Source organism: Mustela lutreola, chromosome X (genome assembly GCF_030435805.1).
Source record: "Mustela lutreola isolate mMusLut2 chromosome X, mMusLut2.pri, whole genome shotgun sequence".
Lineage (NCBI taxonomy): Eukaryota > Metazoa > Chordata > Mammalia > Carnivora > Mustelidae > Mustela > Mustela lutreola.
The window spans coordinates 592,251-664,339 of NC_081308.1; positions in this window are offsets into that span (position 1 = coordinate 592,251).

Here is a 72,089-nt window from a genome sequence, read left to right on the forward strand (position 1 = left end):
AATGCTTTGTGGGTCACAAAATGACCCTCGGGCGTGGGGGACGGCAGGTGGGGCCATGCTGCCTTTGACCGGCATGGGGAAGGGAAACAGACGCCAGGGCACAATTTGTTACCCGTAAGTTCCAAAGACTCCAGAAAAAGGACTTCCTCCCACTCTCCAAGAGGCACTCTAAACATTCACTTACGATTCTTCTCAGTAAAAATGTGTCACCTGAAATTCCAAGAAAGGGAGCATTCACTGGCCCCGCGGATCCTTGGTGGATGCCATTGGTGTCCACTCTTGTGAAATTCTCTAGAACTCTTTTCTTCAGTGCATGTGAAGGAAACACAGACGTGCCGGAGCGAAGGCTGGCATTTGGAGAGAAGCTACCTCCGTGGTCTTCCTCCCTCCCTCCGTCCCGGATCTGGAGAGTCTCCAGGGTCTCCGTGACACCCGCGTGATGTGGGGACTCCAGCATATCTACAAACCCACTGACCTAGAACTAAGCTGAGCTGCGGACAACGCTCACGAATGATCCAAAACCTGGCATATGTTTTCCTTTTTATTGATTTGTTTATCCTCCCAACACCCCAACTTTATTGAAGTACAATTGACAAAGATAAATCGTGCATGTTGACTCGTTATGAGGAGCCCTGGGAGATGGACAGAAGGGTTGAGTCCCTGTGTGTTCCCTCACTTGAATTTAAATACCAACCTTGTAAAAATCACACATCGTTCGGGCACACAGGGTGATGCCTCTATGTCCATCGACGTGATCACCACAGTCAAGCCAATGAGCACATTCATGACCTCGTGTGGCTACCATCTTGTAGGGTCGTCTTCAACAGCTGCTGATACACAATACAGAATTGTTGACTGCAGTTACCATCCTGTCCCTTACGTTTCCGGAACTTGTGAATCCTGCAAAACGGTCTCTTTGACCAACGTGGCCCATTTCCCCCACCCCAGCCCTTGGGAACCAACGTTCTAACTCTCTGTTTGGACGAGGTTGACTATTTCAGATTCTGCATGTGAGTGACACCAGGTGGCACGTGTCTTTCTGAGACTGGATTATTTCAGTTAAACATCGTGCCGTCCAGCTCATTGACATGGTCCTTTTTTTTTCCTTTTTTTTTTGGGGGGGTCAGTAATATTGCATTTTTCATATATATAATATATAGTGTATACTACAGACTATATCCAATAGACTATTTGGACATTACATACATAAACATTCTACATTATATGTAGAGAAATACATAGAAATGTTATATATATTATATAAAATATATACACCACATTTTGTTGATCCATTCCTTGGTCGATGGACACTTGGGTTGTTGATGGATGTGATTTTACAAATGATTGTTTAAAATACCAAGAGATCTTGCTAACCAGTGCAAGATGCCACAGCTTTCTGGAGACCCCTACACGTCCTCTCTTGGTGCGTTACCTACACTAAACGTAACTTCACGTTAAGTCTCCAACATCCCGTGAAGATGATCACATCACATGCCTTTCAAACCCACAACTTCCTACCCAGGAAAGGATCCGAGGGTTTTCACACACCTCCCCCAGAAAGCGTGCACAAGGACATTCCCACGGCATGGCTTGGACAACACTGTCTGTGCTGAAGACTTGTTTCCACACTTGTTTAATGGACTCACAGATATGGGTCCAAGGAGACACCCACTGGCCCATCTGACTACATGTCGTTGGCCATCTCTGGTGGTTTCTGGAGAGCTCCCTGCAAAGGCTACAGCTTCCTTTCCAGCTGTCTCCTTCCCCTGGAGCCCATGCCTGAAACCGGGGAGATGAACAAGGACTTCCCCACCTGTCTGCGCAGTACCAGGCAACATCTGTTGGGGAGTAGGGAATAGCCTTTCTTCCTCTTTAATTTTTTATCTTCTCGTTAGGATATTGGCAGAACGGGAGGACAGTCTACCTGAGTTAGCTTTGTAAAAATGTGCCTCTCGCAAAATCTGCTCCTGCTTCTCACAACTTCTTGTAGAAGCAGAAGACGTTGAGGCAGCATGGAAAGCCAGCAGACAAGTGTGACAAGGTTGTCAGATGTCGTTGGGTGGAAACATGCTAGAAATAGTGACACATGAAAGCTTCCTAATCACTAAGCTATCACAGAGGGCTCCGGGTCAAAGGGCAGGTGTGATCTTATTTGCAAGTGGGACCTTCACAGATGTCATCAAGTTGAGCTTACTAGTGTGGGTCCTAATCCAACAGGATTGGTGTCCTTATAAGAAGAGGATGTGAGGACACAGATATGCACAGACAGACCACCATGTGACCACAGGGGCAGAGATAGGCATGAGCCTAGATTTCAAAGAACACCACAGATCACCAGCAGCCACCAGAAGCTGGAGAAGACCTGGAACAGATACTCCCCAGAAGGACTCACCCCTAGCGATGTCTTGATTTGAAACTTTTGGTCTCCAGGATGATGGGAGAATGAATTCCTGTTATTTTAAGACCTGCGGTGTATGGAAACAGCACAGCTGAACACAAACCTTTCCATTGGTAATCAACAAGCTCTTACGGTGTCGGTCACACCATCCATCGGGTGCTGGAAGAGTTTACTAAGTGGGAACAGAAAGGAACTGCTCCAAAGCATTCTGCCTGCCACTCCCTGACCCACAGGATTGGTGAGGTGCATTTACTCTGCTGCAGTAACCACCCCAGAAAAGCTCCCCATCGTTCCCCTGGTGTAGGTCCAAGGGAAAGAGACCATTACGGTTTCATTGGCTCTTAGCGGTGGAGCCACTCTGAAGCACGCAAAAGACCAGGGTTGCCTGAAATGCCATTTTCTTTCACCTTAAGTTCTTAAAAGAAGGGGTTCATTTTCTTCCAATCTCTCACTGACCTCTCTGCACTGACACTTGTCTCTCCCCAGCGCCCCACCCCCACCCCTCCCCGGGTCCTCATCTCAGGGTTCTCTAACCTTCGGCAGAAAGATAAGTCCTTCATGGATGCCCTCACTGATCCTCGTTAGCACTCTTAACACATAAGCTGTCTGCATGTGTCCAGCCCTGTGGGAAGGACAGGATGTTGCTGCTGTTTTGTAAATTTATAAGTATCCGTTCACTGGGAGGAAGCAGGACTGCCTTGGAATCAACACCATAAATGGGCTTTGTAGGAGGTCAGCTTGTTGACCACATGTAGACTCGACCGACCTCACTGTGGTTGCTGTAATAAGACGTATACAATACCATCACATGTTTTAAGACAAATGTGTGCCAAGGTGGGAAATTTAGAATACTTCGAAGATTCAAAGTGTGTACGGGTTCTTGAAGAATGAGGCGGACTTCAAAAGAACTTGACCATTTTCTCATTTTCTTGTTTTCTGTTGATAAATTTGCTGTCATAGGACTGAAGAGTCTCCTGGAGGGGAAATCACCCCTAGGGAAGAACCTCTATTCTAGAAAAAATGGGATTATTGTTGACATAAACTCTACACTGTCCCCATTCCAAATGTCGTTGCCTTACATCAAGGGCACCCCGTCTTATTGGACGTTGAAGCACTTCCTTACTTGGCATGAATTCTTTCCCATTCCATCCCTTGTCGTCCAAGACTCATTTCTAACATGTTCCTCCCGCTAACGGGAACAACAGCTGTGTGGATTTCCATGCCTTGCGTCTCTCTGATAATTGGCTAATCGCTCATTTGATTGTGAAACAGTCTTTCAATTCAATGGCAACCTCAAAGCACATTAAACACACAAAGTTTAATAACTCCCCTTTGGCTCCCTCACCCGTTTTTTTTTTTTTTTTTTTTTTTTTTTTTTTTTTGCTAAAGCAACCGTGAATTATGCGACACAGCTTCAAGGCTCTCTGTCGGGGCTGAAAGAGAATCATTTTCCTCATCGCCCAAAGAGGTTCTGACGTTTCCGATCCAGACAAATTAGTTTTCCCTGTTTTCCCCTGATATCTGGTAAATTTGTTAACGCGTTTTCTTTAACAACGTTGACTTTTCCATTCTGTCTCATAACTTTCTAAATGGGTCCCAAAGCATCCTCGGTATTTCCTTAGAGAAAGTCATTTCACTTTGATTAAGTTGTAAGGTTTTATCTCTCTCCTCTTCCTGAGTACCTGATGCTCAACCTATTTCTACAACATGCCCAAAGTGGTCACTGGTCGTTTTTGATCAATGAGCGCTTATGTTTTACATTCAATGAGGAAAAAAAAAAATCAGCCTAAGTAAAAATTCAGAGTGTGTGTTGAATGAATCATTCATATTTCTGATTCAAATCTGAAGGGAAAATGGTAAATGTGCAGATTAGGGTTCTATCACAGTTACTTGCCAAGGACTCTGGAGCTTTGCATAATGCCCGGGGAGGGGGCAGTTCTCCCAGACCTTGGGAAGCATGTACTGTGATAGCTTATCATCCTCCAATGCAGGTAAACCACTGTCCCATATAGACCGAGAAGCTTCCTTGTCAGTGTGACACATATTCATCCATAATTCACATGGACCTAACCCCATCATCAGAGTCCCTTTCTTCTGACTCTAAGCCAGCACACAGGGACCACCTCCAAGACGCTTGTAAGATGCCACATTGCAGAGCAGACTTCAAACCTAAGGCAAGTCTACAGAGTCCGTCCTTTGCAACCCACTGAGGCGAAAGTGCTTTTTCTCAGCGGTGAGCACAGTTTGAAGTCAGCTCGGACCCAGAACATGGAGCAGTTCATAGGGGTGCTTTCCTGATGGGCGTTGATGCTACAACCGAGCAGTTATAAGAGAAGTGACTCTACATTGACCCAAGGGCTTCAAAAATTAGGAAATCAAGCTTCAAAGGGGAGAACGTGCTGAACTCCCAATGTCCCTGATTTCTACTGTCTCCCCGAGAAGAATGTGGATGCATAATTTCATGTACCCTGTTCTTCCTGGTCAGCCCCACCCAGCAGGAGACTGCATCTGGGACGTGTCCTTTGGCTTAGTCCTGCATCACTCCGGTCTCTGCACCCATCCTCACGTGATCCTCTTCTCATTGTGACTCTTCACCTAATGGTCCTGTTGTGTGGGTCTGTGTGGGTCAGAATTTCTCCTTCTTCTAAGGACCCTAGAGGTATTGGTGTAGGACCCATTGTAGTCTGATTACAGCTGCAAAGATCCTATCTCCAAATAAGGTCCTATCCCAACGCTCTGGGGACTAGGACTTCCACATGTCCTCTTTGGAGGTGCACAATTCAACCCAGAAGTCTCTCTGAGGATGGAAATTCTGCACGGTCCAACATGGCGGTTGCCCGCCACGTGGGACTAGAGCAACTGAGGAACTGAGTATTTACTCTAATTAATTGTAATTAATTTACATTCAAAACAGCACATATGGCTACCGGGCACCATAAATGAGAGGCAACCGACGAACTGAATGCTTAATTAACTGTAATAATTTCCATTTAAACAGCCACATGTGCTCATTGGCTGCCATATTGGATAGCGTCGTTGTGGGGAGATTCCCAGTGACATAGGTACCAGTGATAAAGCCGATGACAACCCTTCCTTTGGTCAATGAGAAAGCATTTATTGAGCACCTACTGTGTGCCAGGCTCTACAGCACTGACAAAGCCATGTCCCCATGGAGGTGACATCTTAACTGCATAGACATACAATATAGAATGTAGGTTGGCGGTGATAAATGCCCCAGAGGAAAACGCAGCCCAGTGAGGATGACAGGATGCAGGGCTGGGGTGGACATGTAGGTATATTATTAGGGTGCTTGGGCCCAGTTTGGTTAGATGTGCAGGCCTCAGAGACCTCCATATCCTAATCTTCGGGTGGTGGACAGAACAGTGTTCTCAAAGACATCCATGTCCTGATCCCTGAAACCTGTGAATGTCACCTTATATGACATTATGGTCTCAATATCTATGTCCCCTTAAATATGCTGAGCCCTTAGCCCCAAAACAATGGGATTTAGGAGGTGCAGCCTTTGGGAGGTGATGACATCATGGGGTTGAAGCCTTCATTAATGGGATGAATGTTCCTATAAAAGAGACCCCAAGGAGCCCTCTTCCCCTTCCTGCAGGTAAGGACAGCAGTAAGACGGCCATCTAGGAACCAGGAGGCAGGTCCTCACCTCATGCTAACTGTGACCACACATCAATCTCAGACTTCCAGCCTCCAGAACCACGAAACATTTCTTTTTCGTTGCTGTTTAGAATCTCCTCTGTCTGCTGCGTTGGGTCATAGCAGCTCCCATAGACTAAGACTCGTGGCAAGAGGGACTTTGCAGATGTAACTGAGTCAGCGATTTTGAGATGGGAGCTCATCTTGGTTGTCTGGGTGGGCCCTAAATGTTACCATAAGGGTCCTTCTGAGACCAAGTCTAAGGGAGTCAGAGTTTGAGAAGGAGGAAGAACTGAAGTCATATCCAGAGATCAGAAGACACTTGCTTCCCAATGGCCGGAGCAGTAAAGAGCCAAGGGATTGAAGCGGCTTCCAGAAGACGGAAAAGGGGAAGACACAGATTCTCCCCCAGAGCCTCCAGGAGGAACCCAGCCTGGCCCACACCTTTCTTTTAGCCCCATGAGACCCATTTTGAACTTTCGCCCTCCAGCCTGCTGAAAGGATACTCTCATGTTGTCAAAAGCCACCAAGATGGTGGTCACGTATTGGACAGTCACTCAAAGATACACCCACAAACACAGCTCTTGGGAGCAAACATGTGTACTGAGTCCAGGACCTCCCTATACTCAGACCCTTGCTCAGGAATCCAGAATTGGGGCAAATTTCCTGAATGTCCAGCATCCACCCCCTGCCCTCGACGATACGTCTGGTTATAAAACGAGACACGATCCACACAGCATGCCAATTGTTCTTTCAAAACAAAAACAAAACCTGGCGATCCATTAAAACCCTGACCTATCTTTCCAGCAGCAATAGCTAGAAGTCGTGATGTGATTGGAATAAAGAAATCCTCACAGACTTCTGAGAAAATGTTTCCCGAGAAGGGCAAACATTTACAGGGCATCCGCATTGACTGAGTAATTAGCCACCATCTTCAAAATCGTAGAAAGCACAGGTCATTCTGTCAGAAGCAGGGAATGCTTCTCAAACGCTTTTAATCTGTATTTTGACCAAAGATCGCACCGTGCATTTTGAAACGCATTCTTTAGACTAGGCGCGAATGGAACATATTTGAAATAACACAACGGAATGGGTTCTAATGCGTTCAAAGAAATCTTGCCTGTCCCAGCTGCACAGTGATATGGAGAACTCTGGCCTCTGTCCGGGTGCAGGGAGCCGAGAGAGAAGTTTTGTCCCTTGTCTTAGCTCATCTTTAGGACTTGGGGCCCCCGGGGAACCCCCACCTTCATTGGCTACCCTTTGTGTCCTGCAAATAAGCCCATGTGACATCAGCATCTCCAATGAATGACTCAGTAAAGAGAAACAATGGTCTGCGGTAACTTCTTGTCTTTAAATCCATGGCTATTTGTCCCATGACAGGCTCGGTGTTTTCAAACATCACAGTGATCTAAATGAACCCCAAAATATGCAGGGTCCACCGGTCCATGTGGTCCACAGCCAATAATCTTGTTCGCTTCTGATGGACAAGATGCACCTTGTCGTGACAGAAAAGCATGGTCAGAGGGGCAGTCTGAGCAGGGACTTTCGGGATTTTCTTCTTTGAAGGCAATGTTGATGGTCAGTTTTTTGTGCCCAAGACGTTTTGGTGGGTAGGGAGGGAACTTGCGGAGAAACAGCTCTGTGGCCACAAAAACACAGACCGCCGTGGATGCTGTGGCATTACATTTTCAGAGCAGTGGGATCCCTAGGTATCGAGACAAGAAACCGAAACAGTAAAAAGATGGGCAGGATGGAGAGACCCTGATGTCGCCACACTCTTTCCATCCTCCTTGGTTGCCTTGAGAACACCCACCAGGAGACATTTGGCTGCCAGACCTGTAGAACAACCTTGTCTGTGAAGGACAACATCATCTTTCTGGCTAACAGGGTTCTATCTATGGTCTCAGAGATCACCCCTGAATTGTTCCCAGATCCTAAATCAATCACTTATCTTCTACGAATCCTCTTTGGGGCCCAGAGCTGGTGACACATATGTGTGCAGCACTCTGGCTGCTGACACATTTACTCACTGGCAACCTAGACGGTCAGCCTTCAGGTGCCCACTCTCCACGCTGGGCACTCGGATGAACACTGAGTGAGGTATGAGGCATTTATGGTGTCCTCAGGAGGAATGACCCCAGCAGGAGGCCATCACTGGATGTGCATGCTCCCCCCAAATTCCTTCCTGATGCTGTCCTGGGGTCCACAGCTGTGGAAGCTCATGTTGAGAACTTGAAAGACAGAGCAGTATCCATTTTACAGCTGGAAAGAGAGTATAGAGGGTTCCCTGGTGGCCCCAAAGTGTGCATCCATGTCCTCACCACCAGTACCTGTGAATGGACACTTATTTGGAAGTGGGTTATTTGCAGGTGTAAGTAAGTGAAGGATTTGAGATGAGCTCATCCTGGATCAGGGTGGCCCTAAATCCAATGGCATGCATCCATGTAAGAGATAGAAAAGAAGAAACACAGACACATAAGGGAAGTCACGTGAAGATGGAGGCAGAGATTAGAGGGACACGGCCATAAGCCCAGGGAGGCCTGGAGCCCCAGAAGCTGGAAGAGGTAGGAAGGATCATCCCCTGGAGCCCCAGGATGGAGCACAGCTCCGCCCCACCTGGATCTCAGCAGCCCTGCCCCGCCTGGATCTCAGTGGTCCTATGCCAGCTGGATCTGACTTCTGATCTCCAGAAATGGAGGTTGGCCATCATCTCTGCACCCCCAACCCCGTTTACCTCAGAGAGTGAGTTGATGAGGCTCTCCGAGCTTGGCTTGCAATCTCATGGGGATAGAGAGGTTTTTGTCTGCAACAGAACTATGGTGGCCAGGGGACCAGAAGTCCTTCTGGTGACTTTCCACCAGGCTTGCAACACCTAGCCTCCAGCTGCATGTGGATCTGTGACCTGGTGAGTCACAGGCCTTGGCAAGAAGGAACCCTTAGAGGCACCAAAATAAGGGTTGTCTTCTTCAAAGAAAACCCATCACCCGGGGTTTGGGCAGGAGACAGGCTTGGCATACACTCCTTGAAGAGGAATCAAAAGAGTTTTTGCCTATGTGGATGGACGTAAGCCTGTGTCCACAGCACCTCAAATTACCCGAGAGAACAAAGTCCTGTGGTTTCCTGTGTTCTCTGCCCTATTGCCCAGAACCTGTCTGAGGCCACTTGAGGAGCCATGTCTTCATGAAAGAAATGCCAAGGAGCCCATCTTCTTTCTTGTGGGCCACAAGAGCTGTCCTCGTGGCAGGATGACCTCGAGTAACTTGCAACCACCCAAGAGAAGCATTTCCACACTGACAAAGCCCTAGGATGCTCTCTGTCCTTGTGAGCTGCAAAATATTTTACAAGAAGTTCAGTGTGGGGAAATTAATCGTGAAATGAAATCCCCATAGAAGAATCCTTGGAGAATCCATGGGATGACCCAGAAATGAGAGCAGGAAGTACTGATGCAGTAGAGCTCTAGGTTCACGGGTCTCTGCTGCGAGAGGGGAAAAGTTGGGGGAACAATGTCACAAATACAACTGACAATGTACGGACATGTGTTACCTGATTGAATAGTTATTGTCCTTGGAGAAGTGATGGAGACAGGTCAACGTGAAAGGGCCTTTGGAGGGCCACAAAGAACAAATGGTGAGCCACGGCACCCACTCCAAGAGATGATGAGTTCCTTCGGGTCTCCTTCCTCCTCCTCTTCCTCACCATCCTTACATTGTTGGTGGGTTCATGAGGTCAACAAAGGCAGCCCTATGCTGACAGCAAAAACAGAACCATCTTCCCTAAAAACCCACAGTCGACTTTGTTGTACGTGACAGACGGCCTATGTTCACTGGTTCCCAGCATCTCCGTCCAATTGCAATTTGAGGTTTGGAAGAATCTGGAGAAATTGAGGGCTAAAAAGAGCCATATGCTCTTCCCATCCATGTTTGCAAATGCTGGATGGGCTCTGTCCTTCCCTCACAAAATAGATGGTCTCTCCTTACACATTTCTCGTTTTTCTTTTGAAGTTAGACCAGACTTGACGGTGTTGACAAAGTATCTTTTTCTCTGCACGCTCGCCAGGCAGTTTTCCCTTCTCTACACGCTTGTGCCAAAATGCTCTGGCAGAATTTACGTGCCATCCCTTTGGATCACTGCCTCTCCTGTTTTCTATACTGCACATTTTTTCCCCCTTAGCAGTGTATGTATTCTGTTGTCGATGGGCTCTGCCAGTCTTACCTCTGCAGCTGGTTTGTGAGTTCTTTGATGGCCGAGATCATGTCTTCTACTTCTGCGTGTTTCTTAAGGTCTTTTGCTCATCCTTTTGCACTGCGGTCGGTCCAAAAAAAATTTGAAAATTGTTGGTAAGTTTGATGATTTGGAAACACATGAATGTGTGTATTCACAAAGCGGTCCAGCCCTCTGGAGCCTGCTAGTACGGAATAAGACAGAGAGATACTTTTCCTGTCCTGGTGGGTCTTACAGTCTGTGGTAGGTGTCAGACACTCCACAGATAACCACACAAACGTGGAAGTGACTGACTCCTGAGCCCAAGGTATGCAGAAGGGGCAGATGGGGGTGACCACCAGAAAAATCGGTCCGAGTCACATCCTCACCCAGTTGTCAAAGGACCATGCAAGGTGATGCTTGTAGTCTTCCCACTGATTTCCTGTCTCTCTCTGACCCCACTCACCCCTGTGGCTCCCCTAGCCCCATGGGTGTTGGAACAGGAGGCCAGGTCTTGGAGAACATTGGTCTGGTCCAACCAGCATCCAGCAGTGGTGGAACCACAGACCCTTCTGGCTGCATAGGAGGACAGTCTTAGCTTTCCCAGATTCCTTAGATGTCCACATCTCTAGGACAAACAAAATTCATTGTCCTTGTAATATTAACCATGTTTCTGCAGATCAGGGGTCTTGAAGACGACCCTGAGTTTCCAAAACTTACTAGGAGGACTCAGAACTCAAGAAATGCTGTTTTACCTAAAACCAACTGAGGCAAAGTGAGTATAAACAAGGTCCAGGAGACACCAGGTATGAGCTTCCAGGTGCCCTCTCTCAATGGAGCACTCAGTGGTCCCCCAAACGATGTATTACAACAGCCAACAGGAGAGTTCACCTGGGCGTAGTGATCAGGGTTTTTGTGGAGGGCCAATCATGTAGGTGTGGCTGACTTCAGAGTTCACGTGGTTACAACATGGCCCATGGACTCCACCACCAATGACATTGTTGGCTTGCCCAAGCAGAGACACACCTACTGTTCCCTTCGATGGCCTTGGAGGGCTTGGGTCTTTGGGGGTCCGTCATGTGGTCTAAGCAGCAACACGACCAGCATTGCATGTGAGGTTGGTCTCATTAAGGTTTGGAGAATGGACCAGTGCATCAACGTGGGACACCAGTTAAGAAGCTAGGGTAGCAGCCACTGCAGCACGAGGGTGCATGGGACCACTCACATCCCTTGGGCGTCCTTCTCCACAAACAAACGAGGGACAATGTCCACAGTGAACAAAGGGCCAAGCACAGGCTCTCATGAGATGAGCCACCTCTACGTTTTACCCTCTCCAGCAGGACCCGTGGACGGGACCCCCACTGAAGTAGACGCCTCTCTCTGGCTCGGCTGGAAACTCACATTCTCCACCTCGTATTAACCGCGTCCTGGAGCACAGCCCGGCTCCCTAAAATCGTTACAGATTCATCCTGACATCACAACATTTGTCGCAGATCAGTCCCCAGAATTCCAGAAGTCCTGGGTTGCCTGTAAGGCCCAAGAAGGATGTCTGCACGTGTGGTCTTCTCTGTCTGTCCATTGAGCTCTTCTGGGCCACCAAGACGAAGCATCCATCCCGGACGGGGAAGACCCACGTGATGGCGTTCCATGGGAGCGAGCTGGCAGCCTTAGCTCTGAGCCTCTAGAGTCCCATGAATAAATCATCCCAGGCGGCTTTCTTGTATAGTTAATAGGTTGTGTGTTCTGTTCGGGGCTGTGCTGAAGCTGGAGGTCCCCAGTCCCGCTAGGAGGGATGAGCTTGGTCCACTGAGCAATTCTGGGGTCTCAGTCCACCTGCGTCTCAGGATGCATGAGGTTCTCTTCTCCTGGCCTTTCAAATCAGACTGGTGGAGTCGTCTGCATCCACCAGCCCGGCCTTCTGTCCTATGCACATTCGGTGTCCATCAGCAGCTGATATCCCACCATGGATGAGGTCCTTCCAACCCCCCCATTCTCTGCACCCTGGGAGATTGAGTGCACGGAACCCTATCCACCCCCAATGGCAGGACACCTCTGTGCCCCTGTGGGAGGCCCTTGACTTCAGTGACATCCACCACCCCCGCCCCCCCCCCCATGCTCATCCTGTGAAAGAAGCAGAAAGCAAGAATGCAAGGGGAGAAGAGATTCGGGAGCAGAGGCCAGGCAGGGAGGCCGGCAGGTAGGCTTCTCCTCAAGGTGTGAGATCTACTGGGGGAGCCAAGTGACGGAGGGGTTCGGGCGGCAGAGCCAAGCTGGACGGGGCCCCTCGAGCTGTCCTGGGAGGCTTCCCAAGGCCGGACCTGGGAGGTCTGGAGAGAGAACAGTGCAGGCTCAAGTTCCACTCTGCTCCTGTAGCTGCCAAGCCCACGGCCACTTGGCTCCCCAAGAAGATTTCACACCTTCCCTGGAACCGAACCCCGGGCGTCCTGTGGAGGCAGCCCCACCCCCGAGAATGTGTGCAACCGGCAGACCAGCGTCTTTGCTCCACGTCCCCGTTCTGGAGGGGCTCATGGAGAGGTCTGCTGGCGATGGGTCGCCAGGTTTCTCCAGATGCGGGGTTAGAGACGAGGCAAGGATGTGGCCGGGAGCCGCGTGGACGTGGGTGCCGTGGAACCGGGCGTGGGGCGTTTCAGAGCAGGATGAAACCACGAATTCCCCGGCGGCGTGTTTGCAAGGACACCCCTGCACGGGCATCTTGTTAAGAAGTTCTGTCCCTGAGGGTCTGCAGGTGAGGAACGGCTCGTGGAAACAGGACGAAACCCGGCCACCGGGTGTATGCGTGGCCGTGCTTGCGAGATCTCCTGCCACTTTGAAATCGCTCCTCCCTGGCCCTCAGCCAAGGCAGCACTGGCCACGGTAGACACGCCGGAGGCCACTGGGAGCTCACCGTCGGGTCTGGCACTGTCCGTTCGGATGTCCTGGAGCGGGAGCAGAGGCAGAAGGGTGACACGCGGGACAGAAAGGGACCCTCAGGGTGCAGAGTGCATGGTCTTGAATATTCACACCCACAAGGTAAGCAAGGTCAGGGCCCCATGGGGAGGCAGCAAGACCCCTGGGACTTGGGATGGGGGCCCCTGGTCTGTGGCCTTGAGAGGCCTGATTCCCCCAGATGCCCCTGCACCAGCCCATGGGAAAGGCTGGGTCTTGATGATGTGACACCAACACGGGCGTGATGATCTCGTCCCTCATTTTCAGGGCCACCAGCCCCTTCTCTCCCTGCCCTTCAGGCACCATCTCTACAGAGCTGGGTCCGGCCAGAGCCTGACCCTCCTGAGGCACAGAGGGACTGATCCCCACAGGATTATAGGAAGCAATGCACCTGCTGCAGGAGGGGACGTCTGCCCTGAGATGCTGACGATATGGGCTCTGGGTACCAGAGCATGCACAGGGGCAGCTCCTAAGTGTGGATGGCACGCCTGGCCATGGCCAGGGACCCGTGGCAGGGACCTCATGGAGTCAGTGCTTGGACGTCCGCGGAGAACTACTCCAGAAGACGCCTGGCCGTGAGGACCATGCCCAGGCGGGGCCAGCAGGGCCGAGGGACTCCAGGAACTGGGAGGCTCTCGGAAGGCGGGTTGCAGGTGTGGGGTTGGGACAGGTGCAGGAGCTCAGGGGACGGGCAGTCTGCAGCACTCTGTGTGGTTTAAGGCGACGGAACCCTTTATTAGTCGCGGAATTAAGTTTACAGGGTTGGAAACCCCAGAGCTGCAGTCTGCAGCCCACGATGCAGAACCTTACAGGGGGAGACGGTGGTAGCACACAGCGCCGTCAGGGTCCAGCTTATTACTCTACGCACGCTCACTGGGTCCACGAATCTACTAATCTACTACTAATAACTAATAAGTTAATTTTCCGGGGCAAGGTAATTTATTAATTAATGCTAATTAATAAATTAACAGTTAACGCTAATTAAGAGATGATACACTCCCATACCGTGCACGTGTGGCTCCGTATCCTGAGACGCTAATACTGATTAGTTTATTCGTATTAGCTAATCGATTAATGTGGATAATAGATTAATGTTTAATAACTATTAATAAATGAGCAATTAATATTGATGAATATAGACTATATTACTGCACCTTGTAGTTCAGGTTGGGTGTGCTAACATGAATTTGGGTTATTAACTTTAAGAATTCATATTAACAATCTGTCGATTAATCATTCATTAATATTAAGTAATTGATTAATATCCACAATTTATTGATTGGCTGCTAGTTGGTAGTCATCATTAAATGGGCATCCACGATGCATTGATTCGTTGCTGGTTAACATGAATTATTAAATCGATGGCAATAATTGCTCGATTGCTGGTTAACATGACTTAATAAATCATCGTCAGTAACTTACTGGCTGATTAAGTAACTAACTGGTTGGTTAATTCAGAAAACAAGTTAACCCTTGACGAACGCAGCAGACGCCCCACGCAACACGGCTGGGGTGGAAATGGCGGACACGTCTGCGGGTCTAACCCTACCCCTAACCCTAACCCTAACCCGACCACGACGGGGACCACAGACACGGGGACCTCGAGCCGAGCTACCAGATGCGGAGAAACTCAGCTGGCGAAGGTTCTGTCCCGTCTCAGACCGTGTCGTGATGCCGCGGCTCCCAAGGCTGTCGGAGGGGAGGCAGGTGTCCCGGGAGGACGTTTGCAAAACGGAGGCAACAAGCACCTCGACAGCTGTCGGTCCGGGTCGTCAGGGCATTCCTGGGGGGAGCTGGTGCGGTCATCGGTCATTGCAAATCTGAGCAGCACCCCCGGCCCCGTCACCCCCAGAATCTTCCTGCCCGCGGCTGGGGGGCAGGTGCGTGTCTGTGTTCGTGGGTCAGGAATGGCAGAAGGACCCCATGGACGGGTTAACGTCGCCTCTGCTCTATGGTGAACTTGACTGTCCCCTGTCCCCACCCCCTGAAGGAGCCTCAGGACAGAAAACAGGAAATGAGCTTTGTCCCCGTGTCTGCTTCCTGCCTCCCCAACCACACTCCAGGCTGAACTGGGGGCACATGGGGGACCCTAGGCAGACTCAGACCCATCTAGGCTGGACTGGAGGCTTTGGGGGGGGACCCTACGCAGACTCAGCTCCTTCTAGGCTGGGCTGGGGGCTTATAGGAGAACTTAGACAGACTCAGATCCTTTTACGCTGGGCTGGGGGCTTATAGGGGGACCCTAGGCAGATTCAGATCCTTCTAGGTTGGCCTGGCGACATATGGGGGACTCTAGGCAGACTCAGACCACTCTAGACTGGGCTGGGGGCTTTCGGGGAGACCCTAGGCAGACTCAGACCCCTCTAGGCTGGACTGGGGTCATATGGGGGACCCTAAGCAGACTCAGACCCCTTTAGGCTGGGCTGGAGGTTTATGGGGGACCCTAGGCAGACTCAGACCCCTCTCGACTGGGCTGAGGGCTTATAGGAGACCTTAGGCAGACTCAGACCCCTCTAGGCTGGGCTGTGAGCTTATGGGGGACCCTAGGAAGACCCATATCTGTTTAGGCTGGGCTGGGGGCTTTAGGGGGACCCTAAGCAGACTCAGATCCTTCTAGGCCGTCCTGGGAGTGCATGGGGACCCCAGGCAGAGTCAGACCGCTCCAGCCTGAGATGTGGGGAGTCATGGGGACCCCCGAGGCAGAGGGGAGAGGTAGATGTTCTCTCTTCTGAGCACCTCGTATCAATCTCTCGCGCCCCCACGTTCCTGCATTTCCACAGCAGATCTGGAATCAGCAAAACCGGGTCCCGATTCGGGCGACGGGTCCAACCTGGCCCATTTTCTTCCCGTCTTCCCGTGGGACCATTTGCCGTTGTCCTGTGCGTTTCAGACGAACTTGCAAAAACAGAAGGCAAAGTGCAAGATTTCGTGCTCTTTTTTGGGTCCGTGAGGATGTCCGTTGACCCACAGAGTTAATTGCTAAATTGTTCATTTTGGGGGCGGCCTAGGTGGCTCCGTGGGTTAAGCCTCTGCCTTCGGCTCAGGTCATGATCCCAGGCTCCTGGGATCGAGCCCCGCATCGTGCATTTTTGTAGCTTGTCTTATTTCCCCTTTCTCTTTGGCTGGTTGGGAGCTCGGGGCTGATGTCTGCAGCTCAAAACTCAACGCTAGAGAGTCCTTTTGTGGATATAAAATAGAATATAATGCATAGGTAAGTTCTACCTCTCTGCTGGTCTTTGCTCCCTGATCTAGTCACGCCTCTCTAAGCATTATTCAAAATCCGTCCCGTAATCTGGCTCCCGTCGGGACCTCGGGTGAGTGACAAAATAGGGGATGTGGCCCCTGTGTCTGGCTCATGTCACTCAGCATGCAACCCTCAGGATTCACGCAGGTCCTCGAATTCCTGGGTCACTGTCTGGGGTCAGGTGCGCAGGACCCGGCAGCCTCAGGGGCCTCTGTCCCCCCGACACGTGCTAGAGGAGGTGAACCCCTTGCTCCCATCCAGGACACCCGAGGGACCTGGAAGCTTTAAGGCTTTGCTTGAAATTGGGAGACTATGAGAACCATCGCCTGCACAAGCATTAGGACCCCAAAGCTTGTGCAAGTGGCTTTGTCAAAGGACGCTTACCCCGCCGTCCTCGGAGCCACGAAAGGCACACAACTTGCTCCGTAGTTAGGAGCATAGAGCCGGCGAGAACCCTGCTTACGGGAGCACCGTGCGGTTTCCCATTTCTGGGAAATGCGTGCGGGATCATTGCACCCATTGAGGTAGGAATCCTATAAACACCCCACTACGCCAAGAAGCCCCGAGATCGGCTGCCACCGATCCCAGGTCCCCAAGGCAACGTCCAGCCTCTCCCAGACCGTTTGCTGAAACACGTGGATTTCTTCCTATTTGGCTAATTTCCCGGCAACATCTCCCCGCTCAGGGCGGTTCCCGAAACAGGTATCAGGAAACGGGGCTGTTTAAGCATAAACTGGAGCAGAGTGGCCCCAGGGCGTTGTTGACGATCGTACATCAGCAGCAACCCTTTGTCTGTACCCCCAGCCTCTCTCCAGAAGGGCCGTTCGACGCGCAACCAGCCTCCGCCGTGAGTTTCATCGTTTCCACCCCTAAATTCTGATGCTCCGGGACACGTGAAGGGGCCCTCACTTGGGGACAAGGTTCTTTACGGATGCAATGAAGTTCCGGATGTCCTGCTTGGGAAGAGCGCAGTCTCCACTTGCGGGAGCCTTGCCGGCACCTGCCCTTTACATGGAGATTTTTAAAAACCTTTTTAATTGAAATTCAACTTACTTAACTGTGAGCGTCTCACCGTTTCAGAGGTCGAGCGCAGGGATGAATCCTCTGCGTACAACACCGACAGCTCACCTCATCTCGTGCCCACCCCCCAGCGACCCCAGCTGGGATTTTAAACCCGCGATTGTTCACATCTTCTGGGTCTTTGTGATATTTGTAAACGTGCTTAAACTATTAATCACAGGGCGTGCAAGATGGCCCAAATGCGGATGTTTTTTTTTTTTTCCCCTGGTTTTGCACACCTCCCTGCTTTACAAGCATAAGGTCTACCTGCCCGCGGAGCCCACCGCTAGGGCATTATTATTCATCTGCCCCGAATTCAGAGGTTGCGCCTTCCCATGTCCAGTTCCCGCTGGATGTTTCGACTGTTTTAAAATAAAATCTGTTCTGTGATGAGCACTGGGTGTCCCGACAACCGATACATTGAGTCAGGGTGCAAAGTATAAGGGTTTTAATAAAGTCGAAAAACCCATTAATAATAATAATAATAATAAATGTGTTTGGTGTCCTATTCTTGAGGCAACGCCCAAGCTTTTGTGGCTGGTTTTTGGTTGAGATTCACGTTTTTCTCCTGTTTTGCGTCGTTATGTTACAGGTGGAAACCTCCTGGGTGTTTGGGGAGGAATCCAGACTCGGATGGAGCCGCTCCTGTGTTTACAGGCATCATTTCGATTAGGTTTCTCTGCAGTCGCTTTCCGTGTTGTCTAACGTTGCTGCTTTTTTCTCATTTCTTAGCACGATGCTTGTCTTTTTCTTTTTTTGTTTTTGCTGTAACGTTTTTCTTTCTTGTTGCTGTTTGTTGTTTTGTTGTGTTTTTCCTCATTTCTTCACACGCTTTGGTTTAACGGAGTCCATTCCCCTTGACGCGTTTGGGAGCCATTCCCTGTTCTTCCCTCCGCGTTGAGCAGGTCCTTGAAGAACGGCCCCCTTGGTACTTCCCGCGACAAACAGGACAGATCGTGTTTTCATCTTCAGCCTCCGCCCCGCAGACCTGTTCTGTCCTCATGGCCGGGGCCCCCGCGGGCGCTGGGTGGGAAATCCGGGGAGAGGTAAGGGGGTCGCGGGGTTTGCACAGAAGATGAGCTCTTCCCCCTCCCGTACCTCCAGAGGCCACCTGACCCGCTCCCTGGAGGCCGCAATGTACAGTAACTTAAATGTTGCCACTGACGGGTACTTTCTGCTACAGGTTAAGAAAGTTATCAATGTAGCAAGTGCACTGTTTGGGGTTTACTAAAACGTAGCAAGTGCACTGTTCGGGGTTTACTAAAACGTAGCATGTGCACTGTTCGGGGTTTACTAAAACGAGGAGAAAACTCTGGTCCCCACAGAAACCTTCATGCAGATGCATCTACCAGCTTTAGTCACAATTGCCAAGGCCTGCGGGGGACCCAGGAGTCCGTCAGAAGGTGGATGGACCCACCGGTCGAGGGAGCATTGCCGAGTGCTAAGAAAGCAACGGGCTACCAAGCCGTAGAAAGATAGGAAGATGTTTCTCTCTCGATGAAGCAGAGAAGCCAGCAGGACGTCAACACCAGGACGGTCTGGAAGAAGGGGACATGGCGGAGGCCGCGAGGAGACGCTGGCGGCCTGGGGGATGGGCACGTGGGACACAGCAGGGTTTTCAGGCCGTGGAGACACTCTGTGTGACACTATATAATGGTGATTCCAGGACATTTGTCCGATCCTGCAGCACATGCCAAACCCAGAGTGACCTCACTGGAAACCAGGGTCTTTAGTGTATAATGTATAATAGGATACCGGTCTCTTACGTTTTAGGACCTTCAAAATGCTTAAAATGTTGAGTTTCAGGTCCCGTATGTTTTAGAACCTTTAAAAGGCTTAAAATGTAGAGTTTTGGATCCCTTACCTTGTAGCACCTTTAAAATGCTTAAAATGTTGAGATTCGGGTCCTGTAAATTTTAGCATCATGGAAAAGGAGAGGCAGCCACGAGAGTCTAGAAAAGCCGACGAAATCCGTGGTCTGGCCCGTTCTGTGCGTCTGCTTCCGGGAGACAGAATTTTCTAGCGTTCCGGGCACAGGCTGCCCGGCTTTCCCTCCTCCTCACGCAAAGCACAACACAAGCCCCAACCGGCCACAATTACCTCCCCCAAAGTGCGGGCTTGGACTTGAGATTTTATTTACTTAGTCTCGGGCCCACGACGATTTATGTGGCTGTGCGTGGAGACGTTCAAAGGGACGCCGGCGCTGGGAGTCCTCTGGGCTCAAGCTTTGCTACGATTTTGAGCGCGCGAAGGCAGAGGGGGGTCAGCGGCCTCCGCAGACCCTCTAACCTGAAACACATTTTATTCACCCTCGCGCTCCACGTCTCCAGTGTGCGGTTTCCGGTAAGGACGCGCTCACCACGTAATAAGGAAATCAAACCAAGGGCCGGTCTGTAATCACGGACTGGAATGCCGATTTTTATTTCCGCCCAATTAGGAGTCCGAGAGGTGCTGGGGGGGCGCCGGCATTCATCGCGGCGCCTGCGGACGGCTCCCGGAGAAAGCCGAGTTCCCTGAAGGTAGAAACAAGCAACACCGGGGACGCACTGACGTCCAGCGCGTCTGGCCGGGGTGAAGGCAGCTGACTAGGACTTTTGCAAATCATACGGTCTTGCCCAGAGTTTTGCAAAATGCTGGGCCACCACGTTGCTTCTCCTGCTCCGTGTTTCCCTTGGGGTCGGCCGCACAAAACGGCATTCAGCAGAAGTTTTGAGGGTGGCATTTAACAGCCGTCCTCTCCCGTCACCGGGAAAGACACCAACCTGGAAACCAGCCTTTGCTCTGTAGCTCTTTGTCCGAAAATACCATCGTGTTGAAGTCTTTACTCAGAGTAAGACTTGGCCACGTGTGGTCTGTTGAGCGGAACCTACTTCTTCAGACTCCACAGCGGCTGTTACCCATGGACGAGGGAAATACATCACATCCTGGGGGTGATTCCAGCCTCAGACTGAAACGTGGGCCAATACCTGCTAGACAACCATTATGTCTCTAGTAAGAGTGAGTTTCTGCTTTAAAAGACTCTGTCCATTTCCTTTCTAAAGGGCTGTCCGCTGATCACAGGCCCTCACCGGCTCTGGTGTCACTTCTTCAACCTGCAGAAAAGGAAAGCTAAAAATCAGGCAAAGAAAGCTAAAATCGGGCACCACCTGGGTGCAGAAGCTTCTGACTCCCAACCTGGAGCTTCGGTTCAGGGGGATTAGGGGACCGGAAGCATGCTGTACCCCTGGGGGTGGAGCTCAGGACCAGGGGTGACTGCAAAATGCAGGAGGATGCATTCAGCCTGGCTTTTCCAGGATGATCAACCAGAGTCAGGGTGGGTTGGGTGATTGGGGTTTTGCAGGGTGAATAGGAGTTTCCCAGGCAGCCTTGGAAAAGAGAGTTCACACAGAGGGGGCAGCAGTTGCAAATGCCCTAATAATGTGGGTGTTGGGACCTCTAATGGGAATGGCACAGGGGATCTTAATGGCACAGATGCTGAGGGTGCCGGGGAGACAGAGGATCCGGGGCAAAACACAAGAGATTTGGTGAAGTCAGAATCAAAAGGACACGATTCCATTTCTAGGAACAAGCGAGATGCCCAGGGCCAGGGCACGTCTTCTTAAGGTTGTTGCTGTTTTCATTAATCCTGTGGGGGTTGGAAGTAGAAGTCGGGACCGTTGGGTGACTAGCCTTGCTTTCTACATTCACCAGCTTCTGTGTAAATTTTAGGTGTTTTTTGGGAAACACTTAAGTACAAACATGCACTTAGAGATTTGGGTTCATTCAGGGGGGACCCTTAATTCCCTACACAATCTGCCAACCAGCGCAGACATGGAAAACATGGATGATAAGATAAATCTGCTGTCACCCACCTCTAGCCCGGTGCGCCCCCCACCCACCAAAAGGACCCTGATGGTCCATTCTGCTCTCATTCCTTCCCTCTGTCTTTCGCTATGTTGCTTTTACGTTATTTTATTTATCAACTTATTTTCAGAGAGTTATTGTTTTGGAATTGGGCTCCCGATGGGTTCATCCTCACTGAGGTGCTCTATTCCAAGAGCTCTGATTCTGAAAAGTGGGGAAATGGAAAAAAAAAAAAAAAAAAAAGGAAGCCAGAAGGAATTCTGGCGTTCACGAATGTTGGACGAGGTGGCGGGAATGGGCTCTTCTGCACATCGTGGGGAGGACAGCGTGTGTGTGCCGCCATGTTGGGAAACCACCTGGTCTCCTGTTGGGGAGGCGGGTGGAGAGAGAGAGCCTCCTTCCCAGGCCGGCACCTGTGGTCCAGGCGTGCCCCCGGCAGAGCTCTGGTCTCGCCCGTAAGTCAACGCAGCCCACTCTGGCCGGCTCACTAGGTGGTTTGAGGGAAGGCATTAAGTCATTTCCTGCATTCTGAGCCTTTCCTGCCAAGTGGAGTATGGCTTCACTCTTGGGCTTTTCCCCAAGAGTTTTAAATTCTTTATGGAGGGCTTGTAAATGTTTTATTTAATTGCCCTAAAGTAGGAGAATACCATAAAAGTGAAGTAGGAGGGATGTGAGGGCATCGTAGGGTTCTGGGGCTGACTGGAGTGTGTATGGGGTTTAGCCCCTTCCCACAGAGGGGTCAAGCCATCCACGGTGGGATTCCCAAAGGAGGCTTGGCCGCTGGGGGAGTGACTTGTGGGTCACGGAGACGTGTTCTCTTCCGATGGGCACTCTCGGTGATGCCAGGGCGGACGTCAGCATTGGCAGAGAACACCCCCTCCAAGGATGCCCTATCCTGCATTGTCTGTTGTCTTAACCCCATGTTCCTTTCTTTAAGCTCACTGACCTTCTCCCCCACCCTTGGTTTTATTGAGATACAATTGACACGCAGCATTTTACTCTTGAAAGCTGTGCCACTTGGTGACGTCGTACACCTACGGTAAAGGGATGACCACCATAGGTGAGTTCACACTTTCTCATGCCATATACTCACTTTTTTAATGGGGGGTGGTGGTTAAGGTTGACCATGTGGACTGTATAAGGAAGTCGTACAAATGAACTGCAAATCATCACGTTAATAATAATCTAACTTTAAAATGAGCAGAAAACATGGATGGACGTTTCTCCAAAGAAGACATAGAAATGACCCAGAGACACATGAGAAGTTGCTCCACACCTCTCATCATCAGGAAAACTCCCAATCAAAGCACAGGGAGATAGCACCTCACACCCCCCAGATTGGCTCAAATGGAAAAGACAAGAAACCACAGATGTCAGCGAGGACGTGGAGAAAAGGGAGCTCGTGGGCACAGTTTTTGGGAATGCAAACTAGTGCAGCCGCTCCGGAAACCAAGATGGAGGTTCCTCAAAGAGTTAAAAAGCAGACCCATCCCTCCACCTCCAGCTTCAACACATTGTATCATTGCAACACATTGTATCATTACAACACATTGTATCATTGCAACACATTATATCATTGCAACGTATTGTATCATTGCAACACATTGTATCATTGTGACACGTTATGTCATTATAACACATTGTATCATTGCAACACATTGTATCGTTGCAACGTATTGTATCATTGCAACACATTGTATCATTGTGACATGTTATGTCATTATAACACATTGTATCATTGCAACACATTATATCATTGCAATGCATTGTATCATTGCAACACATTTTATCATTGTGACACATTATGTCATTATAACACATTGTATCATTGTAACACATTGTATCATTGCAACACATTATATCATTGCAACGCATTGTATCATTGCGACACGTTATGTCATTATAACACATTGTATCATTGCAACACATTGTATCATTGCAACGCATTGTATCATTGCAACACATTGTATCATTGTGACACGTTATGTCATTATAACACATTGTATCATTGCAACGCATTGTATCATTGCAACGCATTGTATCATTGCAACACATTGTATCATTGTGACATGTTATGTCATTATAACACGTATCATTGTAACACATTGTATCATTGCAACACATTGTATCATTGCAACACATTGTATCACTCTGCAAGGCTCAATCAGTCGGGTATGGTATCCACACGCCCATCACCAGTGATGGACATCTTGCCACCGGCTCAAATGGCTAAAATTTCCCTGCCCGGGAGCTGCCAGTTGGCGCCGGCACACGGGCCCATGGGCATGTCCGAGGGCACGTTTCGCAGCCTGTAGGAAAACGTGCATCCAACTGGCAGCTCCTAATGGATCTTTTTTGTTATGTATCAGGAAGTTTATCTGTTGGCCTGTGCTCTGAGGGGCAGACACTAGTCTGGGTTTGCTGTTTATCTATGATCGGGGCGGGTGGAGGTGGTGCTGGTTAAACCATCATCCACCGGGTCCGGCCAGGAAAGCCTCGTTTTATATGCATTCAGAAATTCACTCAGATTTTGCAGAATGAGCTCCCGGTGTTTTCTCCACCGTGCGACCCATGTTTCTTTATGCTCTGTGACGTTTATCTTCGGTGGTGCGTTTTGTGGGTCTTAAGCAACACAGAACTCACCATTCTGTGGATGTCGGCCATGGTCGCAGGCTGCATTCCTCACTCCTGTCCGTGACTCCAGCCACTGAACGTAAACCCCACAAAACCGGAAATTCACTGATTTACCCTTTGTAAAGAGCACCGCTGAGGGTCATTAAGCTCCTTCAGGGAGGCCGGGTGCAAACCCCATCTGTCGGGTTCCAGAACATTCTCATGCACCCACAAGGCAATCCCCGTCCCCATTACCAGTCACCCCGTCCACGGACGGCGAGCACAAATCTGCTTGCGTATTCTGCACATTTCCCATAAATGAAATCATAGCATCTGTCCCTATGCATCTGCTTCCCAGCCAGGGATCATGTTAGCAGGTGTCAAAACTCTGTTCCTATCCATGGCCAAGTCCTCACCCATCCAGGCATGGACCCCACTGTCCGTCGTTGGACATCTGGGTTCGTTCCACTGTAGTGGACGCATGTGCCCAAGTACGTGTTTGAACACCGGCTTTCCATTCTTCGGCGTGCACACCCGGACGAGGAAATGCTGGGTTGTAGGGTCCCTCTGCATCCGTTTGTGGGACGGCCAAGCACAAACCCTTTCAGAGAGAGGAGCTCTCGTGGGAAGGAATCTGGGGAGTGAGTGTCACGGCGGTGTTGGTGGTTGCACAGTATTGCGAAGGCACTAGATCCCCAGAATTATAGTTGAAAATGGCTCATTTTATGTTAAATAAATGTAACCTCAAGTTTGTATGTTTGTTTTTTGTAAACAAGAGGAGAATGCCACAGCCTCTGGATGGCGTTATCTTGTCCCACAGCTGCCTTCCAGGAAAGGGATGAAGGCACAGAGAGGAGGGGAGGCAGGAGGTCCCCCCAGTGCGGAGGCCTCGGGATGCGGGTTGGCCGTGCGCCCTGTATCCAGGCGCTGTCCCCATGGCACGCTCCACGGGCCATCCTCCGCCCCTCTTATGCGCACGTGCACGTCCCTGCGTCCTGCTAAGAATTGGGGTTTTCAGCCGCGTGGGCAGCGGCGAGAGGAAACCCGCCGCCGTCCACTTTCACGGCCTCTGCAAGGCGCACTGCGGGCGGAGCAGGGGGCCAGAGGTGGGTGCTGCGAGGCAGGGGAGCGGGGAATCAGCTATTCCTGTTTTCTTGTAATCCCTACTCTAACGCGATTTAATGGCCCTGTTATTGCCGAGCCAAATTAAGTCCTTATGAACCAACTTACAGACTGCCTTTGTGGGTCCCGGTTTCCAATAATAAGAAAAAGGGTTTGGGTCGTGTTGGGCCATCTGCTGTTGATTACCACGTTGCCTGCTTGGGGCTGCCTCTCCGAGCTCGGCGCTCTGTTTTCATTAAACGCCTGGTCTAGTGGGCTGTATTTTTTCTTTTCTTCTTTTTTTTTTTTCTTTTTTTGAAACATTCAAGCCAAAAGTAGAACTCCGATAGCAAATAACCTTTAAGAGGAGACCGGAGACCTGGACCTTCCAAATTCCCGTCCCCGACCACCCCGTTTGTGTCAGGCACGGTCCCTCGTCCTGTGGGGCAGACCCTAGCGCTGAGACCGTATTTGAACACGGACCCTGGCAGGTGCAACTCTTGCCGCCAACGGGCCACTGGCCTGGAGCGGACCCGCAGCAGGTACAGGTGTGTGTGCCTGAGCGTTAGGCAGAGGGCGCCCCCAAACCAGAGGGGTGTCGAGAAAGAAGACACACGTGGGTAGAAAGCACCAGCCATCCAAGAACTGGCCCTCACCTTGCAGGGAGGCACAGGGCCCCCCCCCTCGGAGTGCGCGCACAAGACCCTCCCCCACGCATGCGCGCACAGGCACCCACCCCCACCGCATGCGCTCACAGCCCCACCATCCCCCGGCATGCGCGCACAGGAACTCCCCCACCACGGTGTATGCGCACAAGCACCCCCAACTGCGTGCACACACAGGACTCCGCCCCGGCGTGCGTGCACAGCCCCCCCCCCCACGGTATATGCGCACAAGCCCCCTCTAACGTGCATGCACAAGGCATAATGTCCCCCCGCATGTTTCACAAGGCCCCCCACCACGGCCTGCGCGCAAAGCCCTCCCAACCAGCCCCCTCCGCGGGCGCACAGCCCCCATCCCCGGCACGGCTCACAAAACCTCCACACCAACCGTGTGTGCGCACAGGCACGCTGCGTGCGCACACAGCCCTCATCCCGGGCATGGCTCACAAGCCACCCCAACGGCATGCGGGCACAAGCACCCCCCGCACCCCCCTCCCCGCCGCCGCGTGCACGCACAAGGCATAAGACCCCCCCCACCCTTGACTCACAAGGCCAATGACTTGTGCACATGCGCCGTACAGCGTGTACAATTTTTTTTTTGAATCCTAAAACACAAGAGCAAATATGACGCCGGCGGGCAGGACGAGGCAGCGGTGCACCGTCGTCCACCACCTTTGCACTTTTACCCACGAGCAAAACGTGGGCCCAGGGGTGGCCGCTGTGACTGGGGTGAAGGCCTCTTGCTTCGTCCGGTGGCGTGAGAGGAAGCTTGATGCTTTGAGCCCCAAATCGCTTCTGTCTGGCCTATCTGCAGGGACTGGGGCTCCGTGGATCCGGGGACGGCCTCACTCCGAGTCCTGGACACAGAATGGTACAAACTCACATGATTGCAAAGGCCCTAAGAGCCACTTGAATGAACACAGGGTCAGAGATGCTGTCTTTGACCGGGAAATGGAGAGCCCGACAGTTTGGCTCATTATAGGGAGGAGAAGGGAGAGTGGCTCTGGGGGGACATTCGGAGCCCAGGCTCACCCATCCCTGAGGAGGACCGAGATGCGCATCTGCTGGCCCAGAGGTCTGTCTGATTTGGGGAGTGGCACCAGGCTGTTTGCAGAGTCTGCGGAGAACAGGAGGGAGCCAGGAAGCCCGGGAGGAAAATACACGTTTGCAGGCACGTTCCTGCTGGCCCTCGTGGACACACAGAGGAACCACCAGCTTCTGGGAGAGGGTCGCACTGGATCTCCGCCCCAGTGCACGGATGCATCCTGGGAACCAGCCGTCATGTGTGAGACGAGTGCTCCGGCCCCAGGAGGACAGCGTCCTTGGGCAGTTCCATCAAACACACGAGTGCCCCTGCCGGGTGCCGGCACGGTGTCCTCTGCCGTACGGAGACGTGAGTGGTTTGGACAGGGCCCAGGATCGGAACCCAGACAGCCTGTCCTGCAAGCTGGTGTTTGCAGCCCCCAGGCCGAGGGCATCCCTGCCCGGGGGCTGGCCTGTGCCCCTGCTGTGGGGCTGGGAAGTGGAGATCCGTGGCCCTTCTAAAAAAGGGAAGGCAGTGCCAGCGGGTGCCGGGCCCTCAAAGATGAGGAGGCACTTGGCCGTGTCCTTTGCAGACATCTGTGTTCCTCCTGACGGCTCCACGGCGTCCTGCCTCCTTCTCACGCTGGCCGTGGTGGCTGGTTTCTAGAACGTTCCAGGACCCGTTTATCCCTCTGCACCAGACCCCCTGCTCGCCCAGCACAGGGACCGTCTGTCCCCCCCCCCCGCGCTGGCCCGTGCCGCCTGCCCCTGTGTGCCGTGTTTCCTCCCCAAATGCCCCCCTCCCGGACCCTCATGCCCCTTCCCGCCGTCCGCCCCAAGGTGCTGCTCCGTGAGCACCGAATGGATGGACTTGTGCTACGGCAGGCATCTTTCTCGGAGCGCCGAGTCCCATCTCCAACCCAGAGGAGGACGCGGTTTCACAGCTCCCTGCGGCCCCTGCCCCAGGATCTGGGGACGGGGAAAGGTTCTGACCTGCCCCTCCCCCGGATATGGGGTTCGGCCACGTTTGCGTTTGCCTCGTGGCTGCTTTCGGATCCCTTTCAAGAGGGGCAAGTGCCTACGGCCACACGTCCCCAAGGAGAGAAAGGAAGGGACGTGACCGTGATCCTCCAGGGGCGGCCCTGCTGTCCGGCTCTCACGGCTGTCCTCCCTCGGGTCCCAGGACCGGCCGACGTGTAGTCAAACCGGCAACGCGGTCTTGTCTGGGGTTCTCGCCGCCGTCTATGCGGGGACACTGTGGTGTCACAGGTGGCCATGCCGGGAACGAGGTCTCCCAGGGCAGGGCTGCCGTCAGGTCTCCTTTACGCTGGTGGTCGACTGCCCTGGTTGTGCAGTTTTGGGACAAGGGAAGATCACATCCGTTTGAACGGTCACAAGCTGGGTCACAGCCCAGGGTCACGGTGGACAGGATGCCAGCCCCCTTCCTGGAAGGCACCCCAAGCCCAGCATCGTGCCCGAGGCACGGTGCACAGATGGCCAACATCCACGTGTTGCCGTGCACTGTGAAAACCACATGGAGGCTTTCTCTCGGCTGGGCGAGGTCAGGATGGGGTTCGGAAGGGTGCAGCCCCTGTGTCCATGACAAGAACAGGTGTGAGTGCCTCGCGACCCGCTGAGAGCCCTGGGGCCGACTCAGGCCCTCACGCCAACGGCTCCCTGACTTCCAGCACCGGAATTCCCATGCCTCAATGCCCACGGTGCCTGGATCCGAAGCCATTCCCCGCCCGCCATTAATTCCAGCCGACCGCTCGCCGTCTTTCCGGGCCCTGAGTGCGTCCGTCTGGGCCATCATTCCCGCCGCCGGGGTCTCCTCCGAGCCTCTCGTAGGCTAAGTGCCTGTCCTCGCGCGTGATGGAAAGGCCAGCTCCCGGGACGCCGGTGAATATATGGAAACGCCGCCCATTCTAAATCATTCCGCTGGGAGCCCTTGCCAGGGCTAAGTGGATGCCGTTAGGATGCAGGGGTGGTTCCCGGGACCTGACTTGCCGTGGGCGCTTCTCCCCGAAGGCGCTGAATAAATCAAGCCCTTTTCTGCGGCGGCTGTTCCGAGGACAGCCTGTGCCCTGCCGGTTGCTGGGCGACGCGATGAACACCCTTCGGAGAGCCCCGCGTCCCCCGTGCCGAGGCCCGAGCTCCCTCCCGCCCTGACGAGCCCCGACCCTGACACAGATGATACTGACGGGCACGCAGATCTGCCTCCTCGGGGTAACAGCAATGTGGAGGCGACGTCCCCCTGCACTGTCGAATGTTCACGGCTCAGAACCCACGCGGGCACGGGGACTTGCTGTGGGCCCGGGGTTCCCGCGGCACGGGGCGGGGGGACATCGGGGTCCCGGGGACATGCAAATGCGTGTGTATGGGGGGGTCGGGGACGCTGAGTATCTCCGTTCTCCATTTTCATCTGAAGGTGATTTACACATGCAAATACAAATGCTTTAAAATGCACAGATCAGGGGGATGCCAATGCCCTGGGGTCGGGTCATGACTCCAAGGTCCTGGAATCCAGTCCCGCGTCCAGCTCCCTGCTCCGTGGGGAGCCTGCTTCTCCCTCTCCCCCGTCTGCTCCCCCTGCTTGTGCTCTGTCTCTCTCTCTTTTTCTCTCAAATAAAATACATAAAATCTTAAAAACAAAAATAATCTGTTCTTGGACCGACCCATCACAGAGCCTCCCTTCTCTTCTGCTGGTGATCCCCAAAACGTGCATCGCCCCAGTGACGTTGCCGTGAAGCCAGAAATATGCATGTCGTGTCCCTTTTCGGTTCCTGGCGCAGAACTCCCCCTCGGGAGGTCCTCAGACAGGGGAGTCGGGGGAGCCCTGTGGCTTTTCCACACCTGAGTAGATGCTCTCGAGGTCCCACCTGGGGGAGGGCAGCTCGTTAGCTAAAGGGACAACGGGTGTTACACGGTTGGAATTTTCAGCCCCACCCAGACCCGCAGGGAGCGAGTAGGACGGGTTGCATTAAAAACCTCCAGTGGCCGCTGAGGTAGTCCTTCCCGCTGTGCAGCGAGGTCTGCCTAACGTGAAGCAGGGGTCCGGAGAGCTCCCAGGCCGGGGAGGTCGCGGACATCCCGGAAGCGTGTCGAGCCCACAGAGGAAACCGAGGGTCCACAGGCCTCCAGAGGGCATCACTTCCGTGTGGACCTTCCTGACCTGTAACTTCTAATAAGCCGGCGAATGTCCCCAAATTGTGACATTCTGCAGAATGATGGAGCCGTAGGGCGGGTCTCGGGGAGCCCCGAGGGGCAGCTGGTCTGTCTGAGGCTGTGTCTTGGAAGGCAGTGGACATCTCATGCTCCTGAGCCGTCCGTCCGTGGGGTCTGTGCTCACACAGGCCCGTGACAGCCCCAACTGAGCACACGTGCGGGACACCTGCTCCTTGTCCACTAAGGAATGGAGCAGTGGTTGGTGTAGAAAACCCCTCACAGCGACAGCCAGACCTGCCGGGAGCCGTGGAAGAAATGCTTTGTAGGAAAGAGCTGATTGTTAGCTGAGTTTCGTTCTTTCGTCTTTGGTTTTTAAGGATTCATTTCTCGACTAGTTAAACCTTATCTCAAAATGTCCTCATTTCAAGATACAGCGTGCAAAGGAATGAACCCACTGACCCGGCGAGGCTACGCCCAGGGACACAGCAGACGCGTGGCCTTTGAGAGCCTCTGAGGAGCCCTGGGGGATAGAGAAACGTTGAGGGATCCCGATACGCGGCCGGGTGCCTGTCCCCCGGCGTCAACCTGTACGGAATCCTTGGGATCGCAGAGGCGGCAGTGAGACCGGGCACCAGGGCTTCCCCGAGAAAGGAAATTTCAGGCCTCCCGGGACCCAGCACGTCCACTCCCAGCTGTGTTGCCCGAAAGCATGAACGACAGGTGCCCGCACACAGACGTGCCCCACCGGGTTCCCCGCGACGTGGCTCACTGTGAGCATTGAGATTCGAATTGTGCATGTGTGTGTGTGTCTGTGTGTGTGTGTGAGAATCTCATGGGACCGGGGGTGGGGAGGAACCCCAATACTCTGCCCCATGGTATTTCGGGGTCTGCCTCTGAGGATGCTTCCAGAAAAGATGAGCCTCGGAGCTGCTAGACTGAATAAAGCGGACCCTGCTGTCTGGTGGGCCACGTCTAATCAGGTGACGGTGCAGCTTGCACAAAACGGCGGGGTGGGCGGGGGGATGGGAGAATTCTTCATCTCTGTGTCTGTCTTTCTTGTTCCTTCCCTCCTGCCCCCAAATGACGAGCTCGGACATGGGCCTCCCCCTGCCCTCAGACGCACGGACACCACGGGCTCTCCTGGGTTCCTGGCTTCCGGAAAGGTCACAGAGCACGGGACTTGTCGGCCTCCAGAAGCGTGGGAGCCACTTCTGTATAATCTCTGTGTGTCTGTGTGTGTCCGTCCCTCTTTCCGCCCACCCGCAAAGGCCACGCGTGTGCCGTCCCATCCCTAGGAAAGGGGCAACCCAGACACAGGGGATCGGTGACTGCTGGGGCCTGGGCAGGGAGAGGACGAGTGAGGGCTCATGCCGACGAGGTCTCCTTTCCAGAGGGTGACGAGCCGTTTCCAGAAACAGCGGTGACGGTCACCCCATATCGTCCGTGGGCCGAAGGCCACCGACGTTTGCGTTTGGAAGCCGGGAATCGTGGGCCGTGTGTGTCCGGCGTCCGTGGAAAATAAAGGTAAGAATCCGCGTGAGCCCACAGCCCGGGATCCAAAAGTCTGGGAGGTCCCCACGTGCCCCAGCTGTCCCCGGGAAAGCCTGGCTCCCTGGCTCCCCGGAACGGGGGTGTCGCTCCCGCTCTGCCCTGTGAGCCGAGATGGAAGGGGAGGTTTCGGGGGCAGGAGCCCCTTCTCTTTCTTTCTCTTTTTCCCTCCTTTTCGTTCCTGGACCGGGCATTCCAGGCGGCCAGGCGGGCGCCAGGCACGGGCACAGCGGGGGCTTTCAAACATTTGTTCTCGCTGTTTGTGGGAAAACGGACGCTGCGGAGAGGGATTTCCCGTTGATGTGGGGGCAGCCTTTGAAAGCCATGATTTGCTTTTTTTTTTTTTTTTTTTTTTTGCTTTTTCTGTGCTTCTGTGGCATTTCGGGGAGCAGAGATGAAACGCACGCGGGTGTTAAGGTCTCAGCTGTGACAATGGAGGCTCCACAGAGAAAAAGGATCTCGGCCCCCTCCCTCCCGGGATGACAGCTAGGAGCCCCTTTGAAGGAACGGCAGCCTGGTACCAAGTGTACAGAACCTTCCGGTCCACGAGGATGAGACCGGCCGAGGGGGCTTGGCGGGGGGCTGAGGCTGGGTTTTATCTTGCAGGATAAAGTCGATGCTATAAAGCTGGGCCAAGGGAGTTTTGTGACTCAAGTTCGGAATTCTGGGGTCCTAGAATGCCTTGTCAGGAAGCCATATGGTTAGAGGTAGCGGGCGAGGGGACCCAGGGTCCCCGTGGGTGCTGAGACACACGTCCGACTCTGTGGGTCACCGGTGTTCTAGTCATGACTGCCTGGATTCAAGACATCCTGGGTGCTGCTTCTTGGAAGAAAACATCCCGGAGGAAGAACGCAAGGATCCCGATCTCCCTGGAAATTGCATTCGAGCTTCTAGTCTGACGAGGTTTTATGCAAGAGGTGGACAAGAGAAATAAAAGCTCTTCTTTATATTGTGTTCATACATCGTGCAAATGCATAATTGAGCCATGGTCTCCTTTACGGGAATGTTTCCTGGCGGCACTTGGGTGTCGTTGGTGGATTTGGGGTTGACTCCGATGGGGGGTCCCGTGACCCAGCTTGGAACAGGTGCGATGATGGTCCACGAGCCACTTCCCTGTTTCCTTTGACTTGCTCCCCATGGACAGTGAATGTCTGGCCCAGAGATGTCAGGGATGTCCACCAAGGAGCTGGATATGGACTCTGGGTTGCTCAGGGCAGACGGGCTGTTCTTGGGGGACACAGAGTCCCCATCGGTACCCGTTGCCAGGCTGCTTCTCTGCTCACTCGACAAATGCATGTCTGATGTCTACCAAGAACATCTTAACACGTTCTCCAGACCGTCCCTGTCCCCTAGCCTCAACCATGGTGGTCTTCCTTGGAGTCCATTGAATGGATTACAGTGGCCGCTGCAAACAGACGCACAGAGAAGACGGAGGTTTCGCGGGGAGGATGCGGGGAGGCGGGAATTCCTGTGCACCGCTGCTGGGAACGTAAAATGTCACAGCTCTCGTGCAACACAGTACGGCAGTTCCTTGAAGGGCAAACATGGAATGAGTGTGGGATCCAACCATCCAAATCCTGGTACATTGCACGGAGAACTGGAAGGTCTTGGAACAATATCTACAACTTGTGTTCACAGCGGGGCCACTGCCGATAGCCAAGAGACGAGAAAGGAACCCAACGTCCATCAACGGATGTGCAGATAAATGGCATGTGGTTATTATGTACGTAATATGTGTACACGGCCTATATATTCCTTTTCCTTGTCCTCCTAGGAGGACGGGGAGGAAATAGGGCGCTAGTGTTTCGCGGGGTCAGAGCCACGGTTAGGGGAGATGGAACCGTTCTGCAGACCATTGGGAGGGACGGTTGTCCCAACAATGGGAATGGAGTCCATGCTAGTAAAGGTGACGCGTAAAAATGCTTAACAAGGTACATTTTATGTTGGGGTTTTTTGTTTGTTTTTGTTTTCTGGGTTTCTTCTTTTTTTTTTTTTAACATGAGTAGAATTTTTTTTTTTCCCAAAATGGAAGTCAAAGAATGTGGCAAGAATGTCACCGCAAGCCACACCTGGTGGTCGCAGCTTGGACACTGTACCGTTTTGCTCGGTCCCCACCTCTCTTTATCTGTCTCCCTACCCCACACTCTGGGTCATCTGAAAATGCACATTTTACTCTCCGTAAGGAACTGCCGCCTGACGCTTCCCCGTCTTGGACGTCTTCTCCTCAAAGTATAGCAGAGTGTTCGGGGACAGGATCCCCAATTTTTTGCAAGGGGGGTTGGGGCTTTATGGGAGACCCACATGCTTCCTGATGTAGAGCTCGTAGAATGTCTTTGGGTTACACAAGATTGTCCTCAGCTTCTGGCTTTTTTTTTTTTTTTTTAATGTGAACTTATTTGGTAGTCAAAAGTAGGACTCTGGTGCTGGGTTATTTCCAGTTGAATTTTAATTCTGCCTCAAGGCATCATGGGAGACCCCGGGCTGCTCCTGGGGCACCATGACGTGGACACGTGACAGCTACACCACAGCACGGGGACATGGGAAGGGAAATGAGCATCTTTTCCCAAGCCTTCTGGGTACATAAGCCTTGGGGGGTGCTGACGAGTGATAGTGGGGGTCTTGGTGGTCTTGGGAGAAGCAGTTTTGGGAGGGTGAGAAAACCCTTTGAGCCAAAGAGGGTTGATGGGTTTATGTTCTGACCCAGGAAGTACTTTGAGCTTCCAAGAGGGCTCTGTGAGAGGCACCCATAGGGCTGGGACCCAACCATCTGGAAGTAATAGGGTGGGATTCATAGGGTTGTAAGCCATAATGTTGGGACTCAAAGGGCTTGAACCCAGAGAATGAGGATCCATAGAGCTGAGGTTCCTAGAGCTTGAATCTCTAGGGTTAGGCCCATAGCATTAGCACCCAGAGGGCTGGGACCCTAAGAGTAGGGATCTATAGAGCTGAGGTTCCTAGGGCTGGAATCTTTAGGGCTGGACCCATAAGACTTGAATCCAGAGCACTAGGACCCATAGACAGGAGATCTACAGAGCTAAGGTTCCTAGGGCTGGAAATCTAGCATTGGATCCATGAACTAGGATCCAGAGGACTGAGACCCAAGGACTGAGATCTTAAGAATCAGAATCCAGAATTGGGTCATATAAAAGTCCATAGTTTGAGTCCATAGGGCTGAGATCACACAGGGTTTGCTTCGTAAAGCTAAGGTACATATGGTCAGGATCCATGGGATGAGGGTTGCAACTCATATCTGGGACCCATAGGATTGAAATTTAAATGGTTGGATCCATGGTATTGGGACCCAATGCTATGACAGGTTTTGAAAGAGCTTCCTGCTAAAGGACATGGTTGCTCTGTTTCCTGGGTTCTCCTTTTGGACTTCTCCTCCCACACCATGCCCTCTTTTTTTTTTCCTAAATCACCAATGACATTTCCGTTGTCCTCGTCAAAGAACCAATGTCATGCCTTATTGTTCTTCCCTTCTCCAGTTCCTCCTCCAACAAATATTTATTCATGAGACCTTCCACGGACCAGGCACCAGTCTGGGGACTTGGGTGTACCCATGAGCAAATCAACTGTCTTGCCAGACTGACTGACATTGCAGCTGCATTTTTAGCAATGAGTAAGAAGATTATATCTTTTTTTTTTTTTGATGTTTTGATCACCTTGTATGTCCCAGGCATTGTCCTACGTACGTGCATGCATCCAGGAATTAACCAACAATCCTTGCTGAGCTGACATTCCAACCATTATGCCAGAAAGGAATACAGAGACTCTCTTTACAGTTTTAAAGCCATGTGGTCTATGGGGAAACGAGTGGAAAAGGGGGCAGATCAAAAATGTCAGGGAAGGAGGAGGGCCAACACTTGAAGTAGGGCTTGGCCCTTGCCCCAAGCAGAGTTTCAAGAGGGCTTGGCTAAGAAGGTGAGGTTTGAGCAAACGTTTGAAGCAGGAGAAGGAGTAAGTGGAAGCCTGGGGTGATGGGAACTTAGGGAGCACCATTCAGTGCAAAGACCCTACAGCAAGAGCATGTCTGGAATGTTCCAGAGTCAGCAAGGAGGAGCAGCAGCTGGGGCTAGGTAACGGAGCAATCGAAGGATAGGCAATGAGGTCAGAGCAGGAGTGAGAAAGTAAAGAACCTGGTTATGGGGTAGGACTTTGTCTTTTACTCCGAATGAGGCAGTCAGGCTCAAGAAACTGTGTCACAGAGTAGCATCCTCTGAGCAGGGTCTTAAAGGAACATGCCAGCTCCCTTGTGGGGGACAGATGGCCGATGGATGTAACAAGATCACGTGGGAGTCTTCCACAATCACCTACAGGGGTCCTGACCATACAGTTGGAGGCAGAGGTCAAGATGCGACAAGTGAAGCCACTCCAGGAGTCTCCTGTGGCCTGAACTTCTGGAAGGATGGAATTGCCATCAACCTAGATGAGGAGGGCATAGGGGGTTTGGGGATGTCATCAGGAGTTCTGTCAGACATGGGACATGATATGTGAGGTGTCCGTTGGACTAGATTTCAAGACTGGATTTCGGGAGAGAGATCCAGGTGGGAAGAACATAGTCAACATCACAAGCACATGCACGAGCGTGAGAAGGTGGTTACAGATGAGTTTGTTCACCAAGGAAGTCTGCGCAGATAGGTAGAGAAGAGGACACATGACTAATCCTGGGGACTCTCTTTGGTGAAGAGGTTGGGGAGAAGACTGATTGAAATGGAGGAGATCAGGAAGGAGAGGGCAAGATCTGATGGCCAAGGGAAGAATGCGTTTCAAAGAAGAGATGACTTAGGAGTGTATGGGACCTTAAGAACGTAGGGTGCACAGATGTTTATAGCAGCAATGTCCGCAAGAGCCAAACTATGGAAAGAACCTAGATGTCCATCAACAGATGAATGGATAAAGAAGATGTGGTCTATATATACAATGGAATACTATGCAGCCATCAAAAGGAATGAAATCTTGCCCTTTGCGACAACGTGGCTGGAACTAGAGGGTATTACACTGAGTGGAATAAGTCCAAAGTCATTTTAAGGGAGCAATAGGAGTCCATGGCTTCAGATCAGGTGGGTGAGTGGGTCTGTGGGCACTGGGGGTCCATGGGAGGCCTCTTCTGATTGCTTCCGTATTCTCAAGTCAGTAGGAAGGACATCACCAGGTGAGGATGGAGATGAAGGGGCCTGAGGAGAAAGGAGAGGATCTGCACTACCCCAGGGGGGAAGAAGAATGGATACAAGAAATTACAGGGTGGTTCCAGGGCAGCAACCAGGACCCATCCATGTTTAAGGAAAGGATCTCCATAGCAGGACTGATAAAGGCGATTGATGTCCCCATGAGGACATAGGGGAGGGGACACCAAGCAGCGACTTTCCTTTTCTGAGAACAAGGTCCAAGAAGGGAAGAGGGCCAGCGTCCAGAGACTCAGCCCACTGTCTCCACCCCATGAAGCTGGATCCCTGAATGCATGCAGAGAGACCAAGTGGATTTAATTAAAGAAGATACATTTCCCCCACAGTCTCTTCCCAGCTCCTATACCCTCTGGGATCGTCTTATTGTTCTTTGCTTTATACAATTTAGTTGTCTATTCCCCTGCCCGGGAACAGGAGCTCCAAGAGAACGGGGGCTGGAATCTTGGCTCTGTGCCTGGAGTGTGCTTCATGCATATAAGGTGCTTAATAAGGGTATGTGGGATGGGTTGATGGGCAGATGGTGGGTGGAGGAGAGAAGGAAGAATCATTGGATGGATGGATGGATGGACAGGTGGATGGATGGATGTTGGATGGACAGATGGATGGATGGACAGATGGATGGATGGATGGATGGATGAGTGAGTACATGGGTAGACAGGTGAATGGATGGACAGGTGGATGGATGGATGGATGGATGGATGGACGGATGGATGGACAGATGGATGGATGGTTAGTGGGTGGATGGATGGATGGATGTTGGATGGGCAGATGGATGGATGGATGGATGGATGGACGGACGGACGGATGGACAGATGCATGGATGGATGGATAGGTATGATAGGTGGGTGGGTGAGTGGGTAGATGAGTGGAGATTCTGATTTTGTTTCCATGCCTTTCCTAGTTTCCCAGAACTGCCTACATTCCAGGACCATGAGCAACCAATCCCTCCATTAGTCTGGGGGATTTGGGTCGGCAGCCCCAGCTGGGGGACGCAGAGTTTGAGCAAATAAAATCAGCCAACAGTGTCTCCGGCGCAGTGCTCGTCATGAACAGGAAATCGAGGGAGTGACATTCCTAGCATCATCCGTCTTGACCCATGTCCGAGTCTGGGGGCCTCTTGAGGGGACATGGCAGGAATGCCCACACGTGATCGGAGGTGGAGAGGGAAGGCGTGGCTCAGGGGACAGAATCTGTTTCCCAAGTGACCCAGAGCCTGTTCATTGATGAGGACATCCGTCCGTTCGTTTGTTGATTGGGACGATTCACGTTTGCGGGCCGGGAGGCAGCACGGTGTTGGACAGAAACGTCCCCGTGAAACCTTCCACACGGACCCTCCGTGTGGCATCTCCCGTCTCCCTGTTGGCGAATTCCCCCTTCCCTTCGGGTTTCTGTGAAAGCACGGGGCTTTATCAAGGCCAATTACACGGACCAGCAGGCAGTGATGCCGAGGAGACGTCCCTGGAGGAGTCGGGGGCAAGGGGGCCCCCGTGTCTGTCAGGGGCTTGATGAAGACAGCTTGTCTGGTTAACGAGGCAGGGAGCCGAGCATGACAACGCTGTGCTTCCAGACAGGAGGCCAGCGATCTCCTGTCTCGGAAAAGTCAAGACCCAGTAAATTGACCTCCGCGTTGAAATGTTTCCCGTTGCTGCTCAGAGCCCGTTTTTAACCGCGAGGATTTTTTTTTTTTTTTTTAAAGATGTCCGAGCCACCAGAGATAAGCGTTCCTTCCATCGAAATCCGCAAGCCTGGCTCCTCATTACCGAGGTCCCTGTCATGTCGCGGGCGGGAGACCGTGGATGCGGCAGGAGGGGCGTCTCCGGGAAGGCCGTCTCTCGTGCCCATCCTAAACGAGGACACCGGCTATGCAGGTGCAGGGCGGTGGGAGGGGACCATCGCCCGACGCCGATGCCCTCGCCCCAACGTGCTCGGGGAGCCCGACCGAGGCAGCCCGTGTGCAGCTTGTCCCATGGGTCCCGGAGGAGGTGGGCTCGGTGGAGAGGTTTCCTGACATCGTTTTGTTCCCCCCTCCACGGCGCGGGGAAGCACGTGGCTTCCGAGCAGCCCTAACGTGCGTAAAATGCCAGCTTGTCAGCCTCATCAGGCACCCGCCGCGGGAGCGGCCGACGCGCCTCTGAATGCTACCCCAGAGTCAATTAAAATACAGTCAGGCTGACATGCCGAGAATACCGCGTGATCAAAGCCAAAAATGCCCATACTGCTTCTGACACCAAAAAAAACAGTGTGTTTGGCGGCAGACTGACACAGCGTAACAGGTCAGATAATTATGAGAAAATGTATGATATATCTGTTGCAATTGCTTATCGTGTTCCCATTATCAGAGCCATCAAACACACCAGCAGGCTCCCTTCCGCGGGATCTGAGAGCCGGTGACATGCCGGTGACGGTGATACAGATGGCATCTGCGACGCGGCTGAATTAATTTGACAGTAAATAGGGCAGACCGCTTACCGGCTTGTTTAAATATATATTTTTTAATTGCGGAGGGATGGGTTTTGTTTTGCCTTTTTTTTTTTTTTTTGCACGTCTGGGAAGAGCCGGGAGAGAGGGTGCCGCGCCGTGGTCTTTTCAGCCCCGGGGAGAGGGGCCCACGCGTGAGCTCGCAGGCTCTCGGGTTGCACGCGGATGGGCGGCCGTGGCTTTATCGTTTGACTCGTAATGAACGGTACCAACGCGTTTTTTTTCCCCTCTCCCTCTCTCCGTCTGCCACCCCAACATCGCGGCCCAACACGTGCGTGAATTACGATGATGAAGGAATTCTCCCATCTTTGGCCTCGATGCGATTATTAAATTAATGAGGGACGTGACAGATGAGTCTCGGTGCTCAGGATACGGTGGGGCGAAAGCCAGGGGTGTATTTTAGGAAGCCGGGGATTTTCAGCCCGGCTAACACTGTTAATTGGCTTAATGGATTCTCCGTTGTGCACACGGCCTGCCTCCCCCATCTCCAAAGCAAACTAATTACGGCTTTTTGCATTAAACCCTAATAGATTACAATTTATCTCCTCGGAATTATCGCAATAATTACCGGAATAAATTAGGCGCACGGACGCCATTCATCAGCGCGGGATGGGTTTCCCGTCGTAGCCGCACGTCATAGCGTGAACTGGCTGAGTGTCGGATAATGGCCGGGTAGACGCGTTGGCCAGAGTGGAATTCACGTGTGTGCGTGCGTGCCCGTGTGTGTGTGTGTGAGTGTATAAGCCAACCCATGACTCATTCCCAAAGTCTATAGACGTTTCCCACAGAAGAGGCTTCACATCAAAGACGGGGATACGTAGAAATAATGATTTTGCACAACTCCACGTCTCCTTTTGTTCCTGCCCCCTACCCTCCTGCCGGATGCCCTCCGCGCAGGCTAACTCAGCGCCCACACAGATATGCATCCCAAATGTTCCCTTTGCCGAGCGAAACGCTCTCTGAATTCCATATACATTACCGGCACCTTCTCTTCCATTTTAATGGCCTCCCATTATTCTGGCGGAGGAGGAAGGAGCCTGCCTTGAGCACCTTAATCAACTTCCAGCAACTACCGTTCCCGCAGCCCCCGGATATCAAGCCCGGACACACTTCAATGGCCTGGACGGGCGTCCGGGCTTTATTTGTCACTCGGTGTCAAAGCAGAGTGTCATGTGTGGGCTGAGTATGAAGTTCATGCTTGATTCCAATATAAATGGTAACAGGACAGATGGCCCCAGATTTTTAGAGATTTGGACAGCCGACTTTTTCCTCTCATTCTTTTTTTTTTTTTTCTCTTCTTCTATTTTTTTTTTTTTTTAAGGTAACTTGACCCAACTTTCAGACTTGCTTTCAAAACTCTGGAGGTAACGGTTCAAACGCACTCATATCATTGAAGAGCTGATTTGTGCAGAAAACAGCAGAAGGGTAAAATGCAAGGCAATGCTCGGGTATTATTTTGGTCCATTTTTCTTTCCCCCAGATGTGAGCGTTTTCGTGTCTCTTAGCTCATTAGAATGGCAACGCTTTCTTTTGAATCATATTTTCGAGTTTCTTTTTTCCTTTTGCTTCTTGGGCTTCTAAGGATGTCAAAGCAGTTACTTTATGTACCTGCACACAGCTATGGAAAGCATCATAACTGTTTGTCCTGGAGAAAAGTTCCCGTCGTTGCAAACAATCGACGTTTGCGCCCGTGTTTTGGAAAAGGGCTGCACACAATTTCTGCATAGGGTAAGGTACCAAATACTTTAGGGTTTCTGGATCATGCTGTGTCTGGAAGCCTACCATTATAGCACAAAAGTCACCATAGAGAAAACATAAAAGAATGAACAATTTCTGTGTTCCAATTAAACTTTATTTACAAAAGCAGGTTGGGGGCCAGATTTGGCCCTTAGGTTCTGGTTTGCTGATCTTAATGATTCAAGGGGCTTAAATACAGCATTGAATCTTCCTGCATGTTTTAAGAGACATTTGACTACTTTAAATTTCATTCAAGATTTATTTTTAACGGCACCCAGATCGGCTAAAATAGGACAGAGGGCTCCTGTTTGCTTATGAAGACATTGTCATATATACGCAAGTGTGATGTAAGCCAGGACTTCTCCCTCAGCATCCTTCTCAACACAGCACATCCAGGAGGGTCCTGTCCACCGACAGGAACGAAACACAACACAAAACTTCTTTGCTGCCTTGACTTGTACTGATCTGTGAAGATGTCACCGCCAAGTCTTCCTAAATACATTTTTCTTTCTGAGAAGCTGTTGGTACGTGAGCCTCGAAGGACTCTTTGAAATGCATGATGAATCTTAGCTGTGCAAACCCAGAGAAGCTCTCCACGAGTCCTGAGCTGGATGTCTATGTGGCGGCCAAATATCTGTCCTTGGTCCGAGAAACCGTTAACCCACCGTGCTGTCTGTCACCACTTCACACGGATCCCCTGAGACTTTACCCAAAACTCCTCCTTCTGCGACAATCAGAGCATCCGGGGGTCTGATCTCTGATGTAAGATGCCGTTCTGTGGCATCGTCAATGAGTCAGAAATGCAGGATGAGTGTGGGGGGTGCACATGCATGACAGCACCTTCCTGGATCTACTGAAAGACAATCAACTCCATTTCTCTGGTTCTGTCTGGTTCAGCGCCTTCTCTCTGTACAGGTCTTGGAGGTGGGGGTAAGGGATGTGCCTTGACTCCTTCTTCACCTCCTGTCTTCTGTCCTTCCTCTTTTGTCCTTGCTTCTTCCCTCTACCTGTTTTTCTTTCCTTTCCCTGCTCTCTCTTAGATTTTTCAATAGACGATAGATAGATTACTAACTAGGTGGATAATAGATCAATAGTAGATAAGAGGATAATAGATAGATAGATCATAGGTCAATAGATGGATCCATGGGTAATGGGTAGTTAGATAAATAGAAAATTGACCAATCAATAGATAGATAGATAATAGGTAGAGAGACATAGATAGATGTAGAGATGATGGATTAGTGAATGGATGGATAGGGTTGATGATAGATGATAGATTGATAGAGAGAGAGAGAGATAGGATGGATAGATACAGATGGATGGATACGAATGGATGGATGGATGGATGTAGGGATGGATGGATGGATGGATGGATGTGTGGATGGATGGATGGATGGATGGATGGATGGATGGATGGGTTTTCAGAGAAATAGATAGATGATAGATGGATATAGAGATGATGGATAGGTGGATGGATGGATGGATAGGGATGAAGATAGGTGATTGATGGATGGATGGATGGATGGACTTACAGATGGACTGAGACGTAGGTAGATGATGGATGGGTGGATGGATAGATAGATGGGTAGACAGATAGTTGGATCGTTTGTTGGATGGATGGATGGATGGATGGATGGATGGATGGGTATTCAGAGAAATAGATGATAGATGGATATAGAGATGATGGATAGGTGGATGGATGGATAGGGATGAAGATAGGTGATTGATAGATGGATGGATGGATGGATGGATGGACTTACAGATGGACTGAGACGTAGGTAGATGATGGATGGGTGGATGGATAGATAGATGGGTAGATAGATAGTTGGATCGTTTGTTGGATGGATGGATGGATGGATGGATGGATGGGTATTCAGAGAAATAGATGATAGATGGATATAGAGATGATGGATAGGTGGATGGATGGATAGGGATGAAGATAGGTGATTGATAGATGGATGGATGGATGGATGGACTTACAGATGGACTGAGAGGTAGATGATAAGTGGGTGGATGGATAGATAGATGGGTAGATAGATAAGATGGATACATATGGATGGATGGACGGACGGATGAATGGAGATAGATAGATTCATAGGTAGGTGGGTAGATAGATATGACGGATGGGTGCAGAGATAAATGATGTTGTTAGATGTAGAGATGAATGGATACATGGGTGGGCGTAGGGGTCGATAGAGGAAGCAAGGGCTGGATAGACAAATACACAGATGTCAGGTTGGGTGGGTAGATAGCTAGATACACAGATGATAGATGGATCGGTGATAGATAGATGGATAGATATGATGGGTAGATGGATAATTGAAGGGTTGATCAATTTAGGATAGATAGAATAGAAGGATAGATAGATACTTAGATCTGTAGATCCGTAGGTAATGATGGATAGATGCATGGATGGACGGTAGAGGGACGACTGATTAGATAGACGAGATAGCAAGCCAGACAGGTGCCGTGGGTACAGGTGAACAGGGACACCTGCTGGATGCACGTCTTTGTAACCTCGGTCCCTCATGGTGCTTCTGGGTCTTCCCCAGGCACAACGGCTCTGCAAGAACCCACCTACGGAGGACACTTGCCAAGGGCCGGTGGTTGACCCTGCCTTCACCTCCCATTCCTCCTTCAGCCTCCCAGAGAGACCACAAACCATCCATGGTCAGGCCTCCAGAGGGAAGTGTTCAGCCGACCCTGCCCCTGGGGTCCACCTAGGAGGTCTACTTTCAGGGCTGGTGGGCTCTGTCATTCGTGGGGTACATGTTGAGCACGACCTGCTCCCCCAGTGCAGCACAGGACCTCGCCAGTCCCTGGCTGATCCTTCGTAAAGACCGAGCACTCTGAAAATGTCTTACCCTGAGAGAGTTGTCACAGTCCTGCCCTAGCCACAGAGCTGCGCAGCTCACCTCTGGGGACCACCAGACCTGTATGCACATGTACTCTTCTACCTTTTCTCCTTCTTGCTGGGTGAAAGGTGGGCATGGAGGCTGGAGCCACAGCAGCCATCAGGACTCAGAGGCGACACTGGAGATGGAAGCCTTGAATGGAAGAACCTCGGTCCAGGAAGGACCACGCCAGCCCTGATCTGGCTTCCAAAAGCCCTTCCTAGCAAGAGGTACAAGTTTTGCTCTGGTTTAGGGTGCTGGCTTTGGCTCCATCACTTGGGGCTGAACATATTGTGAAGACAGAGCCAGACAGAAATGTGGCTGTGGTCTGTGGTCTGTGTCACTGTTTCCCTCTTGAAGAAGGAGAATGTCCATCGCTGCATGTTCTTGGGAGGGAGGGGTGTCTATCACTCCCACTCACGTGCCAAACAAGACAATCAAATCCCCTAAAATGGCACGTACACAGGCCATTCGCCAGCTCCAGCGGCCCTCATGAAGTACCACAGACGAGGTGCCTTAAAACCACAGGAACTCATCCTCCCCCAGCTCTGGAGACCACACGTCTGAGATCCAGGTCAGACAGGGATGCTGAGACCCAGGCGGGGCAGGGCCAGTGAGATCCAGGCAGGGCAGGGCCGTGCTCCCTCCTCAGGCTCCAGAAAATGGTCTTTCTTCTCTCTTTCAGCTTCTGAGGCTCCAGGCCTCCCTGGACCTGTGGTCTCATGCCCCCCATCTCTTCCTTCCTCTTCCCATGAGTTCTCCTCTGTGTCTGTGTCTCCTCTTCTGTGTCTTACGAGGACACCCGTCACGGGATTTAGGGCCACCCTGATCCAGGACGAGCTCATCTCTCATCCTTCCCTTCATCACATCTGCAAAGACCCTGTTTCCAAATAAGGTTCCCCTTCCCAGCTTTGGAGGTGAGGACGTGGACATAACTTTCCAGGGCCACCACCAAAGGCATTGCTCCGTGTGTAGACGGAGACCCCCGGGGTAGAGAACGCAGGAAGAAGGCAGAGAAAGGCTGTAAGAGCTCGTGTAGACATGTAAACAGTGGTTATGTCGGATCCTCCATAATTATGTCATTTAATGAGTGCCGCCGTATCTACATTTTCTGACTATCCCCCAGTGGGCCAGCGCTGGGACGACCCAGAGAAGCGAGAAAATACAAATCCCCCGTTGTTTGCTTTTCGAGGAGCGGAGTGAAAAGGAACAGAGTCTTGGGAATTCTGTAAGAAGTAACTTACAATAAGGAAGCTCTTGAAGATTCATGGTAGAGATCCAAACACGGAGGCAAATGGACTTGGCAGGGCTGTCTTTCAGAGCCCCAGGCTGAAGCTTGGGGCACAGGTTTCTACAGGGACGTCTTGGGGTCAAGATCTGCTTCGAGGCTCATCTTGGCTCCTGGGCCCTCCCCGGGGCCGCATCCCCAATGTGCTCCAGAGCAGCAGAAGCAGACCAAGACCCTCCCCGGGCCAGTCAGGGAGGTCCCCCCTGTGCCCTGCCACCTGGAGTCGCTGCTCTGTGCAGAATCAAAGGCCCTTGTCCCGCTGGGGACGCTTTGGATAAAGACGAGCACAGACAGAGAGTTGAGGCATGAGGGAGGGAGGTGTGACGTGGAAACAGTGGCGCCAACGATCAGAAATTCACGGGAGGGTAGAAGTCATCGTGGGGACTCAGCGGGCAGCACAGGGCTCGGGGCCACCGTACGTGGCTGTGTTCTGTCCGGGCTCCCGGGGGGCGGCTACCCACACCCTCATCCCTCCCCACGGGGAAGCAGAAACCACAGCTCCTCGGAACAAAGGACACGATCTACGTCTCCTGATGGGAGCCAACATCGGTTAGAGGCCCAGAATGAGCGTGAGGACACGATTTAACTAGACTCTGCTCGGGGATCCGGGCGGCCTCGAGCCTGTCAGCCGGCCTCTGCCGTAATGGCTTTCCAGGGCAGGGCATCCCGGTCGGCCGCCCAGACCCGCCGAGGCCGGGATGCTCAGCACGGCACTGCCCCGGGCGGTGGCCAAGGACTGCGGTCCGGTGGAGCCATGCATGGCCAGGGCCAGCTCCGGGCTGGGAGAGGAGAGGGCCGGGAGGAAGAGGAGGTGGTGGACGGGGAAGGCCCTGTTTGGTTTCGAGGAAGCATAGGAGACTCAGTACAGATGGGATCGGGACGGAAACCAAGGTGGGCTTCGTTCCCTGACAAACCAGATGGTTTTATGGCTACTGCAGCGTTTGCCCTTCGAGAGAGGCATGCGTGTGTGTACGTGTGCACGCCTGTACAGAGCACGTGCATTCTGTCCGTATGTCCAGAGCAAGAGACAGTGAGACAGGTATGTGACACACGCACGTACGCCCGTCACTTGTGTGTAAGGAGACTGCTTTATGGTTTTCGTACATGTGGGCACATAACGCGTGTTTGTATGTGGATGTCTCCACAGAGGAGTAAGACTGGTGTGTATACACCGATGACATGTGCATACCAAGAGGCTGTTATACATCATATGTAGTAACTTTAGTGTAATAATATTAGTAACACATTCTATAAGCCTTGCACATGTATTCTGCACGCGTTTTCATCTTACATGTACAGAACACAGCTGCGATGCTGGGCGTATGTATGCACACGGGTAACAAACCTGATTCTATCCGTAGAACGTTTACATGCGTGTTCTACGTGTAGCACACGTGCGTAGCATGAGGCCCTGTAGATGTCGGATTAGAAAGGAACGTTGGGTATGTGGCGTGTACGCATATATGCATTTGCGTATTGGTATACGCGCTCCTGTTGGTTTATGATGCAGAGTTCCCTACCACACCTATCCTGTGTCCCCGTTCACGTGTGAGCACACATAAGTGTGTACATGCTTCCGTGGACGTACGGACACACACCCTCGTGTACTCGTTATCATACAAACTGTGCCTTCGTAACGCGTGCAGGTTGTGCAGGAAACGGGGAACGGGAGAGGGCGGCACGGAAACCCCTCAGACGCAGCCGGCCCCATAAGCAGCACCGCCCGGGGCCGTGTCCACGTGTTCTGAAGAAGTGGCCGAAACGCAGATGCCTGCCCACTGGCTGGACAGCAAGTGCGGGTCGCAGTGACCGCGTGGATGGATGCAGGAGGCTGGGAAGAACGGCCAGGGGCATCTGTTTGCGGGCAAGTAGCCCCTAGAGGCTCCCAACTCGTAGGAAGAGGGGCTGGACAGGAGTGCACAGGGTGGACAGGAACGGCCTCGGTTCCAACACCAAACCCCCATGATGCCAACTCTGCTTCCTCCCCCAGAGACCGTGCTTCCGGACTCCACAGCACCAGCAAGGTGCTGGCCGGTCCGACGACCTTTGGCCCCTCCCTATGCACCTGGCGGGAAGACAGACGTTTGACCGTCAGCAAGGAGAGGAAGCCCGCGTGGCCCCAAGTTTGAGCAAACCGTGGGGCACCAGGGAGACCCCAGGGCGTTCTGCAAGCCGTCGCCCATGAGCACACGGATGCATTACAGACTGCGACAAATCCCACGCCCTCCATGAGCCCATGAACGTGCCGAGGTCTGTGCCAACCATCGGGATGCTTGACCGATGTTAGAAAAGGCTCGTCTGCCCACCCGGAAAATGGCAGTTGAAACACGGTGCATCTCAGGGCTCACGAAGTCAGCCGCCGCCGTTCCCGGGCTCACCGGGGCCCCGGGGGTCTTGCTCACACGCACCTCCTGATGCCCTCGGCCTGAGTGGGCCCAGGAATGGGCAACGGCCCAGGTTCCCTGGAGATGCCCGGGCCCGTCCCACGGGAGCAGCTCGCACCTGCAGGAGGGGCTGAGCCCAGGGGATACGTCCCCCCACACTGGGACCCGAGGAGCTTTCTAGAACCACTCTCGCCTCTTCCCTGAGACTCGCACAGGAGCTGGTCCGTCCTCGCCTGGACTTCTGGATTTCCCTCCTGAGATGGTTCTCGGCCTGGGACGCTCCTTTACCCTGTGATGTAACCTGATTTATCTCCCCACCCCTCTGTCCCCGTCAGCAGGAAGGGTTTCCCCACACCGGGGATGAGACATCAGGTCACACCGCAGGGCCCTGGGGTTGCTGTCAGGACCTTTCTGACCCTAAACACCCAAGACCACAGAGCCCCACCGGCCCCCGCCACCAGTCTCCGCTGCTGGACGTCCAGAAAAGCGAGCAGACGAAAAAGGGGAGGGTCTCCGTTTCCCTAATACCCGAGACGAGACGTGCACTTCAGAATATTAATCCCAAACAAACAAACATGCTCTCAGGACAAAAACCCACTGGAAATTTAAGTCGGCCGTCTGGGTCGGTGGGGAGGGTTTCACACTCCTGTAATGTACCCCAGTCAAATGTTCGCAATGCAGCAGAGACTCCTATAACCCTACTACGAGCCCATGTGTTTGGAATCATCATCCCGACATCAGGAATTAAAAGTTTCACACGGATGAACGGGAAACAACAGAAAGGCAGGAAATACATCTGTTTTGTAGGCTCCGGCGGAAAGGTCTAATTGCACGCACAGAGTGACAGGTGTCTGTACAGTTTCCAAGGATTCTGAATGTAAAAACAGTGCATCCCAGACGAGAACCCCTGCAACCCGGAACTGGGTGTGTGGGCAGCAGGGGTCCTGGTCCCTGATGTTCCCCAGGGGCAGGTGTAGGGGCAGAAGGAGTCCTGGTCCCTGATGCTTCCCTGGGTCAGTGTGGGTGGAACACTGGAGAACACAGCCTTTCAAGGGCGTCCACACAGGGTTTATGTCACCGCTCCAGGAGACGAGCCTCCCGTCACTAACAGGAACCCAACACAGTGAAATGTGTCCCTCGAATTAGCTGCATTATGCTAAGTGCCTGGACCCCAATTACTGGTGTCAACCTATCACGAGTCCATTTCCCCTTATAGGAATTACATTGGCATGTTTGTCCCCAGAAATGATAAACCTGGATTGTATCCACTCATATTCTTCTCCGTTTTACGTAACAGAAGGGCCTAGAAATGACGGTGAGAAAAACATAGAAACAAAACCTCCGGCCTCAGGCCTGGCGTCAAATTAAGGCACATCCGTCATCACGACTAATTTTTCCTTACGTACCACGCGTGCGTTTTCACGTTAGCCTTCAGCACCCACGGAAACCGTCACTGGGGTCTAACGTCTGTCCGCCGGGGTCATGCGTGTCTGGCAACAGGGCGGCGTTCCCCGGTCTTGCCCGTGGGACCCTGCTACGTGGGGACATGCCTCTGTCCCTGTGTCCTTGTTCATGTATTTGGGGAAAACAGCACCTAACTGCAAAGATATGGCGAATCTACCCACCGATTCCCCCCTGAAAATATTCAGAACGTGTCCCTGGCAGGTGCGGACGCCCCTTCATGAGTCAGCGCTAACTGTGGTCTCGTGCTGTCATGCTTTCCTAGGTACGTTCCCTCTCAGAAATAGAAACCATCTGTCCCCACAGGAGCTCATGTTGTAGGGACTATGGAGAATACGTCTGCACGGGACTGCGACCACACCTTCACGTCTCTGAAATTCGCCCCCGCATAAGGCAGAAGATACACCCCAAGTGTATCAGCAGAGCTTCCCGTCGCGTCTTGGGGCAGGAAATCCTGGCGTGCCTTCCGACCGTGGCGTTTCGGGGTCGGCGGGAAGATCCGTAGGTTGAGACGGGAAAGGGTCTTTGAGCATCTTCATTTGGGCGTCTCCCCTGGGTGTGTGCAGTTCCCCCAAAAAGGGTCAGTCACGAATGCGGAGGGGTTGATGTTGACTGGGAAAGGTAGGGGAGCATGACGAGGTCAACCGCCCTCCAGACTTTGACCTGCTGCAGGGAGCGGGGACCGCAGCTGAGCGTGGAGACGGGTGCGTCCTGGAGGAACGGTAAGCAGTAAATCCTACGGCAGAGGGATTACCCTTCTGTCCCCCCCCCACCCCAAACACGCACGCGGGCATCCAGGTGTTTCCGTGGAGGAAGGAATCCCAGAACACTGCTGTGGTTCTTTGGGAAAACAAACCAGTTAGAACCAGCAGGCTGAGAGCGGGACCCCACTTCTTCCGCTCACTCCCGGGCATGTCCGGGACATGTACATCCTTGCCCCTGGGCATTACAACCTATCGAAGCCAGCCAGGTGTGCAGAAGCGGTCAGCTTCACGGGACTCCCAGGACAGTGCCAAGTCAGTGCAAGGGACCTCAAGCCTGCGTCGAGCTCATTCACTCACACCTGTGAGCGGCCACGCATCTATGCCCACTTACTCCTATACCTTGGCGTGTCACCTGCTTCTCACCGCAGCTCCCCGGGGGCGACCTGGACCAAGGACTGAGGGCATCCTTGCAAACACACAGAGGTACACGAGGTGTCAATGAGGAAATCCACAGACGGAGCCTGTGTGAGTACGAGGACAGCTATCGGCAGATGAGCACACGTGGGGAAGGATACGGGGACCCACGTGATACACAGAGGTGATGGAGGTCTGTGAATACGGATCTGGAAACCCAGTTTAGATTAAAAATAGGTAAGGATGGTGATACCAATAGAGGTATGTATGGAGAGAGGTAGGTATGAGATTCCTAGAGAGATGGAGATAGAAGGATACAGACGATGTGTGGATATAGATGATACATGGATACATATGCTATACGGATACATGTGATAAGTAGATACAATGTATGCACACATATGCTATGCGAATACATGTGATAAGTAAATACAATGTATGCGTACATATGCTATGCGGATACATGTGATAAGTAGATACAATGTATGCACACATGTGCTATACGGATACATGGGATAAGTAGATACAATGTATGCACACATATGCTATACGGATACATGTGATAAGTAGATACAATGTATGCACACATGTGCTATACGGATACATGGGATAAGTAGATACAATGTATGCACACATATGCTATACGGATACATGTGATAAGTAGATACAATGTATGCACACATATGCTATGCGGATACATGTGATAAGTAGATACAATGTATGCGTACATATGCTATACGGATACATGGGATAAGTAGATACAATGTATGCACACATATGCTATACGGATACATGGGATAAGTAGATACAATGTATGCACACATGTGCTATACGGATACATGTGATAAGTAGATACAATGTATGCACACATATGCTATGCGAATACATGTGATAAGTAGATACAATGTATGCGTACATATGCTATGCAGATACATGTGATAAGTAGATACAATGTATCCATACATGTGCTATACGGATACATGTGATAAGTAGATACAATGTATGGATACAGACCTTATATGGATACATACAATATATGGATACATTTGATTTGCAGATACAGACGATGTACAGCTACAAGTGATACAAGGGAAGTAAGGGTAGAAACATACACACAGGAATACACGGATGCAAAGATACACCGAGACCAAGACGGTATTCACAGCCCTGGTGCCGACGCAGGACGTGGACGCCGACGAGGAGACATTCCTCCAAAGTCATCAGGAAGGGCCGGCAGCCAAGAAGAAAATAAAGAAAGCAAACGCAGACCATTCACCAGAGGAGGGAGTCGGAACCGCCGGCCGGTGAGCTCCGGGAAACACACCCGCATCGTCGGTTTCCAGGAAAAAGGGGAGGGAAACCTCCATGGGAGGCCAGAGCACGCCTGCCCCCTGGAACATAACGTGTGAGACCATTTGGGGGACGTCTGTGGACGACGCTGAGCTTTCCGTCATTTCTCTGCTCATCTGCTCAGCCAGGGACAAAGCTGCCAGGCTCTACCTGGGAAAGGGTTGCTGCTCTGGAAGGCATCGGTCACTGTGCACAGGGCCTGTGCCATGTGGCTAGTCTCAGTGCATGAGAAAGACCCATGTGCCCTCCAGACTCACCTCCAGAATTCGAACGGTGTCATCGCCTTTAATTCTGGGTTCAGCATTGGGCAGCTGGGGCGGCTTTCACAGATGCCCCCTCTCTGGGCCTGGAGACCAGAAGTCGGAGATCCCGGCGGAGCAGGGATGCTGAGATCCTGGCGGGGCAGGGCTGGGCTCCCTCTGGAGGCTCCAGGGGAGGATCTGTTCCAGGCCCCCCCTTCCTGCATCTCTGGCCGTCTCTGTGCTTCCCACAGCATCCTCCCTGTGTGTGTGTGTGTGTGTGTGTGTGTGTGTGTGTGTGTGTCTGCCTCTCATCGCAGCCTTGTGAAATAAGAATGCTGGTCCTATTAGGCTGGGGCCCACCCTACTCCAGGACGTCCCCATCTTAACGACCAGCATCTGCAAGGACCGTTTTGCCAAAGACAGTCCCATTCAGAGGTCCGGGGAGGGGGGCGGGAGTTAGAACATCAATGTCTGAATCTGGCTGGGGGAGACGCTCGTTTGCCGATCGCAGATCCTGTGCCTGGAGCCCCCGGGGTTGGGCTGGTAGATGAACACGGAGACGCTGCTGTTTGCAGCAGGCGGTCTCAGAGCAGGGAGCTGGGGCCCCGTCCGTGCTGAGAACCCCCTTCCCCACGCCTCCTCTGGGGCCAGTAAAGCCGGGATTTCATGAGAAGCCCTTTCCCTTCTGTTTTGGCTCAGAGCGTGTTTGCAGGAGAAGCACCGTCTGGCCCCCGCTGGCTGCCTGCAAACCCTCGCTGGGACGCACAGCATAACCCCCACCCCACACCCCTCCTCTTGTCATAGGCAAACCCGCGGCGCTGGGTCTGCCCAAATTAAGGCGTCCGTACGTTCCGCTTCGACGGGCTGTTGAGTCAACAGTATCTGCTAAGTAAATGAATCAACACAGGCTTTCAAAACAATGTCTGAAGCGGGGTGTTGGCGTTGATTTGCATAAGTGGTTAAGCCTCAGAAAACGCAGCCAGAGTCTGAGACAGTCGACATAAAAAGAAGAAGAAGAAGAAGAAAAAACAAAAAAAAACAAAAACCAGGAGCCTCCGGGCTGGCCCACCTGTTTTCCAACCGTGCCTCCTCCCGTTCCCCGACCTCTGCGAGAAAGTTCCAGAACACAGGATGCTTTGTTCCATTCACGAGGACATCGACGTCCAAGGGACCCAGTCCTGGCTTGGGTCTGTGTGTCCCGGACCCGGGTTCGAAAATAAGCTCGTTGGACAGTGGATTTCGACCACGACCCTCTGCAACGAGGTCAAGCGTTCAAGACGGTGTCCGAGGTCTTTGTCGCACGGCCCCCAGGGGACGTCATTGGCCCAAACGTTTGCCGTGAGCCGTGGCACCTGCTTCTTCTCTTTCTGCATGTTCTGTGTCCCTCACGTGTTGGGGGCTGAGTTCCAGAGTTTGAAGGCACCGTCGCTCTTCGGGGTCGGGCCGTCTGGCTTCATTTTGAGGTCGGGTGACGCGGCGAAAGCTGAGGGAGGGAACGGTGAGTTCGTCTTTGGTTCGCACGCACTGAACTCCCTTTAGAGCACGACCTGGTATTGGGGCCACTGGCTGAACACCATCTGGGTTCCCAGCAGAGTAAGACGGTGGCAACCATTTCCCAGCTTGATCCTCAAGCTGACCCAGCCAGGCCCTTTTTGGGAATGAGGACATCCACGGCTGCGAGCGTTGGATGCAGACGGGTCAGGATCAGGTAGCTGGCGGCTGTGGGAACGGGAGCCAGGTGTGGCTGATTCCTGGTACAGGGTCCCGGCTGGCTTCAGGGAGGCTGCGGGCGAGGTCCCCAGGCAGCCTCAGTGCCGAGTCACTCGCACAATGACAAAGGATCGAGGGTCGTCAGCCTGCCCTGCCACACCACACGGGCCCCCTCTGGGTCCCTCCGGATGGAGACGTCTTTGGACGTGGAGACCAGGTGGCCCCTTTCAGACGGAGGCCTGAGACTTACAGACCCCCCAGTGCCTGGATGCAGGACCCTGCTGGTGATGGGTGCTTTCGGACAGAACAAAAGCCTCCATTTCCTATGGTGGGAAATACACCCGACTCTAGGTACACGCAGAGGAAATGCCTATTTAAACATTGCCAAAGGGCTGAGTTCGCAGGCCCTGGCTGGAAGGTTGACAGCATGTCCTGGGGGGCAGAGGGCAGGCCAGGGCACTGGAGGGCGGTGTGGAGCGGGTGCCGGCAGGCTCACCTGTGGCAGGAGGGGACCTGCAGGGGGATGCTGGCGAATGTCGGCCCTCTGGGAGTCAGGACCCTCCGAGGGGTCCTGGGAAAGGGACACGTTTGGGTATACGCATGTGCATACTGCATGGTATGTTCACGCTGTGTGTGCTGGTGTGTGCGTGTGCGTGTGTGTGCAGGCCGGTATGTCCACGGTTGTGCATGCTGGTGCATGCAAGGACATGCTGGTGTGCACATGTGCACGCAGGTGTGTCCCCACTGTTTCCCTCTCCGTAATGGAGGGTAGGATAGAGGTTAGATCAGAAACTTCAATTAAGCCTTTAAAAAGCCCATCTGCCGAACGTGACTGGGGTTCCGTGTCAACAAAGTGCCTGCGCTGGTTACAAACAAATGATCTTATCTACTGCATTGTGTTACAAATTAAAATTAGATTAAGCCACCTACATGGTACCTTGGCTGCATCTTCCACGCCTGGCAGAGGCTGAGCGTCTCTCCGCGTATCTTCACCCCGCCTGATGAGCCCTCATTATCTCTGCAGAAGCATTACTTACTGTGCACAGCATAATCAAAGCCTGGGGGTACGTATTAATTATCCTTTTGAATAGTGATGAAATTTTAAAAAGAGCTCCTTTAGGCTTCACACCATCAGCAGATGAAACAAAGACGCGCACAGCTTGTGCACGGAGACTCACATGTGTTTTTACATCTGTTCAGGATATTTCAATTTGAAGCTCTACAAGCAGAGACGGGGATTAAAGACGAGGATGGGGAGAGAAGGAGAGGGAGACAGAGAGAGAGAGAGAGAGAGGGAGAAGGGAGTCCAGCAAGAACCCCCGGACCCCGCCCCAGCTCCACGACCGGCGAAGAAAATGAGCTTCCTTCTGAGGAAAGGCTCAATTGCTTTCTTCACGTGTCTATAACTGTGATTCCAACACGGGAACCCATGCCTGAGACCCAGCAGTGCACCTGTTAGTTCTCGAGTCGATTTCGGTTCCCCAATATATGTGTGTGTGTGTGTGTGTGTGTGTGTGTGTGTGTGTAGTCTCCAGTGGTTTCCAGGTTTGCTGGGGGTTGAGCCACCAGATTTGCACATGCTTTGAAACCTAGGTGGAATTAGAACGTAGCCATGGGGGCCAGACAGAGAAAGAAGCACTCCGTGCCTTCGTCGTGGTTCGGGGCGGGGGTCAGAGGGAGGAGCCTGCGGAAGTCGAGGGAGTATTTCACACAGTTCTCTCCCCTGCAGCGAAGGTTAGCGGTGATGCCACCGGAACTGGACGCCGTGAAGACAGAGCTCGTGAGCTTTGCTGAAAACCTCCTTCCCGCTTGCATGCACGGTCTCGGTGCTTAGAAATGCCAGTCGGCTTTGAAATCCCTGCTTGAAGGGGTGCAGAGGGTGTCACGAAATGCCCACGCCAGAAATGTTCCTTTGAGTGATCTTAGAGAAATCGAAATGTAATCAAAAGCCATTTGAAGTGTGCGGCAGCTGTGTCACTGAACGGTGCTCGGAATGGTATTGAACTCAACGTGCCTCCCGTCCCGATGCGCTGATGAACAGAATCCCGAAATGAAGTAAACATTCAGTAGGTCTCTGTTTCGATTTTTCTGGACAATTAGAAGTGCAATGGGGCCTCTATCAGCAGGGGAACCGTTGATTAAAATCCTGTGAAGAGGAACAAATGGGGTCCAACGAATTCAATGGAGCTAATATCCCATCCCTGGCACACATAAATCCTACAGGTTTTGCAAAAGTAGGGACTCCCATAAGCAGGATTGCCAAGTTCAGAAATGTGAGGTGACATCCACCTGCCCATGTCTACTCTGTGCTGGCTATCAAGTGGCATTTTTGCATCCTTTGGTTGGAATCCCATTGCAATGTCCTCATGGGGCAACTGGGTAGGGACATGGCCCCATGGCCATGGATCTGTGAAGGAAAAGGCAGAGATGGGAGGGATGCAACCACAAGCCCAGGGATGCCTGTAGTCCCCAAAACTGGAAGGGGCAGGAAGGACCCTCCCTTGGAGTCTGTGGAGGGAGCTCAGCCCTGCCTCTCCTTGATCTCAGCAGCCCTGCCCCACCTGGATCTCAGACTTCTGGTCTCCAGAGCTGGAGAAGAAGGGATTCCTATTGTTTTACGACACCCAGTTGTGGTCATTTAGTATGGCTCAGGAACTTCTTGTAGTGTCCAAGCAGGCTTTGGGTGGAGTGGAGAGGGGTGTGGGTCAACTCTAGGTGGTATGACCCCTGAAAACTTGCAGCACAGTGAACGTTTCATCCACCCAAGCGTAGGTGCTGTCTTGAACGTCCTGCATTGGCTCCTGGCTCCTGCAAAAGTGATGTGGGCAGGCATCCCACCTGAAGAACATCCAACGACACAGGAGGACCATGTGAGGAACCAAACCTACAAGACAAGACTACAACCTGTCATCCACGCAGACTCAGAACAGCAAAGAGTGCATGTGACCTTGGGGATCCCAGCCATGTGCTCTTGGAGCCCCAACCCGAATTTGTAGTTGGAGAATCGTGAGTCTTTTCAAATCTGGGACAGAGGTTTGCTTCGCACGGCGATGTTCAAATTGGAATCCATCTCAGTGTGGCCCCACAGCAAATCCCAACCAAGTAGATCCAATGGGAACATTTCCCAATGGTGCTCTGGAGACAGGGAAAACAGGAAGAGAGGGGTATGGGGTTTCAGTAAAGAGGACTGGGTTAATAATTAGTCTAGAGGTTTTAAAAATAGACCTAAGTTATAAGGTTTGCATTTTAAGACCCATGGGTTCTAACCAGTTTATGTTACTCTATCATCCAGTAGATTGAACCAAAAGTAGAGAATATAACACAATATCTGATTCATCTCTTGAATATACACATGTTTATGTATCTTTGCAGATGTTCCTCATTCTGTGTACTTGTTTGCTGGTTCATAGGGCCAACGAGGATGGCTTTATTGTCTTTTTCAAGCATCAGTACATCAGTATATATGGTGTGGATTTTTTTCTTTATCCCCCAAATATCTAGACCCTGACCACTGAATGGTGTGAATATTTGAAGCCACATGGTGTTTATTTGTCATGATTTCTGCCTTCCCCACTCAATGGCAGCCTCCAACAGAGCTGGGGCTGGTGAGTCGGCTTACAGATGTATCCCTGCCTATGGGGTTAGCTGGTGAATAAATGAGTAGAGGAATCATCGTTATGAATGGGGGAAGTTTTCAGAGATGGGCACACATTCGTCTTCGGCAGCAACATTCATCTGAGATGTCTCAAGGTATCCTGTGGAAGGAGTCCAGGATCGTTGGTAGTGTGGCCCCAGAGAAAGATGGAACAGGACAGAAACAAGCAGGTCACGATACCGCAAAGGATAAGTTTGGTCAATCTCTACCTCTTGGGAACAAAACCATCCTGGGGTATGGGAAGGGGATGTGAATTATTCTAGGGTAAGAATTTCAGTTGTAGGAGGGATCAATCAGGGTAATGCTTTCCAACTTCTACCACATCAAGGACACAGAAGACTCATTGTCTACCAGGGTGACCCTAAGACTGAATCCAACTAGGACCACAGAGCAGACACAACTTTCCAGGGTGGACCCACACTGATTTAATGAACTCAACTCAGGCTCCCAGGTGGGTCCCAGAACTGACCCCAACCAAATGAATCCAATGGACACGACTCAGTGTGGTCCCACAGCAAATCCCAACCAAGTAGATCCAATGGGAACATTTCCCCATGGTGGTCGCAACAGCTGAGTTCAATCAAGTTGACCCAATGGATGCCTCTTTAGGATGGTCCCAGAACTGACCTCTAGCAAATGGACCTAATGGACACAGCTTCCCAGTGTGGTCTGGAAGCAAACCCCAACTGAGCAGATCCAGTGGGAAAATCTCCTCAGACTGGCCTCACAGCTGAGTCCAACCAAGTAGAGCCAATGCACCCAGCAAACCCCAACCAAGTAGATCCAGTGAGAACATCTCTTCAGAGTGATCCCACAGTTGTGTCCAACCAAGTGGACCCCCCAGTCGCTAACTTATTAGGATGGTCCCGATATCTAATAATGGTTAAGATTTGCTTCCAATGGCTGTTAGAAGAATTTGCCAAAAGGGATCCCCACGATGGAGAACAGCGGGGATATGGCTTGGAGACCCATCCATCAGCTGATGTGAGGACACACTGATCTCATTACTGCCTCCATGGTCATCCATGGGCCTCCAGTCATACAGTGATCTCACTGAATCACCAAAGACACAGAATTCCACACAATCATACCCTCTGTGGTTGTGCAACATGGTGGCCCCCACGGGAACGTGGGCATCCAATGCCCAGCTTCTGGCCTTTGAAACATCATTGAAATTCACTCTGATGCTCTCTTGCCATGACCAGATTTATGGTTTTTTTCTTTTCTTTTTTTTTTTTTTTTCCCCATCCTGCCTTGATTTTCCTTTTCTTAATTTTGTCTCTTGCTCCGAGGCTGACATTTTGTCTCCTTGCAGCCTACAGCGAATTTTAACAGCTGAGTTAGAAGCCCCTAAAAATAGGGTTCCACAACCGAAGTGCTGACACCACGTTCTCTCCCAAGGACGGAAGGTGGCCGGGCTGTAATTATAAGGACATGGGCTGGTCTGTCTTTGACTTCCCTAAACCGCGATCCGGTTGACTGAAAATCCGGTCTCTCCGCGTTGTGGGCATCTGCAGGACACAGAAAGTGTGTTCTCCCCGGCCACGACAGAAAAAAGAACGAGTTACCCAATTCCCACGATGGGTGAGGGACCGTGAGGTTCTCTCCGGCGCTCGAAACCGCGCTCATAAAATGTTCTTTGAACGTGCCCCGCGATGGGTCAGCAGATGGGGGAGCCGTGCCTCCCAGACCCCGTGCAGACATGGCCCGGCCGCGCCGCTCGGTTCTCGGCAAAGACGCTGGGGTCCGGAAAGGGGTTCGTGCCGCGGCCATTTGATGGGAACCGGGGCTGTGAATACTTGGATCGCGTATTCGGTAATAAAAAAAAAAAAAAAAATCAACGTCGCTCCCTCTTCTGTATCTTTTCTCAGTATCCGGCCTTTTTCTGTCTATTTTTCTTTTCTTTTTTTTTAATCTTCTCTCCTGGATCCGATCGTGCATTTATTTCCTCGGCTCGTGAGAACCAGGGCATCTGGAATGATTTTTCATTTTCATGTTTCCTTAATAGCATTTTCTCGGGTTTCGCTGGATGCCTTCATAAAAGCCCTCGTGTTTTATAACGTAGCTTTTATGATTTCCGTTCACCATTGTTCCCGGTCGGCTCGGGGCTCTTTCTTTTCTTTCTGTCTTTCTGTCTTTTTCGCGCGCACTGTTTCTTTTCTTTTTATGCTTTCTTCCTTCTTTCTTTTTCTTTCTGTCTTTTTCTTTCTTCCTGTTTCTTCCTTTTCCACTCCTTTCCTACCCTCTCCCACCGTGTTGATCTTCTGTCTCTCTCTGCTCCTTACCTCCAGCACACATCGTTAGAGAAGGAAAAAAAAGACATGTCCCGGAGCTGAAGGTAGGAGGTGTGTTTGGGGTGTGTTGGTGTGTTTCCTCCATGCAGGCATATTATTAGGGGGACGTTCTCTAGGGACACTTTTCTTCTGAATAGGAAGGTTGGCCAAACCCTGAGACGGGGTCTGTAGGGAGCGAAGAAAGGGTGCCCGGCAGGAATTACATCCTGAGTCCGGGAGGAAGCCGGAAAGTCGTCTACGGGCTATTCTAAATCCACAAGATGGGTTTTGGAGACGGAAAGTTTCCTGCATCGAGGTCACCGTTGTCCTAAAAGCAATAGGACACGTATCTGCATAAAGTTGGAACACTTTCTTCCATTTCTGTCTGGTGTGCAGCCCCAGAAACTCTCACCGCCTCCCCGTGCAAACCTCCACCCCCCGGTCATAGTTCCCAGCGGCCCCTGGGTGCTGTCGCCCGAGCCTGGGGGTCCCGTGTCCCCACGGTGAAGGACATTAATCAGGGTTTGGTGGGTTTGGAGTGGAGAATCTGAGAAACTCCAGGAAACCTGGCAGGTCTGGAAACATGGGGACAGGGATGCTTCTATGCTTGTGATGTCAGTAAGGAGAACCCGGTTCTGTCTGTGCTGCCCGAGCTGGGCTGGGGGACGTGTGACGCAGCGGCGTGTTCCCAGCACAGCCAGGCTGGTCAGACGCCGCATATATGTTCGTCTCATGCCCTCTGCTGGGGGAATCAGGTTTGTCTCCCCAGCCTTCAAAGCCTGAGTCCTGGACCCATTGGAGACAGTGTTGGCAAAGGACCCAGACTCATTCCCTGGGTTTGGCCACAGCGGCGGGAAACCCCATGTGCACACAGAGCCTAAATCCCACTTTCAGACAGGACCGCCTGGAAATGCAAACACAAAGCATGGGATTGTTGGCAGCAACCCCATAAAATGACCAGGACAGGCAACAGAACGGAGGGGACCATGCAGGGACAGATGGGGTGCTCAGAGCTCAGTGTGGCGTCCAGCAAAACCCGCACCTCCTGGGTCCCAGAGCCAACGATGGGGACCTCAGCGGTCCCGACCGTGAATCATATGCAACAGGGATCGCGATGCGTTTCCAGTGTTGCTGCTACGGACAGAGTCACTCAACACACACTGAGCACCTTCCCGTCTTAGCAGTGACGGCCTCTCCGCACTGAGCTCGTGGTGTCGTCTGGTTCCTTCTAGAAAATGCAGGTGAGAATTTCCCCCTGTGAAGTCTCTGGAGGCATAGCACACCGGGACACACGGTCAGAGCACCTGCCCCTGGCCCCTGCCTCTGTCCCCACAGCCTCCCTGATTTGGAGTCTCCTGCCTCTCCGTGAAGACAGTGGGTCCCCGGGGCTGTAAGACCATCCCCAAACCAGGATGCTCAAGGTCACCCTCTCTGTAAGGTTCTTTATGCCCCATAAGGGAACCGTCACATGTTCTGGAGATTCAGCCTGGCTTATCTCTCGGGACATTACTCCGTCCACCACGTGGGGATCAGGACATGCCCATCTTTGGGGACATTACTTTGCCAGCAAGTGAGTATACAGATGTGGACATCTTTGGGGAACTATCCATGCCCAACACGTGCAACTGTGAACGGAAAGCCACCACCAGCAGGAACGCACCAGACACATTAGGGGCTGGAGACAGGGCTATGGAGACAGCAGACAGAATCCCGCTGGGCTGAACTGTCACAGAGCTGGCCTACTCCTGGCTCCCAGCTCCCAGCACAGCCAGACTGAGTTTCCAGAAGGTCCTCCACTTTCACTGGGTTCCCCTCACCAGCTCCCCAGCCGGTCCTCCAAGACCACACCAGAGCCAGACTGAGTTTCCAGAAAACACACTCCTCTTGGGGAATGGGCAAGACACAGAAAAGACCCCTAGGGCTCAAAGTTCATGGACGGGCAAGGCAAGGCATCCGGGGACGCTGCGCTGCGGGGTCCTGGTGTCCTTGCTGCCCTGAAGGTGCCCCTCGGGTTCTGTTGGAGCAAACCAATGGCAGTATTGTGGGATTCCGCTCCAGAATGCAAGCCCGAGTAATCAGGAGGGGTAATTGCACCATGGGCAGAGGCGGGTAACCCTTGGCATGTGGGATCAGACCTCCAAGACGGGGGACGGTGCACAGAAAAGCCCTTTCCTCTGATTCTGCATCATATTTACAAGCTCAAGTCAAGTTAATGGTTTGAGTTTGGGGAGGGACTGGGGAAGGGTGGTGGTTTAATTTCCTTTTCTTTTGTCCATTTCTAATTAAAACTCTGGAGTTAGCCAATGGACGGAGAAAAGAGTCCTAATGAACCCCCAGCTAGCAGTGAGACTGTGTTTCCTCCTTGGAGATGTACTGACTTTAAGCAATATGCATGCTTTACCGATGGCCCTGGAGGATCTCCTCTCCCATGCAAATGTGGGGGATGCCCACCACCTCACATGCATGGCAAGCCCATGCCACACAAGGTTTGGAAGGGAGCAGCCACACATGGGGCCCCGTGTTTCCTCTGTACCATGACATCTCCATCCATGAGGACTGTTTCACCCCTGGAAGAAATGGAAGGAAAACATGGTTTCCAACTCCCATTGTATATATCAAATGCACTTCTCCACGTTTGAAAAGATAATGAAAATATCAGGAGTATGGTACAGCCCAGCTGCTCACAGGAGCCCCATCCCACTAAAACCTGGAAGGCATGTGTGTGCGCACTCCAAATGATTGTCCGCACAGAACCACACCGACATGGGAAACGTCCAGGCTCCAGAAGGTGGCAGACGCAGCAGGGTCCTTTGTGGATGGGGGCGTCAAAGGGATTCTGCAGATTTACTTCAGGGATCATGGTGGACACAGGCCGCGCACTGGTTGGGGTGGCTTGTGGACACAATGGTCTTGTCATTTGGGGATTTATTGAAACCTATGGGAAGTGAGTGTACGGATGGGTGTGTAGATAGATAGATAGATGGGTAGATATGATGGATGGATGGATGGTTGGTGGATGGATGGATGGATGGATGGATGGATGGATGATGGATGGATGGATGGTTGGATGGATGGATGGATGGATGGTTGGATGGATGGTTGGATGGATGGATGGATGGTTGGATGGATGGATGGATGGATGGTTGGATGGATGGACGGATGGTTGGATGGATGGATGGATGGATGATGGATAGATGGATGGATGGATGATGGATGAATGGATGGATGGATGATGGATGGATGGATGATGGATGGATGGATGGATGGATGATGGATGGATGATGGATGGATGGATGGATGGATGGATGGATGGATGATGGATGGATGATGGATGGATGGATGATGGATGGATGGATGGATGATGGATGGATGGATGATGGATGGATGATGGATGGATGGATAGATGGATGGATGGATGGATGGATGGATGGTTGGATGGATGGATGGATGATGGATGGATGGATGGATGATGGATGGATGATGGATGGATGGATGGATCAATAGATGGACATGACAGGTGGACCAGTAGATGGATGCACAGATGGACGGAGGGACGGATGATATATGACAGATGACAGACGTACATACTTACAATGTGTCACCTGCATTCTATGCCGCACACCTCATGCACATTATAAAGTCTGATGCGTGTATACAGACACACATGTACGGATGGTTATGCACATACATATATGTGCCCACACTAAGCTTCATAATGTTGAAGCTCCGTATATATGCGGAGAGACATCCACAGGTATGTATGCGCAGTAATGTTTAGTTTACAATGTCCATGAACATGGTATTGGTCACAGCTCTCCAGATGAACAGAACCAACAGGAAACAACCTAAGCGGAGCATGATTTTTTTTTTTAAAGGAATTGGGTCATAGGGTCAAGGAGGCTGAGAATCCCAGGTCCTGCCACCTGAGTCCAAAGGCCTGAGGGTCCAAGGCAGCAGTCCAAGGCCAGGAGCAGGCTGCTGTGCCAACCGAAGCAGTCAGCAGTCTCACACAGAGAACAAATTCTCCCTTCCGCCACCTTTCTGAGCTATGCAGGCCTTCGACTGATGAGACAAGGCCCACCCACATCAGGACAGGCCGTCTGCTATACTCAGTGTACCAATTCCAGTGCTCATCTCATCCAGACACCCTCTCCCAGGCATGGCCAGCATCCTGCTTCTCCAAATATCTGAGCACCCCACGGCCCTGCTGACTTGATACACAAGATTAACCAAGCCAGATTTGCACACGTCTCTGCATTAAACTTTTTGAGGGTTTATCCTTTTAATGTATACAATATTCATTGTATACAGAAGATCTACGCATATATGCATAATATAAGTGTATACAGGTCATTAAATGCAAACTTTAAAAAAAAAAAAAAAAACTTCTCTTTTGGTAAGTTTCAGATTTATAGACAAATCACCCAGATGGTTCAGAGTCCCCACGGACCTGAGCCCAGTTGTGCCCTTGTTAGGGAACGGGTGAGTTCAGGCTGCTGTCGGGGACGGGTCTCCAGGGCAGACCACACACAGAAGAGAGATCCATGGAGACGGGCGGGGACGGCGGGGCTGGACGGGAAGTCAGACGTGGGACGTGGGGACATCACTGCATCCCTAGAGACCTGGGCAAGTCCTCCTTCCCTGTATGAGGCAGCCTGGCCACCAGCACACGCACACCCACGCACACACAGGCACACACACCACTAGTCCTGAGCCTTCAAGATCAACAGGGTTTGACATGAAAATAGCATTTTTCCTGGAAGCACTCAGCGGCCCTGTTGCCTCCTGGAATCCGGGAGTCCTTTTGAAGGTTAGAGCAACGATTACCTGCGTTTCATAAATATGGAATTACCCACTAATGCTCCTGGTTATTAAGTGGGATACGGCTTCTAAATGTGTTAGTCATTGTGATCCCGTGCCGCAGGAATTCCTCTGCAGGAGGTGGGAACAGCGCTTTGATGTCTGCGCCCGGCAGAACCACATGTGGCCAGGCTCCCCTTCTGTTGGAAAGGGCTCGGAACCGCCTGACACGGCCGTGGTCCCTGCTCTCCCTCGGGCGCTGGCTCCGGGGACAGAGTTTGAGATATCCTCCCTAATGGCGTGGGCATAGAGCCCCGGGAAGTGGTCCAAGTCCAACAGGGAGGTGGGTAGGATCTTTTTCCTTCAAGTGCACGGGACCCGAAAACTGTGGGACTCTACGAGATGCAAGTCCTGTAGGACACATGGCTTCGGGAGCAAGACACAGGCTGCCTGGGTTCTGGTTGCAGGTGTGGAAGGGAACTGGCCTCTGTGGGAGATAGAATTGTGACCCCGAGGTGTTTGTGTGCCGGTCTCCATGTGGGGGAGAATAATGTCCCCAAAATTGTCTGCATCCCCATCCCCACGTAGTGAATGGGATAATGTCCCCAAAGACACATATACCCCGATCCCCACATGGTGGACAGAATGATGTCCCCAAAGACATCTACGTCCTGATTCCCACATGGTGAATGGAATCATGTCCCTACAGATCTCCGTGTCTTGATCCCTGCCGTGGACAGATGAGAAACACCGCAGGAACACCCAGCACAGAAGGGGGATGTCCTAGGGGACCACCAACCTGCAAAGCATCGCACCTGCAAAGGGACACCTGAATCATAGGGTCTTTGTGCACAACCTGTTGGAGGAACAGATGCAAACATCTGGTTGAGTTTCGCACACTTCACATCGATGCCCCTCATCATGGCTTGAAACACGGGTCACCCGTGGGATTTGTGGCTGGATTCTGAGGGGGTTCTGGCTGGGCATCTCTGCTTCCAAATCCAGCCCCCCACCACACTCCCCACAACATCCCTCCCTTCCCTGCTGGATGATGTCCCTGGTTTCTCTTGTCCAAGAAATCGGAAGGCGTCAGAGGGAGCACTGCACGTGCCACTCAGGGGCTTCTGTCCCCTCCTGTGCCACCATCCCTGCCAGCACTGTGGGCAAACCACCGGCACTTCTGTCTACACCTTCTTCCCTTGGGAACAAGGTCTTCCATCTTCCCCTGAAGCAAAACCTTGCCTGAGTCTGTGTTCCACAGAGACATGGAACATCATGGGTTAGATGCAGAGAGAGCGGCAGATGCGGGTGCAGGTGTGGAAGCAAGTGCAGGTGTGGATGCAGGTGCAGGTGTGAAATCAGGTGCAGGTCAGGTGCAGGTGTGGATGCAGGCGTAGATGCAGGTGCAGGTGTGGTTGCAGGTGCAGGTGTGGATGCAGGTGCAGGTGTGGAAGCAGGTGCAGGTGTGGAAGCAGGTGCAGGCTTGGATGCAGGTGCAGGTGTGGAAGCAGGTGCAGGTGTGGATGCAGGTGCAGGTGTGGAAGCAGGTGCAGGTGTGGATGCAGGTGCAGGTGTGGAAGCAGGTGCAGGTGTGGATGCAGGTGCAAGTGTGGAAGCAGGTGCAGGTGTGGATGCCTGCCTCATCCCCTGCTGCACACAGTTATCTCCTATCAAGGTCACTAATGACGCTCGGTGACAATTCCTTGCAGGACGTACCATCAACATGCACGTGTTCCAGACTCCTGTGTCATGGGGCTTCCAGGCTTCTGGCTCTTTCCCTCCTATCTCTCTGCCCACACCCGGCCGGCCTTGCGGAACATTCTTCCCCAGGTATCCAGCCGCACAACAGCTCACTCCTCCTGCGTATTTAACACACAAACAGCTCCCACATTCCCAACCCACGTCCTGCTGTCCCTTCTTCCCATAGCACGTAGGTCCTCCCCAGTGCACCCCAAGTCTGCTCACTCCTTACATTTCCCTCACCCCGGCACAAGGGTACAAGTCTCACGAGAAGGAGCGCCGCGGTTGTCTTCCCGCAAACCCTGTAACCCTTAACGGGGACACGACCCACGTCCTCGAACGGATGGACGCCACATCCCACGCTCCGGGGCGCGCCCTTCGCAGCTCTTGGGAGACGACCACCCGCGTTTCTCTCCCTCTTTGTGAGCAGGGCGCCCCCGTGCTCTCGGCATCGGCCTATAAACATTCTTTCCCCGACTGGCTTTGTTTTCGCCGCGCGTTGATGGATTAGCCCGCGCTCAGGCCTTGCCTCTTTCAACCTATTTCTCCTCCTAATGGGAGACAGAGCGCGCCGGGCACGGCGGCCCCGTCTGGGGTCCCGCTGGCATCTGTTTGCGGCGCGGGGCCTGATGAGGTGCTAATCGGATACAGCGAACGCGGAGGCACCCTGGACACTTTTGTGTCCCGTCCGTATGATCGACGGCCCTAATCTACGGCCCTAATCTACGCTCTATGGGGCGCTCTGGAGGCATGTGTGTCGGCCCTGCACCCCCTCCCCTTCCCAGCCTTTGCCCTCACCCTGGGCCGCAGCCTTTGAACGTCTGTGGCTCATTTCCTGAACATCGTGCGTGTTGGGACGGCCCGCGCTCCCTGCTTGGGAGAAGGCGCCGCCGCCTCTCTGTGCCTCCTCTTACCACCTTCTCGCAGCCCCCTGGTGGCCTGTCTTTCTCCCCCCGGGCTCCGGACGTGAAGAGAAGCTCCAGACACGTTCTGGCGACTACAGGGGTGTTGGAGGCCCTTCCCGCTTTGTCTGCAATACCGCAGAAATCGGCTCGGAACGGCGTTGGCTCAAGAACTGAATCTCTGCCTCCGTGTGCTTCTCAGACGGTAGACCCGTGTCCCGCTCGTTCACAAGGTCAGGGAGCTCCTCCTCGTCATGCCTTGGAAGGACGTGCGTGTGTGGACGAAGAAGACAGAGGCCCCCGGTAGTTGGGAACTGCCCCAGCGGAAAAATCACTTTCGTTCCTGAAACCTATGAAATATCATTAAATATTAGTCTTCTCACGTTGAAATGACCCCACACGACAAGCCCGAAACCACAAGAATTCATGCTTTCCAGGTCTGGAGCCCAGAGACTGAGATCCAGGCAAGGCAGGGCTGGGCTCCCTCCTGAGGCTCCAGGAAAGGCTCCTTCTTCCTCTTCCCCTTCTGGGGGGCTCCAGGCGTCCTTGGGCTGCGGGCCACGTCCCTCTCATCTCTGCCTTTGTCTTCCCTTGGCTTCTCCTCTGCATCTGTGTCTCCTCTTCTGGCTCTTGCAAGGACCCCTGTCCTTGGATTCGGGACCACCCTGACCCAGAACGAGCTCAACTCCGATCCTTCCCTTCATCACGTCGGCAAAGACCCTGTTTCTAATTCAGACCCCGTTCCCAGGTTCCCAGCGTGCATGCGTTTTGCAGACATGCCGCTGAACTCCCCAAAAGTCCTACGACGCTCCTCCGCCACCAACGTGTGCCTTCTCCTCGCCGCAACATCCCCCACGTGCCAGAATTTCCTGACTCACGTGATAGAAGATCCGGATGCGGGACACACACGACTATTGATCCGTCCTTGACAAGTGACCCCCGGGGCTTCCGGGAAATGCCGCTAATTGAATGAGCCATCGCTGGTGTCTGCCGTAAACCAGCGGCTTTGGGACTGAAAAGAGCCCTGGGCCTTTTCCGTCCTCCTGACTGACCTGGTCTGAGGCTCCGTGACGCTCGAGGGAGAGGCATCCTGTGTTTCCTCCCTCCAAGCGCTGCAGGGCTGGGATGCAGGCAGCTTCCAGGAGCAGGGCCGCGGCCTGGTCTGTCCCTGTCAAGTTCAGCAATGCCTTGGCCAGCGTGGGGCAAAACACCTGCATTTGTAAACCAACAGGTGTCGACAGGCACCTACGGGGGTTTTCCACGGCCGCCGGTCTCCACGGGGCTGCCTGTCTCGGGCACAGAGACGGAGGGTCCCTCCACAGATCTGAACTCAAGTTCTGCCGCTCTCCCCGTGACATCGTCTGTGACCTTTCTGTGTGTGCACAGCTGAGTCTGCAGGAGAAGATAAAACCTGAATCCCCCACCCCACCCCACCCCACCCCAACAGCTTTGAAGGACAGGATTTTGCAGCATCTGTCTTTCAAAAAGGAAAAAAAAAAATGCAACAGTCCATCCCGGGAGCACGGAAGGTGTTTTCAGAAACGTGAAGGGAGATTCTGCAAAGCAGGGGATCCCGTGTTCTGTGGCTGAAGTCCCACATTGCGGGTTTTTTACTCCGAGCATCCCGAATGTCACGGGGATGCGGGCAGAGTGACCCCAGAGTTCAAATTGTGATTTTCAGATCTGCCCTCTCAAGAAGCAGATCTGAGTCTTTGTCTGTTTGACGGACATATTCATGACTTATTTGCTTCTTTTTGGGGGGTGGGGGGGAGAAGTTCTTGTGTATGTGTATGTGTGTGTAGGTTTTAGTTTAATTTGGGGATTTCAAACTGCCTTCTGATACCCACATTCATGGACAGGCTTCAGGCCTTTCTGAAGATCCTAGGAAGAGAGACACATTCCACCATAGCTCCCGTTTTGCACAGCCTTTGCGTGTGCCCCTGATCGGGGCCGGACATGTAGTTTTCAGGATTCCCGTAGCCAAGCTTTGCCGGGAACTCACGTGGAGCAGGATGACAAATGAACTGAGCTCAGGGATGCAAAATTGAGTTAATCCACAGTTCTGTCCTTATCTGAGGGTCTTAAAACCCGTTCGCAGGGAGACATGCCACTCAAGCCAGTATCTGTGCTAATGACCCTGTCTGCTCTGTGGCTGTGCAATCCCAGGGCTGCAGACGTACGACACTCAGGAGGTGTCCCGGCAAACATCACGTGTGGTGACCTCACGCCCAGTCCCGATGGCCCGGAGAGTCATCCAGTGCACAGGACCAGGGGTCCAGCTTGTAGAACGCCCTGTCTTTGCAGAGATGCTGGCATCCTGAGCTTCAGTGTCCGCGAAGATCCTTACTTAGGCTGGGCTTTCTGCAGAGGGGGAGCTGGAAAGATGCTGCACACAGGGGACTCGGGTGGGCAACCACATCATTACGATGGCAATGATTTTTACTTCGGGAAGCCCTCGAGGGGAGATGGGATCGTTCCAGAAAGGAGAACTTGAAAACCGTCTCTTCCCATGTCAAAAGCATCTTTGTGCAAGTCCAGGTGGAAAGCTCAGCGGCCCACGTCCCGTCTCCCGTAACCCCACTGACGGTTTCCACAAACGCCAAACACGCTTGGTAACAATCCACGGGCCAGGCAGTGTCCCTTCCTTGGGTTCTGCATGGTCATGTGTTTTGGGGACCCCTATTCAAGCCCAAACCCTGGTCTTGCTCTTATGACATGAACGTGGCTCCTCCTGAGTCTTGAGAGGGTCCCCAGCCCTTGAGGACCAGAGGGAGCCTGGGCTCAGACCCAGGGTGGAAATATCTGTTTTATGTCACCCAGTCGGGACTGCTTGACCCCACCCACAGACCCCCGCCCGCGTGTCCTGGAGGAAGAGGCCATACAGACCCAGGGCACCCCAAAACTGAGGACTCCTGGAAACTCACATTGTCCCAAGAGCCCCTGATGGACATGACATGAGTTACAGACATGAACAGGTGTGGAGGAGATTTTTATGAAAAGCCCAGGAACTTCCCCCAATTGTAAGTACCAAAAGCATATTCAAAAAAGGGGAAATTAGCCCTCAGGGAGTAATTCGGGTCTGGGGCAATCCAGATAATTGAGTTAGTAATCATGGAAATGCACCATCAAGGTGCTGGGCTGCAATCTCGTTTGGGGGTAGGGGGTGCACGTGCTGGGATAATTATTTGTGGTTTCGCGTTATCTCTATAAGAAAAGGTTCATCACGGAGAAAAGGAAGAAGACACTTAGCGGGATAAGAGAACAAGGTCCTGTTCCCCAACAGGATGACGAGAGGGAAGGCCATCAAGTTGCTTAAAAAAGCAAAAAAATTGAGGCAGAAAATGGGAAACATCGTGTTTGTCCTGACAGGTGCAGAGGGCAGGAGACGGTCCAGCATTCAGGGACTTGGCAAAGTCGTGTGTTCTCTGGGGTGATGGGCCGCCATGGGCCGGGCAGATAGGGACCCAGAAACACGGTCTTTCTTTGTGTCCACGGGGCGGGGAAACACCCACAACCAGGCATGAGGGGGTCTTCTTCCTCCTAAGAAAAGTTCCAGGGCGGCCATAAAGCGTCCATGCATACGAGCCCCCTTTGTATGCGCTTAGTCTCGACTGCCCGTAAAAACAGGACGCTGATTGGATGACAGCCAGTCCGTCTGCAAAGCCCTCTGCTGCCTCCAAGGTCACCTGTGAAACCCATCACTTCTGGCCAGACCAACTCTGGGAGCGACTTTTCGTTCAACTGATTAGACCGGGCCTACCCACACTCTGGCAAAGACTTCCCCCTTCGACTGATTAGATCAGGCCTGTCCACACTCTGGGAGCTACGGTTCCCTTCAACTGATTAGACCAGGCCCACCCAAATTTGGTCTGCTTCTCTCCCGCCCCAACTGATAAGACCAGGTCCACCCGCATTCTGGGAGTGACATCAACCCCTTCCTCCCCCCTTCAACTGATGAGACCAGGTCCACCCACCAGATTGGGAAGACAATCTTCTCCACCTGCTGCAGAGATTCAAATGCCAGTCACATCCAGAAATGCCCCCAGGGACACACCCAGAAATAATGCCAAACCAAATATGTAGACACCCCACGGCCACGCAAATGGACAGATTAATCATCACATTCAGTGGCCATGAACTGGAAAGAAGACCATTCCATCCTTGCAGTATTGTACAACAATTCTGGTTCTTGTGTGGGACGGGTTCCATTATTCCTACATTTGTATTCATAAGGAAACTCAGCCACCATTCTCCAAAAGCATGTGGACGTCACTCTAAACGTTGAAGTGCTTTATACATGCGGCACAGATTGTGGGCATCTTTGGGGCCATTGTCCTGTCCATCATACGGGGATCAGGATGTGGACACCTGTGGGGACACTATTCTGTCCATCACGAGGGGGTAGGAACGTAGACATCTTTGGGATCATTGTCGACCACAATGGGGTCGACCACATGGGGATCCATGATGTGGTCATCTCTGGGGATATTGTTCCATCCAAGGGCAAGGATTGGAATATGGGCATCTTTAGGGTCATTATCCCGTCCACCACGTGGAGGATCACAATGTGGATGCTTTGGGGCCATTATTCTCCATGCAGGATGCATGGATCAGGATATATACATCTTTGAGAATGTTGTTCAGTCCACCACATGGGGATCAGGACATGGGTATCTTCTGGGATTCCGTTTCAGCTCAGCACACGTAGCTCCCTGTGCCCCTGGCTCCCAGACCCTTCAGGGTCTCACTGCAGTTTTGTGCCAGTGGTACAAAGTCTGTATGTCTCCAGGAGCCCACAGGCTCCCTGAGCCCCAGCACCCTTTCTTTGGGTCTTTGCCTCTTTCTTCCTGAAAGTCCATGAGCCTGTGTGCTTGTCACCTGAGTGTCTGCAGGAGGGAATGAACCCGAGAGCTCACCCTGAGCGTCGCGATTCAGTAGGACGCGTGAGGACTGTGCATATGAGCACTTCTCGCCATAGCTTCGGGGAAGGGAGAAGACCCTACCTCGTACGGACGGTGAGACCCACCTGGATCTTGGGGACACAGGCATGCAAGCTTCTGCCCCGACGTCTTCTTCGTCAGTCTCACCTCCTTCGTTCTATCCACCACAAACTCCCGTTTCTTATAAAGGAAGGTTAATGTCCGTAGGGGCGCCAAGCAAATGGTGTTATTTTTTCTTCCAAATTCTGGAAGAGAGGGGAGCCCTTCCTTTCACGTTGAAACTACGCATGGTTTTCCCTCTTCCATCTTGCCCCAAATGGTGCATGAGTGTGATTTTTCTCATGGGGACGGCCAGGAAGATGGGGACCATGGTCTATAGTACAGGAATCCATGTGGCTATGGCAGGGGGAAACCACGTTCGGGTGACAATCATGGTCCATTAAGAAAAGCAAACCTGGATTCTACTGGA